At 39.5% G+C, this 72,089-nt stretch overlaps 2 protein-coding genes and 1 pseudogene across 3 annotated transcripts; all 3 read right to left on the bottom strand.

Moving 5' to 3' along the window:
- Positions 1-35,628: 35,628 nt before the first annotated feature.
- Positions 35,629-42,923, bottom strand: LOC141614227 (leghemoglobin reductase-like; annotated as a pseudogene).
- A 1,903-nt stretch (positions 42,924-44,826) lies between these two features.
- Positions 44,827-48,833, bottom strand: LOC141612018 (gamma-glutamylcyclotransferase 2-1-like). 2 transcript variants are annotated; one of them, XM_074430717.1, is made up of 7 exons: positions 48,427-48,833; positions 46,677-46,795; positions 46,506-46,582; positions 46,058-46,171; positions 45,927-45,967; positions 45,685-45,836; positions 44,827-45,263 (listed from the first exon to the last, which is right to left on the bottom strand). In XM_074430717.1, the coding sequence occupies exons 2-7, from the start codon at positions 46,783-46,785 to the stop codon at positions 45,082-45,084; spliced, it is 675 nt and encodes a 224-aa protein (XP_074286818.1). In that variant the 5' UTR covers positions 46,786-46,795; positions 48,427-48,833; the 3' UTR covers positions 44,827-45,081. The 2 variants fall into 2 exon arrangements, with proteins under 2 accessions (XP_074286818.1, XP_074286819.1); XM_074430718.1 differs by lacking the exon at positions 48,427-48,833 and adding an exon at positions 47,221-47,239.
- An 11,990-nt stretch (positions 48,834-60,823) lies between these two features.
- On the bottom strand, positions 60,824-64,416 carry LOC141614226 (uncharacterized). Its single transcript, XM_074432985.1, has 6 exons — positions 63,960-64,416; positions 62,923-63,798; positions 62,425-62,489; positions 62,176-62,320; positions 61,825-62,052; positions 60,824-61,761 (listed from the first exon to the last, which is right to left on the bottom strand). Exons 1-6 carry the CDS (start codon positions 64,414-64,416, stop codon positions 60,824-60,826), a joined length of 2,709 nt encoding a protein of 902 aa, XP_074289086.1.
- Positions 64,417-72,089: the final 7,673 nt, after the last annotated feature.

The following is a 72,089-nucleotide window of genomic DNA, read 5'->3' as shown; positions in this document are numbered from 1 at the left end:
GCAATGAACCATATTAAGCTCCATCTCTCTATGCCAATTATCAAGCAAATTGGCGCATCTGTACCCATGTACTCTTTCGGGTTAAACCTTGCAATGTTTATACTCATCTTGGCGAAATCCACACCCGCCTCTTTATCTTTCCTGAATTTCTTTAGGGCCTCCGTAAACGCATCCTGATGCTCTAGCATCTTAACTATTTCATCAGCACTCATGTTCTCACCCCTGGCATACAACGCATTCCTCTTTGGCGGCATCTTGAAACTATATAAAAGGAAAGGTAAACATAAACACACATCCCACACTTAAACATGAATACGGCCTGTGCAGAACCTACTCGATCGAGCAACACCACCTACTCAATCGAGTTGAGGCCACTCGATCGAGTTGCCCACCTACTCGATCGAGTGCCTCGAGATCAGAACCTGACCAGAATGCATCCAAAAACTGACTCGACCGAGCCACATACTTACTCGATCGAGCTGACCCCATGTGATCGAGTGTCCCTACCTACTCGATCGAGTGCCCAAAACAGCCTACTATCCAGAAACGAAAAACACCCCACTCGATCGAGTCACACCCACTCGATCGAGTCACTCACCTACTCGATCGAGTGCCCCCCACTCGATCGAGTCATGCTGACTCGTATACTACCCGCATGCTCAACCCACTACTTCAACCAACTACACTTATATGCAAAACGACAAACATACATACGATATATATATATATATATATATATATATATATATATATATATATATATATATATATATATATATATACACAACAAACGACAACTTACTCCACATGTTTCTAACAAGCCACGTTATAAATCATCTATCATGCAATTACATTATTCAATCAACATACATACTCATATTATCATCATCTCTCACCCCAACATCTCCTATCCTCCACATGAATTCATCCACCGATTCACACAACACTTTTCTATATAACCATATAACATACGAGATAAACACAATATGATCCCATGACGCACCCCATAGTGACTGGTTCAAAGTTGTAGGGCGAGATCGTGACTTTAGGACGTCTCCCAAGTCTTTGTATTTGCTTCTAACAACTCCTACCCGGGTTCATTTTATTTTGACTCCCTAAGTTCATTGGGTTCATTAGTTACCGGCTCAAAAATCGTCGCTTTGATACAACTTTGTAACACCCTCATACTCCAAGTGTCTTACCAAGACCACTTAAGGCATGGGAATGCTACCATCTCGGTTACCCGAGGCAATGAATATCAAATAGACCATAAAAGAACGTACTTTAATAAAATAGTTTAAGTGAATACATCAAAACCCCAAAAACTGTAAAGAAAAAATACAACTGTTCTCAAAAATACTAATCCAAAAGAAATAAACTAAGTTCATGACACAGCAGAAGACTCTAGTGACTCATGTGATGATTTTATCCCAGCTATCCCTCGTGTAAGCCATCTCATACCTGCTCAATAACTGCTCACCATCACCGAATGGATCACCACAGTTTTTAAAACAATTAAACAGGGTCAGTACTGATTACACAAAACATCACAGCTGCAATAAAAGCAATACTATAATTCAATCCAACCAAACCAATCTCCATCACATCACCACACTCCTGACTACACACTAAAGTGTGTAGTCCTGCCAGAATACTCATCGCAGCAAGTATTCTACACCGCCAGTGGGGGACCGCAACCGTTCCCACCTAAGCCCCGCTCATCTCATCTTAGCGATAAACCCAAGTTCCTGAATGTGCACATCCCTCCTGTGGCGGGTTCCACAGAAGGCGAATCAAGGGCGTGAAGCCACTCCCGCAAGTGACTCCACTCAGCCGAGGATGCACCTCGCAAACCACAAACAATTATACAACAACCGCATTATACAACTAACAATCACCAATTCCAAATATGATAAGATATAAACCAATAACAACGATTAATCATCACAAAGCCATATAATTAGTACTGAATAAGGAAACCCTACCTGGAATAGAAATCACAGACCGTCACAGCAACTAATCAATACCGTTCCTCTACGAATCCTCCTCCTATAACAGATATTCACATAATTACCACCTAATCATCATAATACGCCCAAATCCCACAAATCTACCCAGTTAGGGTTTAAACAAACTTATCAAAATATTATAAAAATTATACAAGAAGCTTACCCTCAACACAACGATCACAACGGCATAAAGAGCGAGACAATCCGATGATCCTAGCCTTGGGGTTTGTTAACAATGCGAAGAAAATGAACTACATAACTCCTCTTTTCTTTGAAAGGTTTTATAAGATTAAAATGTGATTAAGAATAGTGACGGAAGACCTTTTATATTAATCTCGCATTATTAACAAAACCCGGCTAAACAACCCGTAATACGCACTTACTCGATCGAGTAAGTGACTTACTCGATCGAGTACTCCTTACTCGATCAAGTGTCACACTTACTCGATTGAGTACCCATCAGGTCAGCTATTGTTTTACGTAAAAAGATACTTACTCGACAGAGTAAGTTCCACTCGATAGAGTACCCATAGACATAGAAAACCGTAGTATTACCTGATCAGACTGAGAGGACTATGAAGACCTTGGAGGATATGTTGAAGGCTTGTGCCATGGACTTTGGTGGAAGTTGGGAGGACAGGCTGGATTTGATTGAGTTTTCTTACAACAACAGCTATCACACCAGTATAGGAATGGCACCGTTTGAGGCTTTGTATGGCAGAAAGTGCCAAAGTCCAGTTTTTTTGGATGACAGCGCAGAGACAGTGGTTTTAGGACCGCAGATGGTGCAAGATATGATTGAGAAAGTTCGATTGATTCGTCAAAAGATGAAAGCAACTTAGGATCGCCAAAAGAGTTATGCAGATTTGCACCGTATGGACATCGAGTTCGCAGTGGGTGACAAAGTCCTTTTAAAAGTGTCACTGATGCGAGGGGTGATGAGCTTTGGAAAGAACGGTAAGTTAAGCCAGAAATTTATCAGTCCGTATGAGATCTTGGATCGTGTAGGTGAAGTAACCTACCGGCTAGCTTTACCACCAGCATTGGATCGAGTCCACAACATGTTTCATGTTTCACAACTTCGGAAGTATGTGAGTGATCCATCACATGTGCTTGAGGTTGAGAACATAGAGTTTGATGAGTCTTTATCTTATGCGGAGGTTCCTAAAGAGATCTTAGACCGCAAAGTACGTAAGACAAGGAATGGTGAGACCATCTTACTTAAGATGCTTTGGTCTAATCATAATGTAGAAGAGGCCACATGGGAACCAGAGGAGGCTATGAGAGAGCATTTTCCCCACCTTTTTTATCAGGTATGTTTGATTACGGGGACGTAACCGTTGTCTTTTTAGGGAGTTTGGAGATGGTCGCATGCTTGTTTTGAGTTAGTGTTAGTTGGTTTAGCTATTTTTATGTCATCTTGTCAGTTTGTGTTGAGTGTTTTGTTTTATGTAGTGGGAGTTGTTTGGTTCAGGTAGTAGTTGTTGAGGAGTTGTGTTGTAGTTGTTGGGTCTTATTTTGTGTGTATAATGTGAAATTCGGGGACGAAGTTCTTTTTAAGGAGGGAAGATTGTAATACCACGGTTTTCTAAGTCTGTTACTCGGCCGAATATGGCTTACTCGGCCGAGTAAATGTGTCATGTTTTTCTGGACAGTTTACTGCCCAGGAATACTCGGCCGAGTATGGGAATACTCGACCGAATAGAGGATACTCGGCCGAGTATACTCTATACTCGACCGAGTATCCGGTCTGACGGGTATTATTTCCGCGGTTTGATTTAGAAAGGATTAGAGTTATATAAGACGCGATTTAGAGTTCTTAATCATTTTAACAAAACCTAAGCAATACAACGTAACTCGAATCCTATCCAAATCTCTCTCTCAAGTGCGTGGATCGTTCGTGTGTCTAGTTCATCTTTTCTTGCGTCAATTGTGTCGGTAAGCTTCTGATTTCTTAAGTTCTATTGATGTGTCTTTTAGGGTTTTGCCCTAATTTTTTATTTGGGGAAAAGGGGTTTTGGCATGTGGTAATTGGAATTATATGATTGTTGTTAGGTGGAGATTTCGTAGAGGAGCCATTCTAGCTTGCTTGATTGTCTCATTGCAGTTTGTGCTAAAGTAGGGTTTCCCTACTCGGTTTACTGTTTAATTGTTTTAAGATATGTGTTGTGATTGTTGTACGATTGATATTGTGATTAACTGCTATTGTTGGATTGGAGTTTGGTGTTGGTGTTGAGATGTGATGGGGCATATTCTGCACCCGCTGACCGAGTCAACATATTGAGGAAGGTCAAAGATATCCACAGCAAGTCAACGTATTAGACAGCCTAACCGACGCAGCCTGTCGGCCTGGCACTTGGGTCTCGGCTAGGCAACTAGCCAGCCGGGAGACATTACCGCGTACTCACATCCAAGTCCCCTCGGCATGGAGTCAACCAGACCAGCCGGCCTGCCATGGGTCCCTCGGCCGAGGGGTAGATCGATCTTTCCACCGCGCTCGCCACTTGGCCACTACGTGACAAAAGGTGAAAGTCTATAAATACTCCACTTCTCTCATTGAGAAAAGGATCCGAAAATAATCAAATAATCCACAATTCATCTCACACTACACTAATCTGGTATAAACTCCCTTATCTCTCTACAATATACTTTGTGCCAAGTAACACACAACTTAATCCCTTTTAAGTTTACTGACTTGAGCGTCGGAGTGAGTTCGCTCGGTACCAAGCCGAGCCCTCAGTTTGTTCATTGTTTCAGGAGAGGTAGAAAGGAAGAGTCAAGAAAAGTCATCATTCTACAAGCTTACGTGGTAACTAATCCTGCTCCGGAATTACACCCGGAACAATTGGCGCCGTCCGTGGGGACAGATACTAGAAGCTAGTCAAATCCCTTACAAAAAAACAAAACAAAACCCACCCAGCAAGCTAAGAAGATGTCAAAGCAGCAAGAAGTAATTGTGAGCGACGAAACTGCATTCTATCAGGATGACACAGTCCATAATTCTGAGATTAGGCAGTCCCCCACCGGCCGAGTAATTCAACCGGCGTACGGGATGCCAATACTACCAGAAACACCGTTGCCTGCCGGCCAAGTCACTGTCATGGGACATGTGGTCGATGCAGCCAAATTGAAGCTATTCCTGGACCTGATGGGTAACACACCGATCACCCCCGCTGCAACGACGGTGACGGCAGCACACCCGCAGGTGACCAGGGCCCATAAAGTGACCCCGAACAACCTGTCCGGGGCGATACAAGGAGCCATGCATACTAGGACGCCGGCGGAGCACGTGCTGCCAGTAGCAGACCAAAGTCCTTCCCCCACTCGCGGGAGGACAGCGTCGCCGCGGCAACAACGAGGCCCGCCCCGAAGAAATGAAGAAAGAAGTCCGACTATCCAAAGTCGGGCAACAAGAAGCCCTTCCCGCTACGAGGAGAGAAGCCGGACTAGGGTTGCGAGGAGCCGATCGCCACGCGTCATTCGACACGGGGTCAGACAGCCCCTCAGTGTCTACGTCCTCGGAGTCTCCGTGCCAACCAAACTAAAGCTGCCGTCCCTATCATACAAAGGGGATAGTGACCCAACCGACCACGCCGAGGCTTTCGAGTCTTACATGTCGACATGGGAGCAGCCTGACGAGGTATAGTGCCGAGTCTTCCCAACAACCCTGCATGGGATGGCCCAGAGTTGGTACAAGGGGCTGCCTAATGGTTCGGTATACTGCTACGCCGACCTAAGGGATAACTTCATAGCCCAGTACGCCTGCAACAAGAGAAGGGCCGTGGAGACATCGGATCTCCTCACTATCCGACAGGGGGAGGACGAGTCTCTACGAAGCTATGTGAAGAGGTTCGACGCGAAAGCTCAGCAGATCTGTGAGCTGAACACCGAACTAGCGGCCTTCGCACTGATGAAAGGCCTCCCGAAAGGCGAGCTCAAAAATGAGCTGATAAAGTGCGAGGACCTCAACCTGGACTCCGCCAGAAAGATGGCGGACCGAGCCGTAAAGGTGGAGGATTACCACAAGACCTGGGTAGGCCACAGTGAAGCTGGGCACCCAGAAAGGAGGAGCCGCCGGGACAACGCTGATGAAGGTCGCCGTGACATTAATAGGTCACGGCTGAAAGATCTAACAGAAACGAGCTCGGCGGGCGCCGGGGGGAGTTCGGGACCATACACCCAGAAGCGGTACCACGGTCTCACCCCCCTGGTCAAATCACCGGCCGAGGTCTTTGCCCTGAGCAAGAATGAAGGGCAGAAGTGGGCAAGACCCCTCAAGACGAGGGCGGAGGGCGACGCAAGCCAATTTTGCGATTACCACGGCCAGCCCGACCATAAGACCGATGACTGTCGGCATTTGAAGAACGCCATCGAGGAGCTGATCCGAAAGGGGGCCCTCAGCAAGTACGTAGCTGGGGCCCCGGAAACGAGCTCCGACGGGGCGAATAGGAAATCAGTATTCCAAAGGATGGGAGTGATCCAGGTGGTTATCGGAGGAAACGAGAACGGAGGGTCGGCTAATGGGCACAAACGACACCTAAATGAGCTTTACCAAGCCATCAACTTTGTGCCCACCACAGCGATCCCCGCTTCCACCGTCCCCGATATAACCATCGGAAAGAAAGACTACGAAGGAGTCGTAGCCCCGCACAGTGACCCGCTGGTGGTCCACCTGGACATATCCAACCACTTGGTTAAGAGGTGCCTAATTGATACAGGCGCCCACACGAACATCATGTTCAAGGAATGCTTCCTCAACCTCGGTCTGAAGATTGAGGACCGAGTCCCCGCACCAACCCACTGCATGCCTTCTCGGGGGCCGGCCTGGTACCCCGGGGTCAATCAGTTGCGGTGATGTTCGGCGAGGCGGATGCGGCCAAGAACGTTTTATCCGAGTTCGTGGTCATTGATGGTTCGTCCGCCTACAATGTTCTAATAGGCCGGGTTACTTTGAGCGAGGCCGATCTTTGTAATGTCCATCCGGGCCCCGACATTGATGTATGTCTCGGACCGGGGGGAGGCACAAAAGCTCGTCTCAAAGGACGAGAGAGACGAAATTATCAATGTCCAAATATCTGCCAGAGGGTGTAACATGCACTCCCTCAAAGTGGCGAAGAAATCAGAGAAGGGGAAGAGCCCATCCTTACGACAGGAGGGTGATCCGATGAGCACCAACAACGTCAGCATGGTCGAGGGAGCCGAGACCGAGCAAGTGGAAATTGACCCAGGACGCACCGTAATAGCGTCGGTGTCGGCCTGGAGCCAAAGTTCGAGCCGACCTCCTAAACCGCCGAGAAAGAACAAAGACGTCTTCGCGTACTCGGCCCGCCGAGATGCCAGGCGTGAGCCGAGAGGTGATCGTTCACAAGCTGAACGTACTCTCCAACGCTCGCCCTGTCAAGCAGAAGATGAGGAACTCCTCGGCCGAGAAAGATGAACCCATCAAGGCCGAGGTAGACAAACTATAAGAGGCGGGCTTTATCATGCCTTGTACTTACCCTGAGTGGCTAGCAAATGTTGTAATGGTGAAGAAGTCATCGGGGGGTGGAGGATGTGTGTTGATTTTACAAATCTTAATAAAGCATGCCCTAAAGATTGTTATCCCTTGCCTCGAATAGATAGCCTAATTGACGCAACGGCAGGCTACACTATGCTAAGCCTGCTAGACGCCTTCTCAGGGTACCATCAGGTGTTCATGGCCGAAGAAGACATGCCTAAGTGCGCATTCATCACCATACACGGCACATACATGTATAAAATGATGTCGTTCGGTTTGAAAAACGCTGGCGCAACTTACACTAGGCTGGTGGACAAAGTGTTTCAAGATTAAAAAGGGCGAAACATCGAGGCTTACGTCGACGATGCTATTGTAAAAAGCAAGTCTGACAGCGAGCACTTGGCCGACTTGAGCGAAACATTTTGTTCACTTAGGAAATACAAGATGAAACTTAACCCAATGAAATGCAACTTCGGTGTCCGGGCAGGTAAGTTCCTCGGCGTGCTTGTCGGCGCCAGGGGAATTGATGTCAATCCGAGAAAGTCCAAGCAATCTTTGGACCTACCGGAGCCGAGGAATCGAAAAGAGGTTATGATGTTGACCGGGAGGATGGCGGCTCTCGCCCGTTTCATTTCCCGGTCAGCCGACAAGAGCACCCCATTCTTCAAAGTGTTGAAGGGGAATAAAGACTTCAGCTGGGGGGAGGAACAGAGCACAGCTTTCAGGCAACTGAAAGCTCATCGTCTAACTCTCCCAATCTTGTCCAGGCCGATGCTGGGAGAGACGCTATATCTATACATAGCAGTTACCTCGGCCACGGTCAGTGCCGTAATCGTCAGAGAAGAAGACAAGCAGCAACACCCAATCTACTTTATCAGCCATACACTGTTGCCCGCCGAAAGAAATTACCCACTGATTGAAAAAGCAGCCTTTGCTGTCGTCGTTGCCGCAAGGAAACTGAAACCTTACTTTGACGCGCATCCCGTGACGGTCTTAACCGACCAACCATTGGAGAAAACATTGGAAAAATTTGAACAATCCGGCAGGCTCATCAAATGGGCAAAGAGAGCTATCCGGCCGGCATTCAACAGGCCGAGGCCCTCGATAAAGGGGCAGGCACTTGCGAGACTTCGGCCGAGTGCACATACCAAGAAGAATCGCAGCCCGGCGTATGGGAAGTATATACCGACGGGTCCTCTACGGCAAAACGACTCAGAGCCGGCATCCTTATCATCAGCCCAAACGGGACGAGTTTGAGTATGCCTTGAAGTTTACCTTCTCGGCCTCAAACAACGAATCCGAATACGAGGCGGTGATAATCGGAGTCGAGCTAGCTAAAGTCTGCCGGGCGGAACACATTGTGTTGAAGACGGACTCACTATTGGTGACTAACCAAATCAGAGGAGAGTATGAGGCTCGAGACGATGGGATGGTAAGATACCTAGAAAGAGTAAAAGGCGACACCGCAAAATTGAAATCTTTCCAAATCCAATGCATCCCTGTGTCCGAGAACAACCGAGCCGACGCTCTCTCAAAACTTGCCGGTTCAACCATCAAGAATGTCGGTCGAACCGTGCTTTGGTGGATATCGGGAATGCTAAAAGCATCACCGAGACCGTCGGCATGGTGGGCGACATAGAAGCCGAGACGACGTTGATGACTCCGATAATGAAATACAAACTAACAAAAGAGTTACCGGAGGACCGCAGTCTCTCTCGGAAGATAAAGAGGATCGCCGCAAGATACTTGGTGTTCGAAGGAGAACTATACAGAAGGTCCGTGATAAGACCACTTTTGAAATGTGTCGGCCCAAGCCGACGCGGAACTCATCTTGACAGAGATTCACGAAGGCATCTGTGGACATCACATGGGGGCAAGAACGCTAGCCCACAAAGCTCTCGGAGCCGGCTACTTCGGCCTACCATGCTTGAGGATTCAGAACTAAGACCAAGAAGTGCAAGAATTGTCGATGCATGCTCCGGTGATACATGCACCTTCCCGAGACTTGCGGCCAAGATTTAGCCCCCTACCATTTGCACAGTGGGGGATGGATTTATTAGGGCCATTTCCGACGGCCTCCGGAGGAAGGAAGTACTTGATCGTCGCTGTTGACTACTTCACCAAATGGGTCGAAGGCCGTCGCAGCACTCGCCAAGACCACGGCGGCCGTAAGAAAGGTGATTTGGGAGAACGTCATAACTCGTTTTGGGTTACCCCAAGTCATGGTATTTGACCACGGCCGAGAGTTTTGGAGTGACACGGTGATGAACTGGCTAGAAGAACTCGGTATCAAGTTTGCATACTCCTCCGTCTGCCACCCTCAGAGCAACAGGCAGGCGGAAGCGGCTAATAAAACAATCCTAAACGGGCTAAAAAAGAAGGTTGAAGATCTAAAGGGAAGGTGGGCTGATGAACTATCCGGCGTCCTGTGGTCCCTTAGAACCACGGAGAAAGAAGCAACGGGGTACAGTCCATTCCACCTAGTCTATGGGTCTGAAGCCGTCATGCCAATTGAAGCAGCGGTGCTGACATTCAGAAAGCAAACCTTTGACCCGGTCGAAAATGAGGAAGGCCTGAGAGTCTCCCTAGACCTGGTCGAAGAATGCCGAGACACGGCACGGCTTAACTTGGCAGTATATCAAAACCGAATGAGAAGAGCATACAACCGTAGGGTCCACAAAAGGAACTTAAGAGTAGGAGATCTAGTCCTAAGAAAGTCGGCCGCCACCAACAAAGGAAACATCCATGGCAAAATGACGGCCAACTGGGAAGGACCCTACAAAGTGGTTGAAGAAATGAGGTCGGGTACATACCGGCTGACATACATGGAGGGTATGCCTCTAATGAGCCACTGGAACACCGACAACCTTAGAAAGTACTTCATATAGCGGCGGAGGTGTCCGAGACCGTTGTGGGCACCCCAACGCATGATTATATCTAATGAAAAGTGTTCCAAGTTTTCCATCAAAATGAAGAATCCCCCTCTATAGTTCTACCAAAAGTAGACGCCACGGCAGTCACGAAAGACGCAGTCGAGCCATAACCCCGATTACCTCGGCCAAAGCCCGGAGTGACGGGGGAACGAGCCGATATGCCAAGATATTTAAAAAGCGTATAAGCACTGTTGAGACGCAAGTCTGACTGCCCCGGCCAATCCGGGAGTGGCAGAGGAAGCAATCAATATGTCTATAGATACGGAAAGCAGTCGAAACGTAAACTCAGTTGCCTCGGCCAAAGCCGGGAAGAGACGAGGGAAACGCGATCTGCCAACAGCAGTTGATACTCGAGAAAGCGACCAACATGCTTAAGAACGTATAAGTACAGTTGAGACGCAAATCTGCCGCCTCGGCCAGACCGAGAGTGAACGAGGAAGCGATCAATATAGTCTATAGATACGAACGCTGTCGCGCCGTAACCCCGATTGCCTCGGCCAAAGCCGGGAGCGGCGGGGACACAACGACCGATACGCTAACATGTTCACAACGACCGTTGGGAAGCGCAAATCTGACGCCTCGGCTAAGACCGAGAGTGAAGGAGGAAGCGACCAACAGGCCAACATGTTTAAAGACGTTTAAGTACAATTGAGATGCGCATCCTAACTTCCTCGGCCAGGCCGAAGGTAAAAACGAAAAAGCACTCAATATGTTAAAAACGCAAGAAGACAACTCAGACGAAAATGAGATAAAGACCTCGGCCAAGCCAGAGGCAAAATAAACAAACTCTTATTAAAAATGTTCACAGGTAATACAAGAAAGAAGTCGACGGCCGTCCCCATAGGGATAGCCTAAACACTACCTACCAAAGTTTACAAAAAGAGAAGGAACAGCAAAAGGTTACAGACATAAGATATGAAGTGCCAAAAGATGGCAGGGAGGAAAGGCTCAATAGTTGGCCCCCGAACAGCTGAAGCTGTCCGAGATGCCGGGTGAATCTGGTGACGACCGCCCGTCTCCCTATGCCTGTTTGTGCTCGCCGCTGGCAGCAGTAGCAGCATCACCATCAGTGGGCGACCCAGAAGCCGACTTGGTAGCTTCACCTGCCTTTGCCCTCTCAGCTTCCTCCCTGGCCGCCTTCACCTTTTCAGCATGGGCCGCCTTCTCCGCAGCCTCTTTAGCGGCCTTCGCACCCCTTGCCTCCTCCGCAGCCTTAGCCTCCGCAGCGGTCGCCTTCCCATCAAGGAGCCGTTCAAAATTTTTCCACGGGAAGGAGCCGTCAGGAAAGAGCTCTTTAATCACCTCCCTGGTGGCATCTTCGGCCTGGTCCCGGTACCGGGCACACATCTCAGGGATAAGGGAAGTTTGGAGCGTCTCAATGTCCTTCTCCCTCTGAGCAAGGATGGCCCTCGTGTTCCGGTGCGCCTTCGCCTGAGCCGTATACAGAGACTTCCATTCTTCCCTCTTATCAACCGCATGATCGAAAGCGCCCTGAAGCTTCTCTCGCTCCTCCCGCGGCTTAGAGGCGTCAGCCTCCGCAGCCTCAACCTTGGCCCTCTCGGCTAGGACCGCCTTATCACCATCCTCCCTAAGCTTTCGCTCTGCAAGGAGGTCTTTCTTAGCAGCCTGGAAGTCCTTCGCCGACTTCTCGGCCTCCTTCTTAGAGACAGCAAGCTCGAGCCTAAGCTGTTCAAGCACAGGGGCAGCTTCAGCCATGACCTTTTCTTGCTCCATAATATGAGCACCGGCCACGTCAGCCCACTTCGCCAGCATCTTGGACAACCTTATGCCTTCCGCCCTAATCTGGGCGGGGGAAGGCTTCGGGGAGGAGGAGACGACGGTGGCATTTTTATCGCCCGTCTGCACAGGCCGCTTCTCTAATTGCCGTTCAGAAGGACCGGTAGCCGGCAGCGGTTGATCTACAAAAAATTCAAACAAAGCATCCATGTCAACGTTCATTGACATATCAGAGAGCCTGTCATCAGGAATGCCTAAAGAGCCCGCTAAATCCGAGCCCTGGGTTAGATCCGTACCAGCCTTGGCCTTCTTGGTTGGAGTCCCCTTTTCTTTACCGGCCTCGGTAACAGCAGCGGCGGCAGATTCGGTCTCTTTTCTCTTATTCAAAGAAGGAGGAGCCTCCGTAACAGTGACCTCCTCCTCAACATCGATGACCACCTACTGCTTTTGGACCGCAGGGATTGAAGACTGAGCCGGAGTTGACGCCGTCACCGCCATAGACGTTACCTTTGGTTTACGGCACGGCACGTTACTGGCAACCTTCGCCTGAGCCGCCGTCACATCCAGTGCCTTCAACTGCTGGTCCATGAGTTCGTTAGGAGCCGGTCGGCGATCACGTGTCTGGGCCTTAGGATGCGGGTCAACAACTCTCTCGTTCTGGTCAAGTCCCAACCTATGGAGAGCAGAGACAGACAGTCCTGGGCCAAATCGGTCTGCAAAAGAAACGAAGCAGAAGTTAAGCAAAAGAAATAAAACAAGTTCAAAAACAGAAACATAAAAAGCAAAGATGGGCCTCACACCGACCCCACTCACCCCGTTCGAGGGCCGGTATGAGGCCGACGTGGCAGAGTAGCTCATCTTGAAGAACTATCTGCGTCGGGGGCATCCATCCCTTCGGCGTCCCATCCTTCTCGGCCTCAAACAGCTCATTGCCCGTTTTTTGTCGTCATTAAGAGGGACCCTCTTGGCGTCCATCTTAAGCTTATTCCGGGAGACGTATCTATCATGCTCCCCTTTACTCTCGCACCGCAAATTGACGCGGTGCTGGAAGGACCGGGGCAGCGGATAGTCCTCCGGAACCTCAACGTATACCCACCGCCCCCTCCAGTCCTTGCAAGACGTCAGCTTGGAGACGGTGACGAAGCCCGGCTCGGTTTGTATGCTGTACCACCCCTAGCCGCCTAGGGTAGTCTGCTTAAGATGGTGGAGCCGGCGGAAGAGGTTCACCGGATGCAAAACCAACAATCGTCCTGATGGCCAACGGATGCAGCTGGGCCACGGCGACATTCATCGCTTTGATAATAGCAGCAACGTATTCATTCAGAGGAAACCGGAGCCCATACTCTAGGTGTCTGATGTATACGCCGATACAGCCCGAGGGAGGGCAACAGACGGCCTGACCCTCCTTAGGGATAACAATTCTATACTCCCTACCGAAGGAGTAATGGTGTTCAAAAAGTTCAGAACCGGAACAGCTGGCGAACTTGTTCGTCCAGGCACGGTCAGGACTAATCGAGCAGGCATCACCGTGCCCGGAAATAGGCGGCCTCCTTATGACAGAAGGGGTCGCCTCATCATCATCATCATCATCATCCTCATCATCATCATCATCCTCGAAACCCTCCAAAAATTTTGGATCAACCTCAGGAGAAGGAGACCTGGGACCCCCGAACCTTATCGGGGTGACGGCAAGTGGCTCCTGCTCATCAGGATGCGATGGCTCGCCCCCGGCGTTGAAATCGGGTCCAAGATCGGCGAGAAGACATGACAACAAATACTTAACAAATAAAAGTTGAAAAAATTTGTTTGTTTACCTTGGAAAAGTGTTACGCCGAGTAACGCTTTGAAGACTAGAGAGAAGTTTTCGTCGAAGAAAGCTAGAGAGAAGAATTTTTTTTGAGAAAGTGAATTTTTGGTGGCCAAAATCAGGGGCTAACTGCTCTATTTATAGAGCAAAGCCCATGAAACGGACCAATCAGGGCAAAGCCCATGAAGCGTCAACCAATCAACACCGAGCCACGTGTCAAGCATGCAGCCACGGAATGTCAATCGACAAACAGTTACAAATTTTCCTCAACACGCTCCTTGACAGAATGCCAATCGACGTATCTTCTTCAAACACGATCCTTGGTATCTACTTGCCAAACGGCCCGCTGTTCAACCGAGCTTGGCAGCACCGGCCGGGGCAATCAAAAGCACACGGCACTCACAACCTCGGTCTCAGCCAGCGCCATTTTCTTTTCCACATCTGATGTCCATTACACATCCATGTGGAGGGGGGATACAGTACGGCCCGAGCAGTACCAAGCCGAGGAAGAAGAAGTCGGTGAAGAAATTCAACTTGCGCAGAATACACTCAACACTCATCGAAGGTCCATACCACGGCATAGACTACGCTGGGGGCAAATTGATGGGGCATATTCTGCACCCGCTGACCGAGTCAACATATTGAGGAAGGTCAAAGATATCCACAGCAAGTCAACGTATTAGACAGCCTGGCACTTGGGTCTCGGCTAGGCAACTAGCCAGCCGGGAGACATTACCGCGTACTCACATCCAAGTCCCCTCGGCATGGAGTCAACCAGGCCAGCCGGCCTGCCATGGGTCCCTCGGCCGAGGGTAGATCAGTCTTTCCACCTGCTCTGCCACTTGGCCACTTGGCCACTACGTGACAAAAGGTGAAAGTCTATAAATATTCCACTTCTCTCATTGAGAAAAGGATCCGAAAATAATCAAATAATCCACAATTCATCTCACAATACACTAATCTGGTATAAACTCCCTTATCTCTCTACAATATACTTTGTGCCAAGTAACACACAACTTAATCCCTTTTAAGTTTACTGACTTGAGCGTCGGAGTGAGTTCGCTCGGTACCAAGCCGAGCCCTCAGTTTGTTCATTGTTTCAGGAGAGGTAGAAAGGAAGAGTCAAGCAAAGTCATCATTCTACAAGCTTACGTGGTAACTAATCCTGCTCTGGAATTACACCCGGAACATGATGGTTGATGATGATTCGCGAGGTGTGTCCTCGGCTGAGTGGAGTCACTTGCAGAAGTGGCTTCACGCCCTAGTTTCGCCCTTTGTGGAACCCGCCACATGAGGGGATGTTCACATTAATAAACAGGGTTATCGCTCGTTGATGAGCCGGGCTTAGGTGGGTAATGTTGCGGTCCCCCAGTGGCAGAGCTACACACTTTAGTGTGTAGTCAGTTACATGTTGTGATTAGGAGTAGAGGTGGATGATGATAAGCTATTTATCTTATCATACTTGTCTTATGTTGATTATGCGATAAACTGACCCCGTTGTTGTTTTGTAAATCTGTGGTGATCCATTCGGGGATGGTGAGCAGATTGTGACAGGTGATGATGGTCATTAGCTTTGGGATGAGATGGGGAGTCATCACTCGAGTCTAGCTTTCTCTGTCATGAGATTTATCTTTCAGTTTCAGTTGTTGAACATTAGTAATCTTTATTTTGGTTTTGGTATTGGAACATGTAATCATTAACTATTTATACTTTAATAAATGTTGTTTTGGATTAGTAACTTTGATATACAAATCTCGGGAAACCGAGATGGTGACGGTCTCTCATGCTAGGGTGGTCCTGGTAAGGCACCTTGGTATGTGGGGGTCTCACATGAAGATCATGAGGAGGATGAAGATGAAGATGAAGATGATAATGAAGAAGAAAATCATGAAGAGGAGAATGAAGATGATCATGAGAATGAAGCCATTATTGAGGTGTTTGTAAGGGTGACGGATGCGGATGACCCTGCAGAGGTGCGGTCTGGTGCCTTAAGTCGTAAAATGTGTGAAGAACTTGATACGTTTGGACAGTTGCAGCATGTTGTCGGTCTCTCGCTTGAGGAAAACAGAGACTTAGTACCAATCTCATATCAAATTTTTTGTCAGAGGTTGGTACGTCACGAGAACTATGTGGATTTTCCAGATACGTACAAGGGTGTCATTCAGAATACAGACGGAATTGTTTTATTAGAGCTAGATGAGCTTGTGGATGAGCCAGAGCTTCCCAACTGAGCTGAAACAAGCTTATAATCTTGGACGTGGGTTCAAAAGTAGAGCTCTCTTTTAAAAACGCATAAAAGCCACATGTAAATGCTAAGATTTTTGTATATCATTCCAGGTACGGAATTCCGAAAACCAGAACAGTCTTTTTACTTCATAGCTTCATTGCTCCTCTAAATACAGAATAGTTATGGTAATGCGATCTTTATGCTTGATTAACTATTCTACTTGTTTTTCTTTTCTTATTCTTATTATCACCCTTACATATATAGCAGCGTGTCACCTATCTGTCCAACATCGTAACAATCTAGCAATGTATTAGAGAATATACCGAGTATTATCATACGTACTAAGATTAAAAATTAAGAAATAACTAAAAAAGAATAATTATTATTGTGATAGAACGTGATAGAAAAGCTTATATCTGACTCTTAATTCTTCATTTAATCTAACCTTAACTAATTTTCCTTGGAAATAGGCATCGGCCAATATGAAAGATGAAGTTCCTTAAAACCGAAAAACTTATAAGCATGAGCTTGTTTTAAAAGCACAAAAGTTTTTAATCTAGTATTGCATACGACCAACTGGTACTCTTCGCATTCGCCTTTGGGTAAGCGTGCCATGAAGTATACGACGTTCATTTCATTTGGATCCACATTTAGCAGAGTATAGTGATGAGGCGCTACTATTGATTCTGGCACTTTGATGTCTTTAGGGAGCTTCACCACACGTTTCCATGTATCATGTTGTTCGTCATTCTCATAATTTACATCAAGTTTAAAACTATATTTAGAGCTCGGTGTATCGTAATTCGTAAGCCCAACATTTTTCATTTGAAAGGAACCTTCTCTTAAGAGAAGGTTCTACCGCAATCAATTTTCCATAGCTTTCTAGTAATTTTCCCCCTATATATAGGTAATGGCAGTCCGATAGCTCTCAAAGTCCCACAGAATCCAGGAGTGCCATCAAAAGTATTGAACGCGCCGAAATAAGGATCATAGTGCATGCAAACCATTCCCTTACAAGTTACGGCCGAAAACCATCCGGATGATAAGTGCTTGTACGGTCGGATGGGGATTTCAACATCCTAGTTTTTCCATTGACTCGTCTCCGATAAGTAAATATCCAAGTTGAAATTTCTAAATGGTACTCCTTGGAATGACAAATAATCAGGTAGGGACGAAAGCACTATGACTCTAAAATCACGCCCCTCTGGCCACACTAAACCAGCCCATAAAAACGGATATATGTGGGTTTGCGAACGTGTTAGAGCAATCCATTGTTTGGTTAGCGGATTGCAAATGATGAAAACACCCACTTCAATCAAACGATCGTAACTGAAACACAAAATCAAATCCTCGAAATTATTGACCACTATGAATGGATTATTAGGAAGAAAATTTAGGGATAGGATATAACTCTCCAGGGGCGGATCCAGGATTTGAGTAAAGGGGGGCACACTAAGAAAACAAATTGCGGACAACATTTATATATTAAATTCAAATATTGTTAATACATAGTAAATTCTAAGCTACACTAACACTTATACATTAAATTACGGACAACATTTATACATTAAATTCAAAAAAAAATTGAGGTTTTAATGACAATGGAGAAGAGGTCGATGTGGTTTTTTGTGACTTCCGACTCCACAAGTATTGTAAGCTATTCGTTTCAATCATCTACAAACAAACAACAAATTCTAAGCTACCCTAACACGGGCCAATATAATAATTACACAAATAGATAAATAAATTTACAAAATAATAAGAACAAATTTGGGATCTAGGTTTTGGGGAACAAATTAATCAAACTAATAAGAACAAATTAATTGAATTTGGGGAACAAATTAATCGAATTAATCAAAAATAATAACTAATAAGAACAAATTTGGGATTTAGGGTTTGGGGAACAAATTAATCAAACTAGTAAGAACAAATTAATTGAATTTGGGGAACAAATTAATCGAATTAATCAAAACTAATAACTAATAAGAATAAATTAATCGAATTAATCAACAATCAACAAAAAATTAATCGAATTAATAATATTATAAGAAATTAAGAGAAGTAAGAACGGAGATTCTGAGAACACAAACCGAGTAGCAGGCGAGTAGTAGTACCGTGAGTGATGGAGTGTCAGGCACTCATACGCCAGGCAGACGGTGACGGCCGGCGGCACTGCGGCAGTGCGGCAGGTGGTGGTTGTCTTTATCGTTCTATTGTGTTTGTGTTTATGTCTTTCTGAGTTTATGTTTATCGTTGTTTGACTGTTTCTGTTTGTGTGGTTCACTGGTTTGTGTTTATCGTTTTTTCGTTGTTTTTTTACTCAACCATAAGCTTGTAGGTTAAAAACAATATCCATGGTCCTTTCTGTTTCCTGATTCCACGCCGCACCGAAAAGCCTTTGGCCACGAAAAAAGGGTCGGAGATTATCGAACACCAATGCTTTGATACGGTTTTGTACCCCACTACAGTGCGATAACTAGGCAACCGGCATAAGATCTCAACCAAAAGCTCATCGTTCACATGTTCTATTGATGTTTTTAGGTAGCTTCTCTTAACGTTTCTCAATGCATTCATCCTTGCTGATACAAACAAAGAATAAGTAAAGCAAATCCCTGTTGAAGAGTTTCTTTGTTTTTGGCAAATTATTACTTAATTTATTTGATAACTCACGTTTGTGTTGTATTATATATATACTCCTATATTATATGGAGTAAATAAACGTATAATAGCAGATCTCTTAATGTCCTCAAGATTTCCTTTTTTTTTGGCTAGTAATCTCCTCAAGATTCTAATAAGGAAATATATTCCATAAATTTAGTTAAGAATTAAAACTACCAACAAAAAAATTCCTAATATTATCTCATAATTAATATAAAATAATAATAATAATAATAGTAATAGTAATAATAATAATAATAATAATAATAATAATAATAATAATAATAATATTATTAATAATAATAATAATAATAATAATAATAATAATAATAATAATAATAATAATAATAATAATAATAATAATAATAATAATAATAATAATAATAATAATAATAATAATAATAATAATAATAATAATAATAATAATAATAATAATAATAATAATAATAATAATAATAATAATAATAATAATAATAATAATAATAATAACAATAATAATAATAATAAGGGTAAATTGATCATTTATACCTTACATAATACTGTTTTTCAAATCTTATACCTCAGATAATTTTTTTTCAAAATTTATACCACAAATGTCCAAATGTTATAAACTTAATACCAACTAACAAATCCGGTGAGAAAAACTAAAAAGTGACCGTTTTGCCCTTCTAATAATTGATCACCCTCTATTTCTTTGATTCCCGAACCTTCATTTTACTTTCCTGACTTAAGAAACCCCCAAATTCCCAAAATAAAAACCCTAAATCAATCTTCCACAATCATCAATCTTGTACGATACAACTAATACAACTTCTTCAATCCAATCAATACTAACCAATCTTCCCTCCTTATATTGCGCACCTCTGATCAATACTAATCAAATTTGTACCGTTTTAATTTTTTTTTGTCTACTTTGGTTGATTATGACCCAAATTAGTGTTCTTTATTCGCATCAATAGAGCTTTTAGTTTTGTGTTATGTTGTTGATGAATTACGAATTAATAGAACTCTTATTGAGTTTTGCATTAATAGACCCCTTATTTTTCTTTGCAATCATAGAAACCTTGGTCATGGAAATGTTTTTGTTATGCTGCTGATGTAATTCTGGAGTAGTGAGCCAAGAATAGATCGTTTCTTTCATCTTTTTCCTAATTTTATGATTTTCTTTGTGTGTGTAGGAGGGAGTTTGAGCCTTGAGGTGCTGCCATTGTTGAACATTTTTTCAAATGACAACAAACAATCTGTTAAAATATATGTTTTTTATTTAGTATCAATCAAATATATTTAGTGTATATGTTTGTTATTATATTCCTAAATTAGTGGTAGCTAATTATGTAAATTGTAAATATTGTTTCCTAGTTATTAGGTAGGCATATCTTCTCCTCATTGTACATATACTCAGTTTGTGATTGAATGAGGGCAAGCACAATAATCTTTCATGGTATCATTTGCCTAGGTCAATGATCGATCTCTGCTTCCGCTCATTTTATTTTCCCCTTCTTCTTTCTTTTTTTTTCCTTGCATTGAAAACATCCTATCTTCACCATGACTATTACAGAAACCCCAAAACCGAATTCTTCTCCTTTACTGTAATACTACGGTTTTATGAGTCTCTGGGTACTCTATCGAGTGGGCCTTATTCTGTCGAGTAAGGGTGTTTTGATTTACGAAACAGTATTCTGCCTATTGGGTACTCGATCGAGTAGCCTTGGCACTCGATCGAGTAAGGGGCACTCGATCGAGTACGTTACTTACTCGATCGAGTAGCTCGGTTGACGGGTTATATTTTGACGGGTTTTGTTGATAATGTGGATTAGTATATATATTATGTCGTCATCTTTATTAAACACTTTTATAAACCTAATACACTCATAAAGGAGATTGAAACTACGTTGTTCTCTTCATCCGCATTATTGGCAAATCCCGGAGCTTGAGAGGTCGGATTTCATTTTTCTTTGTGTCTTTGTGATCCTTGCGTCAAGGGTAAGCCCTACATACCAATTTTATAGCATTTGGTTAAGATTGTTTAAACCCTAATTTATGGGATTGGGGGTTTTATGATTAGTTGTGTATGTAGTAATTGTATGATTATGTGATAGGAGGAGGATTCATAGAGGAAAGGTTTTGAGACAGCTGCTAAGATCGTCTGTTGTGTGTGTTTGCATTCCAGGTAGGGTTTTCCCTACTCAGTATTAGTCACATGATATGGTTGGTGATTTGATTGTGATTGTTGTTAAAGTACAATGTTAGTATTGTGACGGTTGTTGAATATTATCGTTGTTGATTGTTGTTGATTGTATCTGTCTGTGATCTTCGGGGTGCATCCCTGGCTGAGTGGAGTCACTTGCGGGAGTGACTTCAAGTCCATGTTTTGCCTTCTGTGGAACCCGCCACAGAAGGGATGTGCACATTAATGGACTTGGGTTTATCGCTCGATGGAGATGAGCGGGGCTTAGGTGGGAACGGCTGCGGTCCCCCACTGGCGGTGTGGAGTACCTGTTGCGATGGGTTCTCTGGCAGGGCTACACACTTTAGTGTGTAGTCAGTGATAAGGAGTTGATTATGGAGTTTGGGTTGATGTGACGATCGAGCTGTTTTGTTACTTGTCTTATTGTAATTGTATTGTGTGATTAGTACTGACCCCATCTTTGTTTTGTAAATTGTGGTGATCCATTCGGGGATGGTGAGCAGTTGTTGAGCAGGTTTGATTAGAGGCATATGGGCTAGCTGGGATGTGTCACTACGAGCTGATTAGAGTCTTCCGCTATCATTCTTTAGTCGTTTTGAGACATTTGGTTTAAGAGAACATGTATCGTATTTTTATCAGTTTGGATTTGGATATGTAATCACTTAAACTTTATTACTATTTATATTATGTTTCGTTATTGTCTTTTGATTATCATTGCCTCGGAAAACCGAGATTGTGACGTTCTTATACCTGAGTGGTCCTGGTAAGGCACTTGGAGTATGGGGGTGTCACAAAGTTGTATCAGAGGGACGATCCTGAAACCTGTAACTAATGAATCTAATGAACATAGGGAGTCAACTAAAATAAACCCGGGGTAGAAGTTGTAGGAGCTAATGCAAAGGCTTGGGAGACGTCCTAAAGCCGCGAACTCGCCCTGCAATTTTGAACCGGTCACATGGGATATGTGCCAGGGTCGTATATGTTGTCCTTTGGTTTGTATGTGTACATAGTGGCATGTATAATGAATCGTTGGATGTTGAATGTGGAAAATTGGAAATATGAAGTAGAAGATGAAAGATGTGTGATTCGTATGTTGAAATGGATGTTATAATATGGCATTTTGATAATATGAAGTAAATTGATTTGTTGATTTTATAAGGAGTTGTGTAGAAATGGATGTTATTTTGTTGAAATTATAAAACTTGTATATTATGTTAGGAGAGTGAGATAAACATGCGGGTAGTGTATGCGAGTCTGCATGACTCGATCGAGTGGGGGGCACTCGATCGAGTAGGTGAGGTGCTCGATCGAGTGGGTGTAACTCGGTCGAGTAGGTAGTTTGATGTTTTTCTGGTCAGAATCGTGTTTTTGGGTACTTGATCGAGTACACAGGGAAATCGATCGAGTAGGGGACGCTCGATCGAGTGGCTGGTCAGCTCGGTCGAGTATGTTTGTGATCAGAGGTCTGATTAGGTTCTGGAGTCGAGGCACTCGATCGAGTAGGTTGGGCACTCGATCGAGTAGCCTCAACTCGATCGAGTGGGTTCTGGTACTCGATCGAGTGGGGTCTGTGCAGGTTATATACGTGTTTTGGGTTATAGTATGCGTGTTTATATCCACCTTTTCTTATATAGTTACAAGATGCCGCCAAAGAGAAATGCCCTTTATGCTAGAGCTGAGAGTATGTCAGTCGATGACATAGTAAAGATGTTGGAGCACCAAGATTCTCTCACAGATGCGTTGAAGAGAGTGGGAAGGATAAGGAGGTTGATCATTCAAATATTAGTCTCTACATAGCGAGGTTTAACCCGAAAGAGTACAAGGGGACCGGGGAGCCAATTCTTCTAGATAATTGGCACAGAGAGATGGAGAACATCCTGGATTTGGTGCACTGCCCGGATGAGATGAAAGTGGAACAAGATGCGTTCTACTTGAGGGAGGCGGCAGGAGAGTGGTGGGATAAGGTAAAGGTGAATGCTAGAGATATGTATGCGAAGCAGAGGTTACCTGCTATTCCTTGGGAAGAGTTTAGAAAGGCTATGAGGCGAGAGTTTGTACCGTAGCATGTGAGGATTTAGCTGAGAGAGGAATTTGATGGGTTTAAGATGGCATCTGATATGACGGTGACTGAGTACTACCGACAGTTTAATGAGAAGGCTAGGTACGTTGAGGATATGGGGTTGAGTGAGGAGAACCTGGCGTTGAGGTTTGAGAAGGGGTTGACCCCCAAGATAATGAAGAAGCTACCTGTGGGAGTCCTTATAGATGTTAAGGAAGCTTATGAGAGAGCTGGGAGGGCTGAGAGGTTGGTGGAGATGACCCGGGAGAGAGGTGCTGAGAAAAGAAAGGCTGAGAGCAATGGTGGAGGCCAATCTAACTACAAGAAGGGCAACCACACTCAGGCTATAGTATATTCATCTGGCTCGGGGTTTAGTGATGGGGCTTCCTGTGGGCGTGGCCGTGGGAATAGTAGTAGTAGCTGGGGGATGACCTGTTTTAACTGTGGCAGTGTAGGCCACAAGAGACATGAGTGCACCAGTGCGGTGAGTGGGGGTTTCCAGAGGCCAGGACAGGGAAGTTTTTCACAGGGGTCGGCAAAGAGTTATGCGAGCAATAAACCGACTGGGTCATGGAACAATAGGGGAGGCCAGAGCAACAACGGTGGGGGTAACCGCAATGGCGGTAATTCTTATCAAAAGCCAGCTACGAACACCAACAACAACCAGGGGTCGAGTGCTAAGCCGACTACCTCAGCCAGTACTGTCCAAGGAAGTGGGCAGAAGACCAGTGAAAAGCTATTTATGATGGACAAGAAAGCAGCTGAGGACGACGCTCATGTTATCACTGGTACTTTTCTTGTTAATGGTGTTTATACCTTTGTTTTGTTTGATTCGGGGGCATCTCACTCATTTGTATCTTCGAGTCATGTTAAACAGTTGAGTTTGAGAGAGTATGAGTCTGTAAGAGAGGAAGTCTTTATACCTTCGGGTGAGTCTGTATCGTGTGGGAGGTTGTATAGAGATGTATCCATGATAGTTGGGTAAGTCGATCTACCTGTAGACTTGCTAGAGTTTCCTTTAGACGGTTTTGAGATGATAGTCGAGATGGATTGGTTAGGAAAGTACAAAGCTAAGATAGACTGTCATCAAAATAAAGTGTCTCTAAGAGGTCCTAAGGGCATTAGTGTGTCTTATCGTGGGTTTGTTGTCAAACCCAAAGTTAAGTTGATTGCAGCTGTGACCTTGAAGTCTTATCTGAGGAATGGGTGCCCGATGATCTTGTGTCATGTGAGAGATGACAGGATGGAGAGTCCGACAGTTGAGAAGATACCAGTTGTAGGGGAGTTTCCAGATGTCTTTCCAGAGGAGATTCCGGGGTTGCCACCGAAGAGGGAGATAGATTTCAGTGTTGAGCTGAAACCGGGGACGGGGTCAATCTCTAAGGCACCGTACCGTATGGGTCCTAAGGAGTTGGAGGAGCTCAGGAAGCAGTTAGATGATCTGATTGAGAAAGGATACATTAGACCTAGTGTATCACCGTGGGGAGCGCCAGTTCTGTTTGTGAAAAAGAAAGATGGGAGCCTGAGGTTGTGCATAGATTACAGGGAGCTGAACAGAGTGACGGTGAAGAACAAGTATCCTTTGCCAAGGATAGATGACCTGTTTGATCAGTTGAGTGGTGCAGCAGTCTTTTCTAAGATTGATTTGAGGTCGGGGTACCATCAGGTGAAGATTAGGGAGGAGGACATACCAAAGACAGCTTTCACGTTGAGGTATGGCCATTATGAGTATGTAGTGATGCCGTTTGGGTTATCTAATGCACCAGCTGTGTTTATGGATTTGATGAATAGAGTCTTCAGTCAGTTTTTGGACAAGTTTGTGGTGGTTTTCATAGATGACATCTTAGTCTTTTCTAAGACTAAGGAGGAGCATGAGGAGCATCTCAGGATTGTGTTGCAGACCTTGAGGGAGCATGAGTTGTATGCCAAGTTGTCCAAGTGTGAGTTCTGGTTGGAGAAAGTTGCCTTTCTGGGGCATGTGATTTCTAAGGAAGGGGGGGTAGCTGTGGATCCTGCCAAAATTAAGGCAGTTACCAAGTGGGAAGCACTAAAGAATGTAGCTGAGATCAAGAGTTTCTTGGGTTTAGTTGGGTATTACAGACGGTTCGTGAAAGGTTTCTCCAAGATTGCTAGACCTATGACAGCCTTGATGAGGAAAGAAAACAGGTTTTATTGGGATGGGAGTTATGAGACGGTGTTCCAAACATTAAAGGAGCGTTTGACCACAGCTTCAATCTTAGCATTGCCTGAAGAGAGTGAGAACTTTGAAGTGTATACAGATGCTTCAAAGAATGGGTTGGGATGTGTGTTGATGCAGAACGGTAAAATCATTGCCTATGCTTCTAGGCAATTGAAGCCTTATGAGGAGAATTATCCTACACACGATCTGGAGTTGGGTGCAGTTGTGTTTGCTCTCAAGATTTAGAGACATTACCTATATGGGGAGACCTTTAAGGTATTTCAGATCACAAGAGTCTCAAGTACATCTTCACTCAAAAGGAGATGAACATGAGACAGAGGAGGTGGATGGAGTTGATTGGCGATTATGACATGGATATTATCTACCATGAAGGGAAGGCCAATGTATTTGCGGATGCTTTGAGCAGGAAGAGTGTACATTCTTTGTGTACAGCTTTACTGTTGATGAGATTGAGAGATGAGGTTGGGAGGTTTGGGATACATATGATCCATAAAGGGGATGTCATGGGAGATTTAACAGTGCAGCCTGATCTTTATGATGATATTCGCGGTAAACAGGAGTTGGATCCCAAGATGGTGGAGTGGAGAGCTGGAGTAGAGAAAGGGACAGTGTCTAGATTTTCTATTCATACAGATGGTAGTTTGAGGTTTGATGGGAGGTGGTGTGTCCCTAATGATGAGGAGCTGAAAAAGACAATCATGATAGAGGCACATTGTACACCATATTCGGTACATCCAGGTGGTGACAAGCTATACAAGGATTTAAAGAAGACTTTCTGGTGGCCTGGTATGAAGAAAGAAACAACTGAGTTTGTGGCCCGTTGTTTGATATGTCAGAGAGTTAAAGGGGAGCAGCAATGACCACAAGGTAAGATTCAGTCTTTAGAGGTACCTAAGTGGAAGTGGGAGTCCATTTCTATGGATTTTATTGTGGGTTTACCGAAGAGTCACAGGGTAACAACATGATATGGGTTACAGTGGATCGACTGACCAAGTCAGCTCATTTTGTGCCAATGAAAGATACATGGACTAAGGCACAATTGGCTATGGCTTATCGGAAGAATGTGCTGAGATTACATGGGGTGCCTAAAGACATAGTATCTGATAGAGATTCGAGGTTTATCTCAAGGTTTTGGAAAGAGTTGCAGGAGTCTTTGGGAACGACATTGAAGATGAGTACAGCATTTCATCCTGCGACAGATGGTCAGATAGAGAGGACAATCAAGACTCTTGAGGATATGTTACGAACTTGTGTGATGGATTTTGGTGGTAGCTGGGAACAGAGGTTAGATTCAATTGAGTTTTCTTACAACAACAGCAATCACACCAGTATTGGCTTGGCGCCATTTGAGGCTTTATATGGGAGGAGATGTAGGAGTCCGGTCTGTTGGGACGACAGTGCTGAGGCAGTGGTTTTAGGACCAGAGATGGTACATGAGATGGTTGAGCAGATCAAACTGATCAGAGAGAGGATGAGAGTGGCTCAGGATAGACAAAAGAGTTATGCAGATCTACATCGCCGGGATATAGAGTTTCAGGTTGGGGACAAGGTTCTTCTGAAAGTGGCTCCTATGCATGGGGTCATGAGATTTGGGAAGAAAGGCAAGCTGAGTCAGAAGTTCATAGAACCATATGAGATCTTAGACCGGGTTGGAGAAGTTGCATATCGTTTGGCCTTACCGTCTGCTTTGGATAGAGTACACAATGTGTTTCATGTATCTCAGCTGCGGAAGTATGTGAGTGATCCGTCACATGTGTTAGAGGTGGAGAACATAGAGCTAGATGAGTTCTTGTCTTACCTTGAGGTGCCTAAACAGATTCTTGACCGGAAGGTTAGGAAGACTAGACATGGTGAGACAGTCTTGGTTAAGATTCTTTGGTCTAATCATGAGGTTGAGGAAGCTACATGGGAGGCAGAGAAGGCCATGAGAGAGCGCTATCCGTTCCTTTTTTATCAGGTATGTATGGTTACGGGGACGTAACCTTGTTTATTTTAGGGGGTAGGAGATGATCGCGAAGAGTTTTTGCATCTTTTTATGTTGTCTTTAGTATAGTTATTAGTGGTTTGAGTCGGGTTGAGAGTGGGTTGGTAGTATGTGTTGGAGTTTTTATATTGAGTTTTGTTTTTGTTGTTGCGTCGAGATTATGTTAGCATGTTTTTATTTTGTTGTGGTTTGAACTTCGGCGAAGTTCTTTTTTAAGGAGGGAAGACTGTAATACTACGGCTTTATGAGTCTCTGGGTACTCTATCGAGTGGGCCTTACTCTGTCGAGTTAGGGTGTTTTGATTTACGAAACAGTATTCTGCCTGTAGGGTACTCGATCGAGTAGCATTGGCACTCGATCGAGTAAGGGGCACTCGATCGAATACGTTACTTACTCGATCGAGTAGCTCGGTTGACGGGTTTTGTTTTGATGGGTTTTGTTGATAATGCAGATTAGTATATATATTATGTTGTCATCTTTATTAAACACTTTTATAAACCTAATACACTCATAAAGGAGATTGAAACTACGTTGTTCTCTTCATCCGCATTATTGGCAAATCCCGGAGCTTGAGAGGTCGGATTTCATTGTTCTTTGTGTCTTTGTGATCCTTGCGTCAAGGGTAAGTCCTACATACCAATTTTATAGCATTTGGTTAAGATTGTTTAAACCCTAATTTATGGGATTGGGGGTTTTATGATTAGTTGTGTATGTAGTAATTGTATGATTATGTGATAGGAGGAGGATTCGTAGAGGAAAGGTTTTGAGACAGCTGCTAAGATCATCTGCTGTGTGTGTTTGCATTCCAGGTAGGGTTTTCCCTACTCAGTATTAGTCACATGATGTGGTTGGTGATTTGATTGTGATTGTTGTTAAAGTATAATGTTGGTATTGTGACGGTTGTTGAATATTATCGTTGTTGATTGTTGTTGATTGTATCTGTCTGTGATCTTCGGGGTGCGTCCCTGGCTGAGTGGAGTCACTTGCGGGAGTGGCTTCACGCCCATGTTTTGCCTTCTTTGGAACCCGCCACAAAAAGGATGTGCACATTAATGGACTTGGGTTTATCGCTCGATGGAGATGAGCGGGGCTTAGGTGGGAACGGCTGCGGTCCCCCACTGGCGGTGTGGAGTACCTGTTGCGATGGGTTCTCTGGCAGGGCTACACACTTTAGTGTGTAGTCAGTGATGAGGAGTTGATTATGGAGTTTGGGTTGATGTGACGGTCGAGCTGTTTTGTTACTTGTCTTATTGTGATTGTATTATGTGATTAGTACTGACCCCGTCTTTATTTTGTAAAACTGTGGTGATCCATTCGGGGATGGTGAGCAGTTGTTGAGCAGGTTTGATTAGAGGCATATGGGCTAGCTAGGATGTGTCACCACGAGCTGATTAGAGTCTTCCGCTGTCATTCTTTAGTAGTTTTGAGACATTTGGTTTAAGAGAACATGTATCGTATTTTTATCAGTTTGGATTTGGAATTGTAATCACTTAAACTTTATTACTATTTAAATTATGTTTCGTTATTGTCTTTTGATTATCATTGCCTCGGGAAACCGAGATAGTGACGTTCTTATACCTGAGTGGTCCTGGTAAGGCACTTGGAGTATGGGGGTGTCACATTTACCCCCGGTTTTGGCCGTTCATAACGTCAAAAATCGTGTCTCCGTCGTCCTCGGTATGGACGGTGATAAATACCGTCTTTGGGTGGCCCTTTTCACCAATTTTGCAAAAGCAAATCGGGTCTTGGATCATATCATCGATCCAAAGGGAAAGGCTAAAAAGCCGATCTCTGATGACGACATGGAGGCATGGGAAACCATAGATGTAACGGTTCTACAATGAATTTATGCGACAATCTTCGATGATTTGTCGCAAACAGTGGTTGAAGACGACTTCACTGCCATGGCGTGTTGGAATCACATCCGCGATATCTTTCAAGATAATCAACATTCGAGAGCCATCACTCTCGAACAGGAATTTTCGCACACAATGATGGCGGATTTCTCCTCTGCCTCGGATTATTGTCAACGTCTCAAGTGTCTCGCTGATCAACTTAAAAATGTTGGCTCACCTGTCTCTGATACCCGTTTAGTGCTTCAAATGGTATCGGGACTTACCGAGGCATATCATGGTGTCAGAACCATTATTCGATAAGCCAAGCCTCTCCCTCCCTTCTATCAAGCTCGGTCCATGTTGACCTTGGAGGAAGCCGGTTTTGCAATGCATGCCGCCACAAATGGCCAATCTGCTATGTATGCAAAAGTAGATGACTCTACTGCCTCCTCCTCCATTCTTGGCCGTCCTCCTCAGCAACAAGGGAAGAACACCAAGCATAAAAAGAAGGGTGGTGGGCATAAATGTGGCAAAGGGAAGCAAGGTGGCTCGTCTGAACAGGGTGTTGCTCCTGCTGGCCCCGTCGTTCAAGCCAATACGACACCTTCGCCACCGTGGCACGCTGGTGGGTATGGTGGCTGGCCGTGGGGACCTTATCTATGGGCTTACCCCCCCTGTCCTTACCCGACATCTCCTTGGACGCGTCCTCCTGTTATGCGTCCTCCAGTTCCTCGTCCTCAAGCTTACACGGCACAGACTCCTCCTTCTCAGACTGATATTGAGGCTGCCATGTACACACTTGGGCTCACACCTCCTGGCCCATGGTATATGGATACCGGAGCAACCTCCCACATGACATCGAGTACAGGTAATCTCTCGTCTTATTCTAATTTAAGCAATTCCAACTCTATTATTATCGGAAATGGTCAATCTATTCCCATTTATGGTACCGGTTCCACCACGTTATCCAAACCACATCCACCCCTTTCCCTTCGTCAAGTCCTGTATGCACCCAAACTCGTCAAAAACCTTGTCTCAGTTAGGAAGTTTACTACTGACAATTCGGTAACTGTTGAGTTTGACCCCCTTGGTTTTTGTGTGAAGGATTACAAGACAGGGATACCGCTAATGAGATGTGAGAGTAAGGGGGCGCTGTATCCAATTACTCCCACCAATAATATCCAACCTCAAGCCAGTTTTGCTGCTGTCGAGTCCTCCTTGTGGCATGACCGTCTTGGGCATTCCGGCGATGTTATTTTTAATTCCCTTAGACTCAAAAATTTGATTAATTGTAATTCTTTTAATAAAATAACGATTTGTCATTTCTGCTCCATTGGAAAACATATTAAGCAACCCTTTATAGCCTCTATGTCTTATACAACAATGCCTTTTGATATCGTCCATACCGATTTATGGTCATCCCCCGTCGCCAGTTCAGCAGGTCATCGATATTATTTGCTTTTCCTTGATGATTATACAAATTATTTGTGGACCTTCCCCTTAGCAAAGAAATCTCAAGTTTTTCCTACTTTTGTCACATTTCGAAATTTTATTAGGACGGACTCAATTCGAAAGAGAAATTAAAAATATTCAATGCGACAACGGAAAGGAATTTGATAACAGGTCATTTACGGATTTGTGTGCTTCACATGGAATAGCGTTCCGATTTTATTGTCCATATACTTCACCACAAAACGTTAAGGCCGAGAGAAAAATCCATTCCATAAATAATATCGTCCGTACATTACTTCTTCATGCCTCTCTTTCTGCGACATTTTGGCATCATTCCTTAAGTATGGCTACCTATTTGCTCAATGTTTTACCAAATAAGCAACTGAGTCTCCTCTCACCATTTCACATCCTTTATCAAAGAAACCCGTCTCTTACTCACATATACGAGTTTTCGGGTGTCTATGCTATCCGTTAATCCCCTCGACCCAAATACACAAGCTCCAAGCTAGGTCCTCTCCTTGCGTTTTCCTCGGTTTTCCTAACCAACATCGGGGTTATAAATGCTTAGATCTTCAAACAAATAAAATCCTATTGAGTCGACATGTTCGTTTTGACGAAACGCAATTCCCTTTTGCCAAACACGCTAACCCCGACTCCCATATTTATGATTTTCTTGATGACGATCTTCCCCCTTCTTCAATACCCACTACCATTTGGTCTCCTGCATCAACCACAACGCCATCCCCTCCATCTACACCACCATCTGCTACTCGGCAGCCCACCATACCTACACCGTCTATTTCTCCTATGCCTTCGTCCCCGGTTACACACATCGAGTCCCCTACTTCCACGCCCTCTTCGACCCAAACTCCACTCGTGTCCCCTGTTCCTTTACCTCCCATTACCAATGCTGTCACTCGAGGTGATCATGGCATCTATAAACCTAAGAAAATATTTGACCTTAACACTATGGTTGTCATATCCCCCTTACCTCGTAATCCCGTGTCACCACTTCGGGATCATAATTGGAAATTGGCTATGGATGATGAGTTTAATGCCTTAATTAGTAATAAGACTTAGGAACTTGTCCCTCGTCCGTCTAATGTAAATGTCATTCGGTCTATGTGGATTTTTCGGCATAAAATTAAATCTGACGGTTCTTTTAAAAGGCACAAAGCTCGTCTTGTAGGTGACGGTAAAACTCAGCATGCGGGAATTGATTGTGGTGAAACGTTCAGTCCAGTTGTAAAACCTGCAACAATTCGTACGGTATTATCTATTGCTCTGTTTTATGGTTGGTCTATTCGTCAGTTGGATGTTAAGAATGCATTTTTGCACGGTGATCTGCATGAAACCGTCTATATGCATCAGCCTCTTGGGTACCGGGACAAGCGGTATCCTGACCATGTTTGTTTGCTACGCAAATCTCTTTACGGGCTAAAGCAAGCCCCTCGGACATGGTATACTCGTTTTGCGAATTTTTTTTATACAATCGGTTTTGTACACAGTAAGTGTGATCATTCACTCTTCATTTATCGAGATACAGGTGGTAATTCGGCATATATTTTACTTTATGTTGATGACATTATTTTAGCTACTTCCTCCGAGACACTCCGCTCTTCTATAATGGAAAAGCTTGGAACCGAGTTTGCTATGAAGGACCTCGGTCCCCTTAGCTATTTCCTTGGTATTGCCGTGACTCGGACTAAATCCGGCCTTCATTTGTCTCAGCATAAGTACGCCGCCGAAATTGTAGAACGGGCAGGTATGGTTAATTGCAAAGCCGTTGCAACACCAGTGGACACGAAACAGAAGTTGAGCTCCACAGTTAGTTCTCCTTTTCATGATCCCACTCTATATCGTAGTTTGGCAGGAGCTTTGCAATACCTCACGTTCACTCGTACCGATATTGCCTATGCCGTTCAACAATGTTGTTTGTTTATGCACAATCCGATGGTTAGTCATATGAATGCGTTAAAACGCATCATTCGTTACATTCAAGGTACTCTTCGTCATGGGTTATGGTTAACTCCCTCCTCACCCACGGTTCTCACAACCTACACCGACGCTGATTGGGCCGGTTGCCCAGACACTAGGCGGTCCACTAGTGGTTATTGCGTGTTCTTGGGAGAGAATTTAGTGTCTTGGGCTTCTAAAAGACAACCTACCGTCTCTCGGTCTAGTGCCGAGGCTGAGTACCGCGGTGTTGCTAATGTGGTTTCAGAATCTTGTTGGTTGCGAAATTTATTGGTTGAACTTCATCATCCGCTTCATAAGGCGACCATTGTCTATTGTGATAACATCTCCGCCATTTATCTTGCCAAGAATCCCGTCCAACATCAACGTACCAAGCATATTGAAATTGACATTCATTTTGTTCGGGAAAAAGTTTCTAAAGGTGACGTCCGCGTTCATCATGTGCCCACTCGCTCTCAGTTGGCCGATATTTTCACCAAAGGACTTCCGTCTGTTCTATTTACGGATTTCCGAGATAGTCTCAGCATTCGTCTTCCTCCAGCTTCGACTATGGGGGAGTGTTAGAATATATGTTTTATATTTAGTATCAATCAAATATATTTAGTGTATATGTTTGTTATTATATTCCTTAATTAGTGGTAGCTAATTATGTAAATTGTAGATATTGTTTCCTAGTTATTAGCTAGGCATATCTTCTCCTCATTGTACATATACTCAGTTTGTGATTGAATGAAGGCAAGCACAACAATCTTTCACAATCATATTTAATTAATGATACTCTAGTTTTAATTTGGGGTTTTTCGCTACACTTAACCCCAAATTCAAAGGACTAAGGCTCCGTTTGGCAAGACATTTCAGGTATCTGATTTGGTCAAAGTAGCTTATTTGACCAAAGTTTCAGTTACCTTATTTTTTTGTAAGCGTTTGGCAAGTAGCTTATTTAATCAAATAAGCTACCTGAAATGAAATGCTAATACACTAATGGAAAAAACCCCTATTGCGTCAGTTGTAGAGGGCCTTTTGCGTCAGTTTTGGCCTGACGTATATCGAGGGGTCGTATTTGGTATGCGTCAGTTGTAAAACTGACACAAAAAGTTCACCATTTACGTCAGTTGTATTTTAAAAACTGACGCAAAAAAGAACCATTTGCATCAGTTATGCTTTAAAAAACTGACGCAAATGCTTCAACATTTGCATCAGTTTTTTATAGAACCGATGCATTTTCTTTATTTTGTGCGTCATTTGTTATCATAACTGACGCAATTGATATTTTGTTTTACGGCCAATTCATTTTTCTCATTTTCTCATTTGCATCATTTCTTTCAAGAACCGACGCAATTTATTAATGCTTTTTTTATATAAAAATTTGCTGCCGAAATTATATGAAACTCACAATGTGAATACCACAAATGCGAGATGATTTGATAATCAACAACAAATATCTTTATACAACCGATTATTCCAAGTCAATTACCAAAAGATCTTTAACCAACTAAGCTATCAAGAAAAATATAAAACAATGCTTCATCAACGACTCCAATTTCAAATCCATACATAGCCATAAGAGTATCCTTGCTATATTGGTAATTGAGTCCAAAGGCAGCCAGTGCTACCTAGAGTAGCATTAGAAATTTCAGGTACCTGATTTGGTTTGATTTTCCGTTTTTACCCTTTAAATCTATACTATTAATTAATTATCATATCCTTTTACGTCATTTCATCAAAATCAGTTACCTTTTCAGTTAGTTTGCCAAACATTTTTTTTATATAATCAGCTACCTTATCAGTTCCTAATTTTCAGCTACTTTATCAGTTACCTTTTCAGATTTCAGTTAGCTTTTCAGTTTTTAGCTACCTTTTCAGGTTTCAGCTACCTTTTCAGGTAGTTTTACCAAACAGAGCCTAACAAAACAATAAAATATGAGAGAAATAGAGAGCAAAAAATTTGGAAACAAAGGTTAACTCAATAAATGAAATCAAAGATAAAGAATTCCAAATTTCATTTGATGTAATCTGGGAAGAAAAAAGAATAATATGATGATGATATGAACATAAACATAAGAACTTGTGTGTTATACAAAATTACAAACTACAAGAAGGGTAAAGTTGGAAACAAATATTATATTTAATAGGTAAAATTTGAATTTGGACGGAATCCGTTCATTTTTATCACCAAAGTTGCTAGTTGGTATTACGTTTATAAGTTTTAGGCATTTGTGGTATAAGTTTTGAAAAACAATTATGTTAGGTATAAAATTTGAAAAGTGGTGTTAGATAAGGTATAAGTTATCAATTTACCCTAATAATAATAATAATAATAATAATAATAATAATAATAATAATAATAATAATAATATCCCATAATTTGTGTTTTTGATGATACGCTACCGGCTGGTTTGCTTTTGTTTTGTCCAATTCAGGTAAAGCGGTAAAGCGACACAGAGACATGCAGTAAAAAAAAAATATGGCGCAATTAGGTGTTGTCACTGTTATTTTATGAAAGACCTATGGTCATTCAGAGACTGCCAATACAAATTGCAGTCATGGAGGAAACGAAAATGTGAACGCAGCAGATACACCCGTCTTCCACATTCTTACCCAAATTGGAGAATGCAGTAAATACACCCTTATATAGAAGACCGATGCAAACAACAATACATGTACAAAATCTCGGAAACCCCGTCTAAAAATCCATCTGTTATTTCTCATTAATAATAAAGGAAACAAAAACGTGAGCTTATCAAACCTAATCAAACACTTAGGCAAGTATCGGATAACAGTATCTGCCAAAATAGCAAAAACAATCTCAGGAATCATATATCAATCAAAGAAAAAGGAGGGAGACTAGCAGTTTAATTAGATAGGTGGCCATAGTAACGCCAAAACCGCCTCATGGATAAGCTCGCCTGCATTCGGAGACATGATGTGTACTTCCAATATCTTGTCACTCTCCTTCTCTGCCAATATTTTCACCAGGCCTTTTGCGTTATCAATTGCCTTGGCTCTGCTGTTTGCCATGAATGGGAACTTGCGAACCATGTACTCCACACCAAGGCTCTTAACCTGCCTGCTCCTCCATCTTCCTGACAGACGCCACCTCAGGGTGTGTGTATACAACTCCCAGAACCAAGTTGTAGTCCACTGTCCACGTGTCCTACCTCCAGCTGAAGGGTCGAATGTCAGCTTGAATGTATCCCCAGAATCTTCAGCTTGAACTTCATGCCTTGCTTCTCAAGGGAACGTTGGAACTGCTTGCGCACTTCACCATCCATGGTATGAACAAATATCAGGACCAAACTCAACCACAGTAACCTCGGAACCCAACCTTTCCCATACAGAGCCGATTTCAAGCCCGATGTAGCCAGCACCAATCACTACTAATCTCTTTGGGATTTCTGTTAGGGCCAAAAGCTCCAGTTGATGAAACGATTCTCTTTTCATCAATTTCAACACCGAGAAGAGACTTGACATCAGAGCCAGTAACAACAATTATATGTTTGCCTTTGACAAGAGTGCTTCCCCCTTCAATAGCGTCCACATAGACTTCAGAAGGAGAGGTAACTTTTCATATCCCTTGACATAGGTTACTTTGTTCTTATTGAACAAACCCTCAATACCTGGGGTCAGGTTTGACACCGCATTGTCTTTTTGGGCCATAATGGCTGCTACATCAATCTCAACTGACGAGCACTTGACACCATGATTAGCAAAAGAATGCTTTGCTTGATACATGTGAGAAGAATGAAGAAGTGCCTGAGAAATATAGCGAATGTTAATAAAAAAAAGGTTGGCAAAATATATACGGGTTTACTAAAGATCGCCCCTAACTTTACTCATATCGCCCCTAAAAATTATTTTTTTGCCCTTAAACAATAAATAAGCAAAAACTTGTTTGTATATTATTTCTTCTCGAGTTTCGAATTTTTATTAAAAACCGTTTCAAAACCGCTTCAAACCCGCTTCAAAAATAGAATTAAATTTTGAAAAAAAAAAAAAAAAAAACACACACACACACCACTCACTCCTCACGTTGAACAACACAGCAACACCCAACAACAACAACAACTTCCCCCTTTTTTTTCAAATTCAAAATTTAAAAATCGTTTCAACAACTTTGTTCAACAAATCGCTTCAAAATTCAAACGGATTTGTCCTCCATTCCTCCCAAAGTAGAAGAAGGTATGTTTTTTAATTTTGTTTTGTAACCCAATTAAATTTGTTTGGTTAGTATAGATTTATGTATAGGTTGATTTAGGTATAGATTTGTGATGATTAGAGCCAAAATTAGGTTATTTGTTTGTGATTTGTTGTTTTTGATTGAATGCGGAAACTTTAAAAAAAAAAAAAAAAAAAAAAAGGGACGAACTGAACCTGGAAACGCAAAAATTTCTGGGAACGACGCACCATTCGTGTGAAATACACGAATCAACCTGGCCAATTTCGTGTGAAATACACGAAAAAACTTGGGATTTTTCGTGTGATTTACACGAATGGACCTGGGTATTTTCGTGTATTTCACATGAATGGACCAGGCCATTTTCGTGTATTTCACACGAAAGGACCTACGCCTGTGACCTTCTAGAAACTTTCCAAACTTGTGATTGTGAACCCCGCACTTCGGAACAACAACCCATCACACACCTTCACCTTTTTTAATCATTCTTAATGAAAATGGACACATAAATTTTTTGGTCTTCGATTTTCTTTGTGGTTTCAAGGGATCCTTAGCCTTGCTATTATACGGTCCGTATCGCTCACATTTCACTATTTTATACGGAGGACTCTTTTCCATGTGATACTTAGCCTTTACCAAATGAAAGCCTAACCCATATGCAACTTCATCACAACGATCAAATGCTTCTTCAAATGTGTTAAACGGATGCTCAAATACAAACATATCACCGTAATCAACATTCTCTTCACCGGGATCTTCATAATTTTCCTAATTAAATCCATTAACCGTTTTTTTAAAATTAAAAAAAAAAAAAGTCCATTCTTGTGAAACACAAAAACGTATAATAAAAAAAAGGGTAATGCTAAATACAACCCACTGGGTTGTATTTAAGCATTAAATACCTTCTAATTTGGGTATTAACTTAGAAATTAAAAACTAAATTACACATTAACCAATACATTTAATGCCTATATCAAGAATTTATTTCCTCTTTTGGTTTCTTAAATACAACCCAGTGGGTTGTATTTATCATTACCCTAAAAAAAGCGTATAAAAAGAAACATAAAAACGTCTTAAAAAAATAAAAAAAAAAAAAAAAAAAAAAAAGGTCCATTCGTGTGAAATACACGAAACAGTCTGGGACCATTCGTGTGAAATACACGAAATAACCTGGGCCATTTCGTGTAAATCAAACGAAAAAAACCTGGGCCATTTTGTGTAGATTACACGAATGAGCCTGGGTCATTTCGTGTTTTTTACACGAATTGGTCTGGGCAATTTCGTGTTTTTTGGACGACTTTTCCTGGGCCATTTCGTGAATCTCACACGAAATCATTTTTTCTGGAAAATGTTCTACCCGTGTAAAAAATAAAAGTACAAAAATGCGTCAAATTTACCTCATTCTCTTGCGTGTTTTCATTGTCTTGCGTATTTTCAGCTTCCTCGTAATTTCCCGTGTTACTACCGTCTCCATAACCACTACCTTCACCGTTACCGTAACCAGGGGCGGATCTAGGTAAAGGGCTACGTGGGCTGGAGCCCAACCAATTTATAAGAATAAAATTAATTTATGTTACTAAATGTTCATTGATTCAATGTGCCTCAGTTGGTTTGAGTACTAACATGAAATATTTGCTTCTATTTAGACAGCGGGGGTTCAAACCCCATAAAAAACATTTTGTTTTCGTCATAAAATATTCCACAAGTTGGTTGACATTTCATCATAAATCTTAATAATGTTTTTTTTTGGTGCAAAAATCTCAATAATGTTTATGATAAATTGTTAATACAATGCACATAATAATGTGATTGCTGTTAAAATTAATTTTAAAAAAATTTGTACACACCCGTCTATTCGAGAATACAATAGTATCATATTTCAAAAAGACGGAGATAATAGGACGTCTTCGTTTTTTTTCATAATAGTTGATAAAATTTAACGGAACTTTGAAAATAATTTGTAAACAAAGTATAAAATTTGCATTATTTAATCATATATTTTTATAAGATAATATTTATTCTGTATATTGTAATTCTGCCCAAAAACATATAGCTTTGCCTAGTTATGCAATACACTATGTGCGACTCCGATTATACGGTTTGCCGGTTTCACAAGTTTAATCACCGCGGATGTTAACCTAGTTAACCCAACCTACTTCTAAATCCTGGATCCGCCCCTGACCGTAACTATATTGTTGATCATTGTAGCGATAATGTTGTTCGGCATTCCAATCGTTTTGAAATCGATATCCATCATTGTTGTACGAATTATCATTATTGTACGAATTAAAGAGATAATTAAAAAAAGGATTTCCATCACTCATTTAAATTTTTCCGGAAAAAAACAAATTTTAGAGAGTTAAAGTAGAGAGAAGGGCAAACTTGGAAAAAGAAATGAATTTTAGGGGCGAGATGAGTATTTTAGGGGCGATCTTTAGTAATTTTGAATATATATCTACTTCCTTGGTATTCACAATCACAAAAAGGGCAGAACAGCGCTCTTAATGTGAAATTAAAGAAATACTATGTACATGTCTTTGTGTTCTTTCTGTTTCTCAAAAGTCCCCACACAATTTGAAAAGGATGGAACAAAATAAAGTGGAGATAAATACTGTAACCCCAGTCAGATTTGTAGCTTACACAAAAGTCTCAACACTCACTCATGCAAGGGTGACGGAGGGTCTCAACGTTGTACATTCATCTCATATAAACCACCAATATTATCTAAGTTCCACACATTAAGTAAAAGCATATGGGCAGTTTGTCATCATTTTTGTTTAGAATGTGGACAACAAAATCGTCCGTATTAAATAAATAAACAATGCAACCTCAATATCTACTACAAACCAAAGTAGAACATTTAGACACTAATTATCTAGTTTCTTACAGCTAGTTGTTGATGTCAAGTGACCTAATGTAAAATGTAATCCAATTCACTTTGGAACAATAGCGAATATGTAGACTTAGAAAATAGACAGCCAGGAAAAACCTAAGACTGCAGAAATCATATATAATCGGCACCTATTATTATAAATCACGGTTAGTAATTTAGAGCATCTTTGCGTTATCTGTAACTGTATTTACTCATTCATCCACATTTTTTTTTTTTTTTTTTTTTTTTTTTTTTGATTAGGTAAGAAAACTAGGTTGATCCTCTAGGGTAGGACCAACCTATCTCATCCTTTCGAATGAGGGAGGTAAGTTGAAGCCACCGGCTATCAAACCACCTCGAAAGAGTTGGACATGAATGTCCAACTGAAGCCATAAAGTCAGCAACCTTGTTGGCTTCACGAAAGCAATGTTTAATTATCACTTCATCGAAAAAATGAAGGTCTAATTTCACATCCTTGATAATACTAGAAATTTCCCACGGAATTTGCCAAGTACCTCGAATCGAGTTAATAACACATAAGTTATCACCCTCCACAATTAACTTTGAGATTCCTAAGTATTTAGCTGCTAAAATACCTTCTTTTAAAGCAAGTGCTTCCGCAACAAGGATACTATTGGATCCGCACTTTTTTGCTCCCAACAAAACGACTTTACCATTGTGATCTCTTAAAGAATATCCTAAAGCAGCTTTATTACCTTCTATTCTCGATCCGTCAAAATTTAGCTTTAGGAAACCGTTTGTAGGTTTTTCCCACCAAATCTCTTCCTTACTAGAATTGTTTCTAGTTGATTCTTCTACCTCGGGATTGTTGAGATCCTTAAATCTAGTCACATTCCATGTCTTAGTGCTATTATTACATAAAGTAATAAGTTTGCTGATACTTAAATTAACATTATTAAAGATAATATCATTTCTATGGAACCATGCATTCCACCAAATAAAGATAATCTTTATAAAGTCATCTTTTGAAATTAAATCCTTGAGATAATTAAGTTTCGTTAGAAAACTTTGACTTATAATAGTATCATAATTTGACAAAAACTCGTTGAAACTAAAAATGTTCAGGTCTTGGATGACAGACCCAATCAAGGGACATTCGTAAAAGAAATGATCTTTGTTTTCAATAGGGTTGTTGCACAGAACACAATGAGGTGGGACATCAATATGGCTCTTGAGAAGTCTACTTTTCGTTGGAAGGCCGTCAACACAGGCTTTCCAAAGAAAAAATTTCAATTTAGGAGGAATATTCAATTTCCAAATCCACTGAAATTCACATTTGTCAAGAGCTTGATCTAACAAACCTTGCGCTAACCAAGTTGCTGTTTTGGTAGAGAAATTTCCATCTACGGACAACCCCCAAATTAGGGTATCTGGAATATTATTATGTGGCACTGGAATGTTAGTAATCTGATTAACAATATCGTTATTCACTAAACTGGATAATTTACAAACATCCCATTGTTTGTCTGAGTTTATGAAATCTTTAACCAAAAGATTAAGATCACGGTTACTATCATCATCAACCGTACTGGTTGTAAGTGGGTGTGAAAAAACCCAATTATCAGACCAAAACTTAATGTTGCTACCATTACCTACCTGCCATCTCAGTCCTTTTCTAAATAGAGTCCGAAGACTCATTAGTTTACGCCATTGCCAAGAAGAGGTTGAATTAGGCTTATGATCAAATAGTGAACAATTTCTCAAGTATTTTTTAGATACCACTTTGACCCATATACTTTCCTTATCCATAAGAATTTTCCATAAGAGTTTCATTTGAAGAGCTTTATTAGCTGCTTCAGAAGATTTAATTCCTAAACCACCAACCGACTTTGGTAAACAAACTTTATGCCAACCAACCAAATTAGGAGAACGCTGGGAAGGATTCTTATTCCAAAGAAAATCTCTATTAATCTTATCTAATCTATTATGGATCGATGAAGGGAGGAGGAAGCTTTGCATCTGAAAAGTTCCCTTCGCGGCTAAATTAGCATTGACAAGAACTAGTCTACCTGCTTGAGATAGAGAATTCGCTTTCCATTTTGATAATTGAGTGCAAGAAGATTGAATAATGTTCTCGAAAGTATTTTTAGTCACTCTGCTATCAATTATAGGACATCCTAAATACTTACCCAAATGAGCTTCCTCGTTCATATGAAGAATGCCTCTAAAGGATTCACGGAGAGAACGCTCAACATTTCTAGTGCATTGAAAAGTGGATTTGTCAAAATTAACAAATTGTCCGGAAATCGTGCAAAATTTATCTAAAATAGACTTAATAGTTCTACACCTCTGGTTAGAGGCTTTAGCGAAAATGATAGTGTCATCCGCAAAAGTGAGAAAAGGAATTTTCTCCACCCCTGACCCAATTCTAATACCAATGTCACTAGAGCTAACATCACTATTTTTTTGTAGAGATCTTGCTAAAATCTCAGCGCACATAATAAATATATATGGCGAAAGTGGGTCTCCTTGTCGAATACCTCGAGTGGGTTTAAAAACGTCTCCCGGTGTTCCATTTACTAACACCGAGTAAGAAACTTGGTGTTTATACATGCCATAATCCATGAAATCCACTTAGCATTAAAACCCATTTGCTTAAAAGTTTCCTCGATAAAATTCCATTCTAGTCTGTCATATGCTTTCTCCATATCAAGTTTGATTGCAATCCAACCTCCTTTGCCCTTTTTACGTTTAAACGAGTTAAAAATCTCGTGTGCTAAAAGAATATTATCTTGAATAAAGCGATTAGGTGTAAAAGCACCTTGAAACGGGTGTATAATTTTATGTAAGACACTTCGAAGACGATTAGTCAAGATTTTTGCAATAATTTTATAAATTGTTGAACAAAGACTAATCGGGCGAAAATGGTTTGCTGTTTGAGGATTTTCAATTTTAGGAATCAATGCTATGAAAGTATGATTCACTTCTTTTAGTAATTTCTCAGAATGGAAAAATGCTAAAAATGACCTTAGTGTGAGAATTTCCTACAATATCCCAAAGTATTTTTGAAAAAACTCTGCAGAAACCCATCGGGACAGGCATTTATCTGCGGCTAAACTAAACACAGTTTGTTTAACCTCTTCCATACTGATATTACCTGTAAGAAATCTGTTATCTTCATCTGTAATTAAGCCACTAATAGACTTAAAATCCTCATTCTTGTCGAAATTACAAAGTTGATTTTTTGTAAACCTAAGTGTAAACTCGTTAGAAATTTCTTTTTTAATAAGTTCTTGATCAGTAATACAAGCACCATTCAATTTGTGCACCATGCTTTCACTAGCTCTGACCATTGTCCTATCTCCGTAAAATTTCATGAGCAAGCTCATAAAAAAGCGCCTCCGTTTCGTTTTGAACTCATGTGGACTCTTCGAAATGACTTCACTAAGATGGTTAAAAGTAGTTGGCAGTACCAGTTTCGCGGATCTTATATGTTTTGTCTCTCTCAAAAATGCAAATTACTAAAGCAAAAAGCTAAGAAGTGGAATCAATCTACCTTTGGAAATATTTTTAGACAACTTTCAATTGCTGAAAAAAAGCTAGAGATTATTCAAAACCAACTTGGTTCTTCTCATATTGCCCATTTAGAAAACGCACAATTGAGATGGCTGAAAAAGCGTGATGCACTTCTTGACTATAAACGTGTCTATTGGCAACAAAAATCTCGTATAACCAAAGCAAATTTTGGAGATAATAATACCAAGTTTTTTCAAAATTATGCCACGATTAGACGTATTCATCCACATTACTTGCCACTAACTTTTTCATCTCACCAAGAAAAACAGAAACTGCCTTAGCTGATTTGACCAGCTAACAAACACGAATCAACATCATTCGAAAGCTAACTACTTGTTGCATCAGCCAGTAAAAGCCCGCATAAAAACACAAATACTAACTAATATCTAGAGATCGCCTTAAGGGGGTGTTTGGTTCACCCAATATAGATATGAGGTATGAGTTTGGAATGAACCAAACCCATACCATATGTTTGGTTGACAAAATTGAAGGTTTGATACCCATACCTCAAACCCATGTGGTATGGGTTTCTCATACCCAAGGAGGGGGTGGGTATGAGATTGATACCCATGGTATCAAATTACAAATATTAAAAAGTGATAAAAACAATTGTAAAACAATCATTTTATATATTTATTTGATTAAATTTTCCCTACATGATTTAATAGTATAAAAATTATTATTAAAAATATTGTATTTTGAAGAGTTTTTAGCTTTGATTAATTTCTAACCCCATACCCCCAAAATTGAACCAAACACAAGGTATGAGGTATCAAGTTCCAACCCGATATCACCCAGGTATGATTCCCAATTCCAAACCCATACCTACGCGTGAACCAAACACCCCCTAATTGTTTTGACCAGCTAACAAACAACACAGTCCACCATTCAATAATTTCCAATCAAAACATCAACAACTAGAGTCACGCAAACAACAATTAAAATGAAAAAAATAATCGAAATTGTTCAACAACAAACAATTAAAATGAAACTAAAAAATTTCGATAAACAACCTTGGAAGGGATGCATCCGACATAGAGGCAAGTCCCGCAGAGAGCATCGTACTTTTCGATGCAGATTGTTTTGAGATCGAGTTAAGCTGCTAATCGCTTTAACAAGAACCACTTTTTTTGCGGTCAAATTTCGGTATCTTGTCCAACTTTATCACTATGCGGTAGGTGGCAATTAGGTCGGGTTGAGTCGGGTCGGGTTATATCGGGTTCGGATCAGATTTGGTCAGTCTACCATTTCAGGTCGACTCGAGTTCGGCCTAAGTCATTTTGGGTCAAATGATGTATCGTGTCGGGTCGGGTTTGGCTCATGTCGTTATCGACTCCTGTTGCTTTATCGCATTATTTCAATTTTTAAAATTTAGTTTGAACCACTATTTGGTTAGTTACCTCATTATTAAGTCAAATTTATTAATCTAAGCACTAAATCATTTTCATTTTGATCAATATTAAAGCTTAATAATTGTGGGGTCATCAATATAATTGGGTCAATATCAGGTCAAGTTGTCATCGGGTTGCGTCTCGTTCGGGTTCGGATCACTGATTATCAGGTCGTGTTGGGTTACGAGTTGAAATAAAATGGAATGTTACCTGCTTTGTGCGGTTGTGTCTGCTTTAGTAGTTTAGTTATAGACTTATAGTCAAGTATATACGTACATACGCAAAGTAATGAGACCAGAAATCAGTTTATTACGACGTACTCCGTACAAGAGAAGTGTGAAGCTCTTGAAACGAAACGTAGTAAACATTATTACGATTACAAAAGCAGAGAAGTCATAGTGAGATGATTCAATATAATGATCCGACTTCCTAGTCAATACATAATTTCTTCTCCGTGGCTTCCTACTTCAACATACTAATCTACTTCTCCCTTTGTGTTAAAGGTAACAATACGTCCGTCATAAGAAGTTAAATTACGTGTTTTTCAAGAGTCTGTTGCAACAGCTTCTTGTAGAGGCCGAAGTTGAAGGGACGGAATATGGTCCTTGAAGCTAACCATGATATGCGGTCCGGTAACAAGCATCTTCTCCTCGGCTATCTCCTTAGCCACCTCAAGTACTTTCCTCACCTCATTGGCTAGCTCGATCACATAATCATCTTCATGATCTGTCGAAAACACTTGTTAAAACCAGGCCTTGGTCATAGAATACATGCATACCAATTACCAAAGCAGCGGGTGTGAAAACAACAAAGATACAAACTCTGGCAGACATTAAATACTTCAAATATGTTCCTATATAGCTGATATATTCACTCCCATTATTCCTCTAGGAATATTGGCACTTCCATTTTATCCAAGGGCGACAATGACAAATATTTTTTTTGTCTCTCTTTATATACTAAATACTGTTCTACAACTTATATATGTTCTCTCTATTCTGTTGGGACTTTTTGCACTTCCTTTTTGGATTGTTCCACTGGGTTCTTTACCCTTACTATTCTAGGCAAACAATCTCTGTGAAAGTAGTAGGTTATAAGCACTAAAAAAAACTACCTAGATGAAATGAAATCATCACGATACACTTACTTATATCACGTATAGCTTTCTCAAGTAAGAAAAGATAGTCTCTGTTGTTCCCACAAGGCCCGAAAGCAGTTGCAATTTGACAGGCCATTTCATCTATTGGGGCAGGACCCAGATAATATTTGTTCGATACTATATCGGGTGTAGACATGAAACTGCATAATGTAAGATATTTGTATCAGAGTCGATCTTGTTTGTCTAAATTAAGATGGAGGTTAATCAATTAGAAGATGTCGATAACTTACACTATGACACCTGTGATTAAGGGCTCGAGTTCTTCCCCTTCCTGAATTCTCACAAAGAAAATAACATTCAGGATCTGAGTACGAGCATATTGCAAGCCGATAATTCAAAATGGCATTCTTATTTTCCTCACCTTGTAGAAATCAACAGTTATCTTGTGGTCATACTCACACTCCCGACGCTCCAAATACTGCATGGCTGCTGCTTCTACTTCAGGACCTCCGCTTACACAATATGCCGCACCCCACTGTGGTACCAAGAAATGTTTAAAAATTAAAAATAATGGGCAGAAACACTAGATTAACCCTGTTCTAGCAAATATTTTTTTCAATAACAAAGTGAATTTGTAACTATTGCCTTTGCTATTGATTGGGCAAAGCACTAAATGTTTGTGAATTGTGATTAGGCTGATAGCATACAAACCACATACGTCAAGTTAGCCACCATTTTCTCAAGGGTGACTGACTCGAGAATGCGTAATCTCAAAACCCATGCATTTTTATTTTGTGTTTTAGCTGCCTGAATCAAGCCATAGAGTGTGTCAGAAATGATGAAACACAATAGCCCCAGACTGAACTTACACATATAGATCCTTCAGTATATTCCAAAGTACAAGTTCTGGCCGGGTGTTCAGGTGTACCCCTGTGGTCAATGCAAGCTGACAAACACATGTAGATCGTGTAAGTATGTTCAGAAAAATATGTGATACTGCAAATGAATAAATTCAAGATAAGAAGGGGCAACAATCTTACCAAGATCAAAGACCCTTCGATAGTCCTTGACATATCCGATTACTTTCTCATCATATTGAAACCCAGGGTTCCACACCAAAGAACCATAGCCGAAAACCCAAAACACCATGATTGAAGGTCTGGCAAATAACAAGAGATGAAATGCAATAAGATTAGTAAAACTACTTGGGCAGGATAAATGTACGTTTCTAACTTCCTATTCCATTTCTTAAGGGGATGGACGAATGGAGGTGAATTTGATCGTGAATGAGGATTTTCAGAACAATGTAAGCTCCAAACATGTGCAGTTGGCACATATATACAGAACCACAGATGAACGTGAAAAGGATGTTTTTTGTTATGTCAAAAAGACATTTTCAAAATGACCAAACGTGGAACTGAAGGGTCAAATGGGACACAAAGTGTGTAACCAAACAACTCAATTGTACGGAAGCCATACTATTAAATTAATTCAGTAATGACAGTATTATCCGGGGACATGCTACATTGCCATAATATTCTTTGTAATGACAGATCAAGTACCGGAGACTAAAGAAGCAGTCACCTGAACTTTTGCCAGTTTAGAATTCACAGGGTCAAGAAATTTGTATGGCTTGCATGTCAGTTGATCCCAAAATTATTTTGTATCTCAATGCCACCACCTTAAGGGATGACTCATGAGTCATGACATAAAGTCTCGACTCTCGAGTTCAAATTCATATCAAAGACTACCAAAGTTAGTGGCCTGCATTCAGCTACACATACAGCCATTAATGGACCCTACTTATTCCCTTTTCTAGTCCCTAGTGTGTTAGAAAAATGAAAATTTGGCATATTCCTTATTGTAATTCAGCAAATTGCAGAACAACGTGAGTCCACATTTCCATTCAATCCGTTACTTGTCAACCCCTACATCCCACCATTTGTTTAAACCTTGAACACATCTTTGCCAACAAATTAATGGAATCAGTACTCAGAAGCTTATCACATTCACAATGCCACCACATATTCTTATCACCGAACAATTTTACGATGCATAAATAAGGAAATTTAATTATATTAATATATCCCCTACGTTAATATAATAATATGACAATGACAAAAGCATACGAGCAGACGACAGTTCATACTAGTTGATCCCAAATCCATATCGAACCCAAAAAAAAAGGTTCTGAGTCTGATAGAGACTAAAGTAATCGACATAAGTGACACTGAATTGGGACAAACCCGAACAATGATTTGGTGTCAATGAGCCTCTAAATAGTCTCTACTCCCTATTTCTATCCCTTAACTCTCGACTCAACATAATACAAATACTCCTTCCGTCTCAATCATTTGTTTACCTTTTTTTATTAATTTGTAAAGGGGTATTTTAATTAAAGGTAAACAAATGATTGAGACGGAGGGAGTATCTCAACTAACAGATATAACTACATTTGGTAACGCGACCCCAAAGTCCAAAGCAAAAAGCAAACTACTGACCTGAACCACACCTTTAACCAATTCTCTTGTAAGGCGGTTTTATACAACTATTATCTAAAACAGACCTCACTAACATGAAAATGAGCCTATAAAAGCCAAAAGGTAGTTGTTACTAGGATCCTTTTTACAATATTTTTGTATAAGACCGCCTCACACTGAGTATAATATGTTATACAATAAGTTGTCATTAAGATGAAAAATCAAATTGATGATGATACGAATATAAATAAAAAGACGATGAACAAAATGCATATTAAAACTGTCGATAAAACAATGAAACAATTAGTACCTGATTAAATGAAATGGGGTGTGGGTGAGGATGCGGCAGTAGCGTCAAAGGCGAGATTAAAGGAGAGAGAAAGTATATTAGTTTTCTCTATTTATCTCTCTCTCCTTGTTCGAGCTTCTCGTCAATGGCGGAAGCGGAAGCCCTGTTTGAGTATTACCCCTCTTTCTTCCTCTTTTATACAATATGTGAAATGACACGATGTTTTGATGGAAGATGCAATATGTGGGAGCAATGGTGGTGTGTATTTATAATGTTGCCAAATCTTTACCAAACCAAATCAAAGGGTAATTTCGACTTTTTCACATGTTAAAAAAATTTCGAGCAATAATAATTAAGAACGTTCAAAGATATGGTGGAATATGGTAAAGAGGAGGTTTTATTTGGATGTAATAAAATCTAGTCTAGGTAAATAATTCTAAGTTGTATGTTTCTTTATTTTTATCATGGGTTATGGATGAAGAAATTAGACAATGGGGTGTCTATGTACATTCTCAATTTCTCTTAATTGTATAGGGTGTTAATAGTTTCAATTATGGGGTGTTTTTTTCTTAAAATAAATTAATGAATGTAGTTAAGATTTTACCTGAGTGGGGGATTTCGTGTACTTAGACATAAATTTGACTGAATTCACTCACAATATTATTATTCTTGCCATTTATTATATCTTTTTATTTTGCGTGATATTTCTTTTTTATTTTTACTAATTTGTGTGATGTTTCTATAAAGTGTTTCGTAACATTTTTACGGAATATGGTGATGTGTAGTTGAGCTTCTTACCATTTCTTAGCAATTTTGTTCACATTTAAAAGGGTTGTATTTTTTCACATATGCATTTAAGGATAAATAAATCCGATAAAAAAAGCATTCCAGAATCACAAAGACAAATAACAAGTAGATTTGGCTAAAATTCTGAAAACGTGGATATTGCATTAGAATATAGAAGCACGGCATCGTATGCTTGTTCCTTCATTATCTATTGGAATCACAAGGCATTAAAGAAAATGTGAGTGTGACTAATCACTAAAGAAATGCAGTATGTCTTGTAGATCATAATGAAAATCATTAAAAGTTCGAATATTCTGGTCACACATTATATCCCCGCAAGTAATAAGCACGTTAATATGCTAGCGAGTAAGGATCTTTTTCATTTTTTAAAAGAAAATGGAGGTCCATTACCTATTTAATTGTCTAGATCTAATTTTCGAGCATACTTTCTCATTTTCAATCAATCCTATGTATGGGTATTTTTCATTTTGTCTTTTTCATTCAATTTCATTCTTGTTAAAGGACCAACATACCTCACTTATTTGAATGATAAAGGGACTTTTAGGTTGGGCATGCAAGAGGGGTTTATGAAAAAGTTCAATGCTTAAAAGACATCATATCTTGATTAACTCACTAATTTACTCTATCCAAAATTTCGTGCACAAAGTAAATGTATACACGTACAGTTGGAGTGAGGAAAAGAGTATGAATTTAAACATGTTGGAAAAAGTTTGGTTTATACTGTAAGTCTGTAACGCCCCGTAATTTCAGACCGTTAATATATTTCGAAAATAATTTATTAATCAAATAAAATTTGATATTTAAAGTAATTAAAGTAAAAATAATTCAAAGAAATATAATTTTATTATATTTTGAAGAAAAGTATTTATTTTGATAGTTTCGAAATGTTTAAAAATAGTTTGAACCGTGTAAAACTTTTTATTTCGAAATAAGGGCGTATCGGGGGGGGGGGGGGGGGAAATGACAATTCTTTTGAACGTTGGGTAAACGAAATTGGAAATGGGTCGTATGACTACTCAATTTTCTTGTAATCTTGTGTTTAAAAACTTTGGTCTTGATTTTGAATTTGCGTTTGACTCACTGGATTTAATTATTATTGAAACGAGTCAAAACCGACTCGTAAAAATCCCGACTAAAAATCCCGCACCTCCTTTCCTTCTTTCCTTTCTCCCTTACACGGCACCCCCCTTCCCCTTACCTTTCTTTTTTTTTTTTCTGATTTCTTGTTCATCATCATCTTCAACATCCTAACATTTCCCAAAACACATTTCATATACATTTCAAGCTGTTTTGGCCATAATTCCTTCGTTTCTTATCGGATTTTCACGAAATTTACCTTTAGGAATCCCTCGCCGAGATCTACAACTTAGTATGTTCTAATTTCAGTTTTCATTAAGTTGTTTTAAGACCAATTTTCGGAAATTTCGGTTTATATACTTATCTTTGTGTTTTAATTGTTTATTTAGGTGAAGAATTGGAGGACGAGTTCGGGGACTCGTATATTGTAGAGGATAGCGGCTAGTTGTTGTTAGGGTTTCGATTTTGAGGTGCTAATTGCTCTTTTTTTAGCTTAAGGTAACATATTTCGAGTTACTCGATGAATTATCGTCACAAGTTGTGTTGTTTTTGTATGTTTTATGATTTTTGTTTGTGTTGAAATTTTCACATGTTTAACATGGTTGCATGCATGTCAATTGTTAAATTAAATTATCATAATAGTATGGAAATGATATGGGAACGGTTAGATAATGCTTAAAACGAGTTAAAATGAAGAAAAACGGTAAAAAAAAAAAAAGAGGGTGTTAGGGGGACAGGTAGCAAGAGGCCAGCGAAGAGCCGCAAGCGAGCCCACGGCTAGCCCACCACGGCTGGCCGGTCGGCCCGTTGCTTGTTTCGCGGTTTTCCATGTTTTGTCCGTCATTTTAGGTTCATTAAGGATGTAATTAGAATAAGTACACATGGTTAAACTTGTGAAGTGAATCATAATAGTAACTAAAAGTTATGTTAATGGTAGAAAAATTATGTTATATTGATAACTATCACATGTTAGGATAGTTTACAAAATGAATTTTATAGCGATAAATGTAATGTTTTGTTGATTGTCTTTAAAACCGAGTCTTAGTCCCTTTGATCGATGCGATGTCGATTAATTGAGTGATTGGTCACCGCAATTTGACCGCACTGTCGCAGGTGGGGTTGCGGGTAAAAATTCGGTTGAATGAATTAGATAATCGGCCTTTTTCTTGCTTTAGGCCATTTATTATATCTCTATTTCACATGTGTAGTTAGTTGAATTTATATAGCTTCTTATTTAGTTAGTTGAATTTAAATAGCTTCTTATTTTGTAGTAATGGCCCTAGATTTCCCCTAAAGCCTTTAATATTGTTAATCTTTTGTTAGAATTGGTAATCAAGCATTCGGATACTTATTGAGGAACTGTTGGTTTATCTTTGAATAGACATTTATATAGCCTTTCACATGATAGAAGGTTAGAATTTATGTTGGTAGTTGGTCTTTTTGCCCTCTTAAGGTTAAGTGGGTGTCTTACTTGACTTGTGTGGTGAGTCTTGGGTGGTGTGGGCTAAAGTATTCAAGCGGGACTAGCTGGGACTAGGTCCTAGGTGAGTATTTCGGCCTTCATCAGAGATAGGTCTTTATAGTCTTTGACGAGTATATGTTCACCGCTTGATAGCCTTTGTGTTCCTGACTAGTGGATGTTTATCCAAGTTGGGGCATGACCTCGTTACTTATTTTGATAGTAAGTGGTCACCTTAAGTACTAGCCAACCCTTTGGTGGACTCCTTAGGGTACTCACTTCACTTTGTTTTAAAAAAAGTTGTGGGTCTTGGGTGCGGTGGTGTGTATCCGCATGTCTAGGGTCTGCTTGCAGATTTTAGGCTAGGGTTGTGTTGTCTCTTGGCCATGTTTTATTAATATTAACCGCTGAGCCAAGATACCGGTTCGATTACCTTCCCTACCTCGTGGTATAGACTCGAGTTACAAAGTGACTATTGACGGTGCTAAGAACTTATGCCTGTCTTTGATATATTGCCCTTTCTTGTATGGTGATTTTATGAACTGTAATAGGTGAGATGTAAGCCGGTTCTGATTGATAAAGTTTGGATTACTATTTGAATTATATGATTCACATGATAGTTTAGTTTGGTCAGTTTAGGGGTCATAGGTTAGATTATATGAAAATTACATTGTTTATAGTATTGTTTACATGTTACATTACATGTTACATTAATTTTGACGATTCGTGGCTGGGAGGACTCGAAGTTACTCCCCACTGAATTGTGGCTTTCGTGTTTGTATAAAATGCGATTGACAGGTCGTTGATGCTTAGTTGGGGTCACAGACGAGCTAGTGAGCAAGGAACCTTGGACCTAGTTTTGGCTATTCTATTAGTAAACCTTTTATACTTTTGGTTTGTATATAATTTGAAGGGACATATGTCTCCCTTTTCCATTTTGGTTTGTATCCTTATATTTCCGCGTCTTAAGTTATGTATGTAAATTAGTTTATCAGCTTTGCAGGGTTGTTGACACTCTTCTTAAGTTGGATTGGTTGTGAATGGTTTAGGAAGAAATTTTTTTGAAATTGCAGGTTTTTGACTAGTTGAACCATTTACAAACATATCCTACCAGTTTTTCCGTAGAATTTACGCATTTAAGTAATTAGATAACGCTAAATTTTTAAGGGTGTCACAGTTGGTATCAGAGCCTATTGCTCCCGACGCACGTTTGTGCACCCCACTTAAAAATCACTTGACCTTTAAATAATAAACTTGAGAGAAGGGTAGGATGGGTAGAATTAGGATTTATGTGGTAGTCTGTTTGTAATTGCTAATTGTTAGGTACTAATTAATTTTCTTCTTTTTAAGATGGCTCCGCCAAGAAGAGACATTGATGATGCTATCTTATTAGTTCTTACTCAAATTCTCCAAAATCAACAAAATCAACAAGCTCCTCCTCCTCCTCCGCCTGCTTAGGGTACTCCTGGCACCTATACTTGGGTGGCTAATCAGTTGACCCGAATCAACACTCCCACTTATGGTGGAGAGATTGATCCAGCTGCTCTTACAGGGTGGTTTCGGGAGTTGGAGAAAAGCTTCACGTTGTATGATGTCAAGGAGGAACATAAAGTGAAGCTAGCCTCTCATTTCCTAGTACGAGAAGCAGACCGGTGGTGGTCCATGACTGGGCCTACCGTTTAATTTGAACCAGGATTTGACTGGGTACGTTTCAAGGAGTTAGTGGAGGCCCGTTTCTATCCGCAAGAGCTGAAACAGCAGAAGTTGAAGGGATTCATGGAGTTGAAGCAAGGAAGCCTTCCAGTTCAGGCCTTCACCGATAAATTCAATGAGTTGGCTCATTATGCAACTCGATTGGTGAAGGATGACAACGAAAAAGCCTTCTTTTATCTTGAAAAGCTCTCTCCTAAGATTAAAAGTATGGTCCGACGGGATTCCACTAGCTTTGTTTCAATTTATAATGATGCTTTATGGGCCGAGAATTCATTGAAAGACATTGAAAATGAAGCTCGTGCAACTAGTTCTAGTCTTGGCAAGAGGCCTTTATATCCCTCTTCTAGGCCCTTTACTCCTTCACCTAGGTTCATCTCTTCTCCCTCTGACTCAAACAAGAGGAGATTTGTTTCTAATGTGCAAGCTAACCGGGGTGGTCAATCTTCAGCTGTTAATGATAATAAAGGTACTAGAGACCGACTGTGCTATAACTGCAAGAAACCAGCACACCCTGGTAAATGCTTCATTGACCCTATCATATGCTTTTCTTGTAACAAACCGGGTCACAAGGCTAATGTTTGCCCGGAGAGGAATGTGACGGCTCCTGCTACTCTTGTTGCCCCAGTGAGGCCAGTGAGACCAGTGAGGCCGAAGGGCCGTATCTTTGTTATGAGCCGAGCTGAAGCTGAGGCACATCCTGATATCATTACCGGTACATTTTCTGTTTTTGATGCTCCTTGTTTGGTACTATTTGATACGGGTGCCTCTTTATCTTTTATTTCAATAAAACTCTCCAATAAATTATCACTTGAATCATCACAAGAAGAGAGTACATTTATATCTTTACCCTCTGGGGATATCTTTTCCTGTTCTAAAATTTATCCGGAAGTTCCTATTTCTATTATGGGATCTATATTTCCAGCAAATCTTTTCCAATTTCCACTTGAAGAATTTGATGTCATTTTGGGCATGGATTCGTTACATACTTATCATGCTCGATTTGAATGTCGAGACCAGAAAATAATTCTTACAAGCCCTTCAGGTCACCGTGTGTCTTATCAAATGGTTAAAAGACAAACCGGTACTAAACTAATTTCTGCTATGAAGTTTATCAATGCAATGAAAAAGGGTCATCAAGCTTTCTTGTGTATGGTGACTTCTTTCGATTCTTCCTCTCGCCTCTTAAAGAGAACATTCCAAAGAGTATGTGAATTTCCGATGTTTTTCCCGATGAGCTACCGGGAATTCCTCTGAAAGGGAAGTTGAATTTGCTATTGATCTTATTCCTGGTACCGACCCTATTGCTAAAGCTCCTTATAGGTCGGCACCGTCTCGAAATGAAAGAGTCAAGACTCATTTGGATGATTTGATTGCCAAAGGTTTTATTCAACCTAGCTTTTCACCTTGGGGTGCTCCTGTCCTCTTTGTAAGAAAGAAGGATGGATCTATGCGATTATGCATAGATTATCGTGAGCTTAACCGAGTTACTATCAAGAATAAATATCCTCTTCCTAGAATTGATGATCTTTTTGATCAACTCCGTGGTGCTTCTACTTTTTCTAAAATTGATCTTCGTTCGGGCTATCATCAAATTCGGTCAGAAGTTGACATTCCTAAAAAGCGCTTTCGAGACGAGATATGGTCATTTCGAGTTTACGGTGATGCCATTCGGTTTGACCAATGCTCATTTGTATTCATGGATCGGATGAACCGTACTTTGAGAGAACACCTTGACAAGTGCGTTGTGGTGTTCATTGATGACATCTTGATCTATTCTAAATCTGAAAAAGAACATGTCCAACACCTTCGTGTTATTTTAGAGATTTTGCGCCGTGAAAAATGGTATGCTAAATTCTCTAAATGTGAGTTCTGGTTACCTAAAGTGACCTTCCTTGGGCATGTCATTTCAAAAGAGGGCGTTATGGTAGATCCTGCCAAAATTGAAGCCGTTGTTGATTGGAAAAGTCCAACCAATGTTTCTGAAATCCGTAGTTTTCTTGGCTTGGCGGGTTACTATCGACGATTTGTGAAGGATTTTTCAAAGATTGCTAGGCCGATGACTCAGCTGTTGAAGAAAGAGTCTAAATTTGTGTGGTCTGAAGAATGTGAAAATGCCTTCCAGGAATTGAAAAAGAGGTTGACTACCGCTCCGGTGTTGACCTTACGAAGAAGAGTGGACTTTGATGTATCTTTGTGATGCTTCTAAGCATGGTATAGGTTGTGTCTTGATGCAAAAGAGGAAAGTCATTGCTTATGCCTCTCGATGACTTAGAGTTCATGAAGTTAACTACCCGACTCATGATCTTGAATTAGCTGCGGTAGTACATGCTTTGAAGATTTGGAGACACTACCTCATTGGAGTCCGTTGCAACATCTACACCGATCACAAGAGCCTGAAATATCTCTTTACCCAAAAAGAGCTGAACATGAGACAAAGAAGATGGTTAGAATTGGTGAATGACTATGATGCCGATCTAATTTATCATGAAGGAAAAGCTAATGTGGTGGCTGATGCTCTTAGCAGAAAATCCTGTCATTCTTTGAACTCTTTTCGGGACTTACCTCCTGAACTTGCTTTAGAACTTCAAAAATTGGGAGTAAGCCTTGTAAAAAGGGGCTCTCATCATCTTGATGCCATGTCGGTGAACTCGACTTCCACCGTGAGATCCGTACTTGCCTTCCTAATGATCCTACTTTCATATCCATTCGAGCTAAAATTCAACTTGGACAAGCTAAGGATTGTAAGATTGATGATGATGGGTATCTCCGTTATCACGGTAGAATCTATGTTCTGAGTGCAGCTGATTTGAGAAAAAGAGTTCTTGATGAAGCACACCTTTCTCCTTACTCCATTCATCCGGGAGGTACCAAGATGTATAAAGATTTGAGATTGCAATTCTGGTGGCCTAGGATGAAAATTGAAGTTATGGAGTATGTCAGTAAATGCCTCACCTGCCAGAAAGTAAAGATAGAACATCAAAAGCCCGGGGGTTTACTTCAACCCTTGGATGTTCCTCTTTGGAAATGGGAGTCTATATCCATGGATTTTGTAATGGCTTTACCCAGGACTTCCACTGGGAAGAATGCTATTTGGGTGGTTGTGGACCGATTGACTAAATGTGCTCGGTTTATTCCCATCAAAGAGACCTGGAGTTTAGAAGTTCTAGCTCGTGTCTATGTGGATGAAGTAGTACGCTATCATGGGGTTCCTAAAGATATAGTTTCAGATCGAGATCCTCGATTTTGTTCTCGTTTCTGGACTGCATTACAGGAGGCCTTGGGTAGTAAACTATTGATGAGCACTTTGCTTTTCACGCGCCACCGATGGTCAAACCGAGAGAACAATTCAAACCTTAGAGGATCTTCTTCGTGCCCGTGCTTTAGATTTCCAAACTTCTTGGGAGAAATGTTTACCCTCGGTTGAATTCTCTTACAACAACAAGCTATCAAGCCTCCATTAAAATGGCACCATATGAAGCTCGTATGGTAGAAAATGCCGTACTCCTGTCTGTTGGGATCAAACCCAAAATGTTCCAATGTTAGGACCTGATTTGGTGACCGAGTCCATTGAACAAGTTAAAATCATTCGGGAGCGGATGAAAGCCGCTCAGGACCGTCAAAAGTCTTATGCTGATGTCCGTCGTCGACCACTTTCCTTTGAGGTTGATGATCAAGTATTCCTTAAAGTGTCACCTATGAAAGGGGTGAAACGGTTTGGTGTTAAAGGGAAGCTGAGCCCTAAATATATTGGACCTTTTCAGGTGATTGAAAAGATTGGTCCAGCTGCTTACCGTTTAGAATTGCCCCCAAATCTGGGCAAGGTTCACAATGTCTTCCATGTTCCTTAGTTGAGGAAGTACATTAGTGACCCTAGCCATATCATCCAAGAAGAGATTCTTGAATTGGAGCCTAACTTGGTGGTGGAAGAAAGGCCAATTCGGATTCTTGAAAAAGCCGATAAGCAACTTAGAAGCAAAGTTGTACCTCTAGTCCGAGTTCTTTGGCGTTGTGGAAATGTCGAAGAAGAGACTTGGGAGACTGAAACTTCTATGTTAGCTAGATATCCTGAATTATTTTCGTAAGGTATTCCTTTTCTTACTCTTTTTCCGAGTTACTAAGCCTTGTATAATCATAATTAGTAAAGATAGTATTCTTACTATAGAATTTTAAACTAAAAGTTTGAAAATGCTTTTATGATTTTCAATGGTTTAACATTAGTGAATGTTAAATCTCGTTGTTGGTGACGTCCCAATAATGGGTTTTCTCATTTATTGGTGTAGAAATATTTTTATATCTTGATATGAATATGGATGTTCTTGTCTGATCAACAAGAGTATCATCGTTTCATTGAAAAGATACCTATATTTTCTTATTGCTATAATTTCTCCTTCTAAGTTTCGAGGGCGAAACTTTTTAAAAGGAGGGGTGATTGTAACGCCCCGTAATTTCGGACCGTTAATATATTTCGAAAATAATTTATTAATCAAATAAAATTTGATATTTAAAGTAATTAAAGTAAAAATAATTCAAAGAAATATAATTTTATTATATTTTGAAGAAAAGTATTTATTTTGATAGTTTCGAAATGTTTAAAAATAGTTTGAACCGTGTAAAACTTTTTATTTGAAATAAGGGCGTATCGGGGGGGGAATGACAATTCTTTTGAACGTTGGGTAAACGAAATTGGAAATGGGTCGTATGACTACTCAATTTTCTTGTAATCTTGTGTTTAAAAACTTTGGTCTTGACGGAATTTGCGTTTGACTCACGGATTTAATTATTATTGAAACGAGTCAAAACCGACTCGTAAAAATCCCGACTAAAAATCCCGCACCTCCTTTCCTTCTTTCCTTTCTCCCTTACACGGCACCCCCCTTCCCCTTACCTTTCTTTTTTTTTTTTTCTGATTTCTTGTTCATCATCATCTTCAACATCCTAACATTTCCCAAAACACATTTCATATACATTTCAAGCTGTTTTGGCCATAATTCCTTCGTTTCTTATCGGATTTTCACGAAATTTACCTTTCCGGAATCCCCTCGCCGAGATCTACAACTTAGAATGTTCTAATTTCAGTTTTCATTAAGTTGTTTTAAGACCAATTTTCGGAAATTTCGGTTTATATACTTATCTTTGTGTTTTAATTGTTTATTTAGGTGAAGAATTGGAGGACGAGTTCGGGGACTCGTATATTGTAGAGGATAGCGGCTAGTTGTTGTTAAGGTTTCGATTTTGAGGTGCTAATTGCTCTTTTTTTTTAGCTTAAGGTAACATATTTCGAGTTACTCGACGAATTATCGTCACAAGTTGTGTTGTTTTTGTATGTTTTATGATTTTTGTTTGTGTTGAAATTTTCACATGTTTAACATGGTTGCATGCATGTCAATTGTTAGATTAAATTATCATAATAGTATGGAAATGATATGGGAACGGTTAGATAATGCTTAAAACGAGTTAAAATGAAGAAAAACGGTAAAAAAAGAGGGTGTTAGGGGGACGGGCAGCAGGCCGCGGCAGCCCGTGGGCGAGGCCCACGGCTAGCCCACGGCTGGCCCGGGTCGGCCCGTTGCTTGTTTCGCGGTTTTCCATGTTTTGTCCGTCATTTTAGGTTCATTAAGGATGTAATTAGAATAAGTACACATGGTTAAACTTGTGAAGTGAATCATAATAGTAACTAAAAGTTATGTTAATGGTAGAAAAATTATGTTATATTGATAACTATCACATGTTAGGATAGTTTACAAAATGAATTTTATAGCGATAAATGTAATGTTTTGTTGATTGTGCCGAAAACTGAGCCTTAGTCCCTTTGACTGATGCGATGTCAGTTAATTGAGTGATTGGTCAGCCGCAATTTGACCGCACTGCCGCAGGGCTGGGGTTGCGGGTAAAAATTCGGTTGAATGAATTAGATAATCGGCCTTTTTCTTGCTTTAGGCCATTTATTATATCTCTATTTCACATGTGTAGTTAGTTGAATTTATATAGCTTCTTATTTAGTTAGTTGAATTTAAATAGCTTCTTATTTTGTAGTAATGGCCCTAGATTTCCCCTAAAGCCTTTAATATTGTTAATCTTTTGTTAGAATTGGTAATCAGCATCGGATACTTATTGAGGAAATGTTGGTTTATCTGCTGAATAGACATTTATATAGCCTTTCACATGATAGAAGGTTAGAATTTATGTTGGTAGTTGGTCTTTTTGCCCTCTTAAGGTTAAGTGGGTGTCTTACTTGACTTGTGTGGTGAGTCTTGGGTGGTGTGGGCTAAAGTATTCAAGCTGGGACTAGCTGGGACTAGGTCCTAGGTGAGTATTTCGGCCTTCATCACAGATAGGTCTTTATAGTCTTTGACGAGTATATGTTCACTGCTTGATAGCCTTTGTGTTCCTGACTAGTGGATGTTTATCCAAGTTGGGGCATGACCTCAGTTACTTATTTTGATAGTAAGTGGTCAGCTTAAGTACTAGCCAACCCTTTGGTGGACTCCTTAGGGTACTCACTTCACTTTGTTTTAAAAAAAGTTGTGGGTCTTGGGTGCGGTGGTGTGTATCCGCATGTCTAGGTCTGCGCAGATTTTAGGCTATGGTTGTGTTGTCTCTTGGCCATGTTTTATTAATATTAACCGCTGAGCCAAGATACCGGTTCGATTACCTTCCCTACCTCGTGGTATAGACTCGAGTTACAAAGTGACTATTGACGGTGCTAAGAACTTATGCCTGTCTTTGATATATTGCCCTTTCTTGTATGGTGATTTTATGAATTGTAATAGGTGAGATGTAAGCGGTTCTGATTGATAAAGTTTGGATTACTATTTGAATTATATGATTCACATGATAGTTTAGTTTGGTCAGTTTAGGGGTCATAGGTTAGATTATATGAAAATTACATTGTTTATAGTATTAATGTAACATGTAACACGCTTTGAACAATTGATTTTCTATTTTTTTTTTTTTTTTTTTGGACAACCGGGTTAATGGGTTCTACAATTTAATAGCACGCTTAGCTAACCTATGAGCGGCCTTATTACAAATTTTAGGAACATAAGCAAAAGAAACACAATGAAAGTTTGCCGCTAATTCAGTGATGTCTTCAACCGTATTCCTAGTCCAATGTTTGAGTTGAGAATACTTCAGGATATGAGCAAGAACTTGTAGACAATCAGAGAAAATGGTAACATGAAGGATATTGCGAGAGAGCGCCCAGTTCAAGGCCTCCCTAATTGCCAAAGCTTCCGCTTGCTCAGCATTCTCAGCACTTCCTTTGGTACATAATTCAGACACAACCTCATTATCACACATGATACACCCACCCAAACCAGCAGCAACCTCTTTGGACCACGCAGCATCCACATAAATAAGAGACTAAGAGTAGTTCAGAGAACCCTGAATCAAAGGAAAGAGAACTCCATTCCTAAGGTTAGTCAAGTCTTCCTCCAAAGGTGTTTGGAAAGTTATGGACCCTGATTTCCTATCCTCGGCCAAAAGAGCCAAATTAAGATAATCCCAGTATAGTAAGAAAGCCCCAATAGGGGAACATTCAGAATTATCAAATACCTTTCTGCACCTTACCACCCAGATAGTCCAAATAGTACACAAAAAGGAAAGATAAGCCTCTTGTTTATTATCAGCCTTAATTAGAACAGAAAGCCAATTGCAAACCCAAGACTGGAGATTCAAATTATTCCCTGATTGAGCCCGAATTCCCAGCACACTTCCAGCCCAAACTCTACTAGCAAATAAGCAATCACGGAAAAGATGAGTCGGCGTTTCAGTTTCTGGTGAATCACAAAGCACGCAAGTAAAGGGGCCATCAAAACCTCTCTTTAAGAAACCTTCCCTACAGAGCAACGATTCAGTGAGAAGTTTCCAAATAAGAATGATCCAGCTTTTGGGCCCAGGTAGGTTCCAAAGGATTTTCTGAAAGACACCCATACACGCAGTAGGAACTCTTGAACGGTCCTTCGGGGTAGCTGAAGTATTCCATGAATTTTTTAGTGCAATGTGATAACCAATATTAACTGAGTAATTTCCGGACGACGAAGCCGGCCAAAAGAATTTATCACTACCTTCAGAGCATCGAATCGGAATAGCAAGAATGTCTCTCACAGAGGTTTCATCAAAAAACATAGACACGAATCTACGGTCCCAAGAGCTATTGTTGCTAATAAGATTTTTGATCTTCAAATTACTCAAATTAGGGGGATTGATAAGAAGCTCTAAACATAGTGGTTTTGGCACCCTTCCATTGACCCATTTAGTATTCCAAACACTAAGGTCACAAAGTGGAGAGATGTTCCAAGCTAAAAGAGGTTTAATGAGTAGAAGACCCCAAACAATACCTTTCCATCCTCACGAAGAATTACTCTTGCCATCATTAAAAAGCAGCTCGCCATCTTGCCACCTTAGGCCATATTTAGCACCAATTGACTTACTAAGAATAGAATCTAGATGGGTGATCATTCTCCAACCAATCTTTGCTAAGAGAGCTTGGTTGAACTCTTTCATACGTCTAATACCCAGACCACCATTCCCTTTAGGTTGGCTTAGGAAAAGCCTACCACACCAACTAATAGAAGGAGATTTTTTGTGACCTACCCACCAGAAATGTGACAAGATAACATCTAATCTTTTTGTCACACTTATCGGTATTTTAAATACCAATAGAAAGTGAACAGAAAGGGAACACAAGACATAAGAAATCAAAGCCAATCTACCAGCTGACAATAGGAGAACACAATTCCATGAGGATAACCGCTTCCTAACCTTGTCAATGGTAAACTCAAAAATTTCTCTTTTACTTTTATTACACCCTGAGAGACCTACATCAGTAGGAATACCCAAGTAGGAAACTAGGAACCCCTATTGGTGCCACACGGTATATTGAAGGTTTCCAAACATTTTCGAGCAAAGGAAAGACTAGAGCACGAGCTAAGAGTCATAGAGGATTTATTATCATTAATAACCTGACCCGATGCATGACAGTAATCCTTAATAACTTTGTCCAGGTTAACGCAACTCTTAGAATTACCTTCAATAAAAAAACATAGAATCATCAGCAAAGAGCATATGAGAGATAAGGATACTCTTCATGCTAATCTTAATTCCTTGTATAAGCCCATCCTTCTCCATACGCGGAATGTTTAAAGAGAGAATTTCAGTGCACAGAAAAAAGATATATGGAGAAAGTGGATCACCCTGACGAAGACCGCAACTTGGGTGGATATGCCTTGAGAAAACACCATTAACCAATATTTCATAAGACACCGTCGTGATACACTTCATAATCAGCTGAATGAAGTTGCAGAGGAATCCCATCAAAACCAGCGTACCTTTAATAAAATTCCAGTCTAACCGGTCCTACGCTTTGCTCATGTCCGCCTTAAATGCTATTCTACCCATCATACCATTTTTGGATGATGAATTTTTTTGTAAAATTTCATTACTCATTAATATATTATTACCAATATTCCTCCCGGGAACAAAAACATTTTGGAAATCGCCCACTAGTTTTCCCATGAACTTTTTCAATCGATTAGTGATACACCTTGTAATACTTTTCATTATAACATTACACAAGCTAATAGGACGGAATTGATCAACCGTTTCAGGGGCACTAGATTTAGGAATAAGAACTAAGAAAGTCTTATTCAGGAATTCTGGTGAACTATTACCATTCAGGATAGCCAAGGCAATTCCAATAACATCATGCTTGATGAAGTGCCAACATTTATGGAATAAAATAGCAGGAATACCATCAGGTCCTGGAGATTTTAAAGGGCCGAGATGACAAACTGCCGTGCGAACCTCCTTAGGAGTGAAATGGATGCCAAGAACGTCACTGTCATCCGGAGAAAGAAACCCTTTATTGACAGTGAATAAATTCTTAATAGTAGGGAAGTACTCATCAAATGAGACTTCATTCACTCCTTCCTTAAAAAGACCAGAGTAGTAATGGACAAATAATCTCATAATGTCCTCGGAGTCAAAATTCCACTCCCCATTATCCATTTTAATCCCAACAATATAATTCCTACCGGCTCTACCCTTAACACAATTAAAGAAGTATTTGGAGCATGTATCTCCCTCTATATTCCATTTAATCTTGGCACGCTGTTTCCAATATTTAGCTGAAACCTTAGCATACTCCACTTGACTAGCATACGCAGTAGTGTAAGTCCGAGTAACAGCCATTATCTCGATTTCATGCAAACCTTTTTCCAAAGTGTCATCAAAATCACTCCAATTCTTATTCCATTCTTTTCTTTTAGAAATAGACGAAATACGCATAAAATTTCTAGCCCTAGATAATTTCCGTATCATTCTGACCGTAATAGAGCCTGGGACAGAGACAGGCCATTCGTTATGTACCAAACAAATACACTCCTCCTAATCCAGGTTCCAGGCCTCAATTCTATAAGGTCTTCTACCATTACAAGTAAATCTGTTTCAAAGATAATATGCGCATGATCCGAAACTTGAATAGAAAGGTGAGTAATACCAGAATTCGGAAAAATATCATTCCAATCCCACGATCTGTAGCCCTTATCAAGCCGTTCCAACACTATACTGTGATCTTCCCTCTTGTTACACCATGTAAATCTTGGCCCCTTATACGGAATATCCATCAAAAAATGTTCAGCCTTCCATTTATTAAAACATGAATCTCCTGGGATCCTACCTTTACTACCTCCCCATTTATCCTCTTGACAGTCAACTTGGTTAAAATCCCCTATAAGAAGGAAAGGGTATTCAAAAGAGCGGATCCATTGACTGAGATTATTCCAGACAATTTCTCGTTTATGAGTTACTGGTTCACCATAAATAAGACACATACAAGAACCAAAAGCTATCTTTGCATTGCATGACTTTGATGATAATGAAGTTTTGACAAGTAAAAATACACTCAAACTGAGCATCAGATCTAAAACCAAACTAGAGGCCTCCTTTGGTTTCATGAGCATCTACACCAAAACTCCGAGAGAACCCAAAAGAACGAAAAATAGGATCAACTAATTCTACATTACACTTTGTTTCAGCTAAAAACAAAAAATCAAAATAAGTACTGGAAAGAATCGCTCTAGTCTTCGCAATCGTAGGAGCAATAAGGTTATTTAAACCTCTTGCATTCCAACAAAGTCCTTTCATAATGAAGAAAACTACCACTGCAAGACCACCAACTCCACACCAGGCTCATATCGATACAACCCAATGATTCACCCTAAGCAAGAATCCAAGCCATCAAAGACTAACCACGGACAGAAGGAAACTACAATACTCATCCATTCATCTCACACAACTGACCATTGTTGTCAGAATCACGATTCGATCCAACGATTCTACGATTTTACGATCCAAAAATGCTTGACCGATCCTGGATCCTACGATTCTATCATAGCTGTAGAATCTTACGATCCTATTAATTTGAAAATATTTAGAGATGGGATCATAATACGATCCTACGATTTTACGATCCTACGATCCGATTCTATAATAAAAAAATTAATATATATTTTTATATAATGACACTGTAAAACCCAAATTTTATGTAACTTGTTCATACAATGATACTAAAATCATTAATTACCAATATTTTATGAATAAATATTAATAAATAAGTGTTCTGATTTTCAATTATATGTTTTTACCAAATAAAAAATTATATATAGTGAGTTTGTAGAATCTTGCGATTCTACGATCCGATTCTACCGATTCGATCCTACCCTCCCCATCGATCCAAAGTAGAATCCCGATCCTGACAACATTGCAACTGACACACAGGAAACGGGTCCAATAGGTGGGGGAAAGGGGGTAATAACCATATCAAACCCAAAGACACACACAGCCTTGTACACCCACACACACCTGACCATAAAACATTTTTTTAAAAAAACAAATACAAACTAAGGAGATTGGAACCAAAACCTCTGGTACAACAAAGCACACAAAGTGTGACAGCAACCCCAGCAACAAGGACCAACGTGGTCCCTTCCCAATTTAAGGCAATAAACCAAGATAAATGGAAAGATCATGAAACCCAATTTCGCCAAACGATGCCTCCCAGGACCATCGCCATACATGCAACAAGGCAAAAAAAAAATGACACGGACACTAGTGACATAGGAAATGGGTCCGATAGGTGGGGGAAATGGGGGAAACACCATATCCGACCCAATTCAAAACCACAAAAACCAGCTTCAAAACAACCGTAAAACTGTATAGTCGTAAACTCCATAAACAACGGATGAGCTCGGCTCATCAACACTGACCAAATATCACAACAACGCGGCCATACCAGGGGTGGGGGGAGTGGGGGGATCGCCCCTAGGTTGCACACATGGATTTCGGTGACAGGGCGAGGGAACGGAGGGACGGGAGTCCGACACAGGTGGTGCTTCAATCAAGGTGCTTCAAACAAGGCAGCAATTAAAAAACGACCTGAGCAAAACAAGCCAGCCAAAGACAACAGGGTGAGACGAGAATGGAATTACAGTCCTCAACCTCCATAAATGTAAACACGGAGACAGTTGTCCACGGAGAAGGGAATAAACATGATTGCGGGGGAATTATTCCGCCAGAGATGAGCTAAGAACCGCCTCATCTCCGACGGATGGCCAATCGATAGAGGAGCGCAAGTGTCAGGAGGTGGCGGCTGGAAGTGATGAAACAAATTAGGTTATATTTGGGGGTTTTCTGGGGAGCTTTGGAGAGAGACGGGAGCTTTTGTGTTCCTTACTTAGAAAACTAAACTGATTTTCTATTTAGAATTGAAGTAAACTTAAAAGAAATTGAAAGAAACTCATCCGTTTAACACAACTACTACTATTCAGAGTACCTCATTTAAACTTTTCTTATTCCAAAATAGTAGACTCTTTATTAAAATATCATCCCCTATATACTAAAATATTAATACATATCTAAATGTTTCCGTTTAGTTTTCTCGCCTAAGTGACACTCTACAATAAAATATTTGTCTTCTATTTAATTGATCTCACTATATATATTTACTTATTACAAAATTTACCTCCTAATTAATTATATACCATAAATATTAACGGTAATTATGGTCATAACTCATAATACCCCTATATACTAAGAGAATAAAATTTCTCTAAAGTTTTCTCTTCAAAGTGCTCAAGCTTAAATATGAAAATAAATTAGATTTTCATTCATTAAACTAATTTTTCATTAAAAATAATCTTTTCATTAAGAAATTTAATAATATAATCTTTTAACTAAAATAAAAGAAAATTGGTATAAAATTATAAACGACTACTATACATAAATATAAACTATTACAGTATTACCCTTATTTTTAACTTCGTGACGAAAAAATAATTTATTAAAAGAATTTGAGATAATTAAAATATTTTCATAAAAAATACACTTCAAGGATTTACTCAATTCTCATGATTAATTTTAAGAACATTCATGAGATATAAATTTAAAATATATAAATAATACAGTAAAAGTTAAAAGCTCTATATATATACCGCGCATTTGCGCAGGATCTATACTAGTGATAGAGCAAACCAATTACTCTTTTAAATTAGACTTACCCTTGTAAACTTAAGAACTAGTTTTGTCATCCCTCCAATGCATGGGATAGTTCTATGTTTTCTTAGAATTTTGATGTTTATTTTTATCCATAAAATTGAACGCCAATGTTTTAATATAAATGTATAACAAATTTTTACACAAATTATGATATATAGTACAAGATAATTATGTATTTTTTAAAAAATATAAATAGTTTAAATTACGAAGACAGATATTTTTTGTGCCAATTACGAAAACAAATATATATGAACAAAATAGTTATCTAAAATTTGCACCTACAACTTTCTAACCCATTGACATAAAATATGTGCTCTTTTATTTGAGTCTATCCTTTAATAAAACAATACATCCATAACTTATCAGTTTCTACTTTACGTTTTTTTACCTTTAATTTTACCTCAGTTTCATGCCTTTTGTATTTCTTCCCTCTTCAGATTACCCATATGATGTTTTGCCTTATCTGCATTCACATAAGTTTCATGATGCTTTAAAGTTTATATAAATAATATATTGACCAAAAGATAAAACATCAACATGACAAAAACTTGACAAACGAATCAAATTTTGTCATATATAAATCATTTAAATTAAATCAAATGGAAAACATAAATTCAAATATAAAGCAAACGATTCATAAACCAACAACATAACAACAACAACAACAACAACAACAACAACAACAACAACAACAATACTCAATATACTCACTATAATCAAATAAATTGTAATACCTCAGGTATTCTGATCTTTGAGTACTCTATCGAGTTGGGGGTACTCTGTCGAGTAAGTTGTATTCAAATTCTGGAGTAAATTCTCCTCAAGGTGTACTCGATCGAGTAGTGGCAACTCGATCGAGTAGGCAATACTCGATCGAGTACGTTAGTTACTCGATCGAGTGCTAATGTTTTACGGGCTTTCGTTACGGTTTGATGGTAAAAGTGGAAGAGGTATTTAAAGGATAAGTCGTCAGTTACTTTTATTTTTACTCTTTATTCTCAAAAGGTTTTCATAAAAACTTCAACGACGTTCAATCATCTCCATTCCTTACCATCAAATCAAGGCTAGGGTTCTTAGTTTCGGAGATCTTTACATCGTTGCGATCACCGGTGACATGTGGCACTCTTGTACATGGTATGATTGGCTGCAATTATGGCGGATTGCGAAAAGGTAAGGTTTTCCATACTCGATTATTGTATAATTGATTTAAGTGCTATGATGGTTGAATCATATGATTATTTCTATGGTTTATAGGTTTTATAGCCATTACACAACCATAAATTCCGATATTTTAATTTTAATTTTAATTTTAATTTATTTTGTGGTATTATTAAATTAGATAATTGATTGACGAGGAACTCAAGAGGTAAATTAAATAGGAAAAAAATGTTAATGAAAACTATAGGTGTTAAGTAATATAAAGAGTTTTAATCAATTTATTAACATATTATATTAAAAAATTAATTAAATAGGAAAAATTTTTAATTAATTTGGTGGGTGTTAAGTATTATGAAAAGTTTTAATTAATTTATTAGCATGTTTAATTAAAAAATGAATTAAATAGGGAAAAATGGTAATAAAAATGGTGAGTGTTTAGTAATATGAAGAGCTTTAAATAATTTATTAACATGTTTTATTACAAAAATTTCAATTAAAATGTCAATTTTAATTATAAATTATGGAATTTATTACATGTTTTATTACAAAAATTTCAATTAAAATGTCACTATTAATTACTATAAATTAAGAAAGTTTGATCTAAATTTGTAAGGGTTACATAAATTTTGGAAAATAATATATTTAATAAACAAATTAATTTAAGAATATTGATAATATCTACATAATATAAAAGCCAAGTCTTTTCTTGGCTTCTGATTGGCTGCAGAATTTTAGGGAATGAATTGGATGTAGGGCCCTCATGATCATTAAGTCAATTAATTAGTCTCTCTCCTCATTTCTCATCCTAATTATTAGTTAATTTTGCTTTTGTCTTTCACAAATAATTTACAAATATTAAGCTAATAAAAATTCATTCAATGTTAAAAAATTGCAAATAATTTTTACAAATTATATTAATGATAAGACACATCAATTATGTGCTCATAAAAATTAAATTGAATAAAATCTAAATTTACCATGATATAATCCCATTTAAGAATTTATGGCAGTACAATAAGTAATAATTAAAATTACTGTAAAAATTATTGTGTTTGTTGTGAAAAAAATTATTGTGTTTGTTGTGAAAAAAACCAATTTAATTGACAGGATAATTAATGTAGAAATCTTTAAATATAACATTAGATTAGTGAGAAAATCTTATCAATTAATCGTGAATCATAAAAAAAATATAAAGTTCCAATTTTTTTTTTAAAATGACTAAACAAATATTGATCAAAAGATTGCATCTAGCAATTATTTAGCAAGATTTAACAACCTTTTTTTGAAAAAAAAGGAATTCTTGAATAAAAAAAAAAATACGAATCAAACAATGCATAAATATAATGATAAAAATGATAGATCTAGCTAAAATTAATGTAAACAATATTTTAATCCGACAAAACTAAAAAGAATCATGCTTAAAACATACTTACAAAGTAAAGCTCTATTACTTACAAGAGAATCACTAGATTGACATGCTTGGACACATTTTTTTCGTTACAAAAACAACAATTTTGATACTTGAAAACTGAGTTTGAAGCCAAATATGTAAAGACACTGAGACGGTAGACGAGTTAGAGAGAAGACGGAGTGGTAAGGATGGAATGAAGGTTGAGGAAATTTAATGAGAGATGTGTGGAATGACACGATTTTTTTGGGTTCACTTTCCACGGTGCAAATGAAAGATTTCAGTGTGTTAATTAGACTTATTGGAGGCTTTAGAGTTTTAATAAGGAGAGTAATAAATTGGAGAGGGTAAATTAGCTTCATGCAGTTATGCAACAAGCTGAGTGTATGGGCTTAGGTTTATGCAATGAGTTGGTGCAAATGAGGATTTTTTTCTTTTTTCTTTTTTTGTCATTTTAAAATTTGAAAACAAATATTTTGAAAATTAATTTATATATAACATTCATATTCAATATTCATTTTTTTGTGTTTATACAGAAACACTCATAAAATTTAATTTATCGTTAAATGATAGTATAAACGTCACACAAATTCTCATTTAAGACGACACTATCCGTCTTACGGGTCAAGTATCATATCACTTGAGTATATATATATAAGAAAAATACGTTTTTTTATCCTATGAATTCTTATATACACAAGTAATATGTATTAAACCTGTCTTAAGTTTAAGACGTATAGTGCCGTCTTAAGGAAGATTTATTGTAAAAGTCATATACTCTTTTCATATTACTTAAAACGTTAATTAAATTACATGTATGTTGAATCTCTAATTAAAGACTTATTTACATTGTCACGACATTCATATTTAATAACACACATGTATATACTCCTATATCCAATGATAGCGCATGTTATTACGCCGTGCATTTTTTGCACGGGTTTAAAACTAGTACATAGTATAAAAGCCAAGTTTTTTGGAGAATTGTGATTGACTACTGATTTTTAGGGGTAAAAAAGTAATATCTAATGTGGGACCTACCCATGCTCTTAACAACAATTAATTAAAATTTCCAACAAATTTTCTACAAGTGTTTCGGTAATTTATTTAATTCATTACTAGTGTAGTTCAGGTAAAATGCACGGTTTTTTTAGGTTAAGAAGTTATAGTTTGTGACAATTAAATTACGATAATTTAATTCTATTTTAAATTTAATGATAGATATACTATTGGTAGTATTTTATATTAAAAATTGGAAAATACACTGAACAAGATGGTATATTTTGCTGAAATTATTTCGTCAACATTGCATATAGGGGACCACTATTAGAAGATAATTTTATTTATTTATGACATGTAAATAAAAAGCAGATAATGAGATCAATTAATAAGAGTGAGATCACTCTTAGAAGATAAATATCTAGAGGGGAAACTTGAGCGGGAAAATCTATACTTTTGTTAATCTTTTAGTATATAGAGGATTTTATTTATTTATGACATGTAAATAAAAAGAAGATAACGAGATCAATTAATAAGAGTGGATTACTATTAGAAGATAAATATCTAGGGGAGAAACTTGAGCGGGAAAATCTATAATTTTGTTAATCTTTTAGTATATAGGGGATGTTTTATTACAAAAATCTCAATTAAAATGTCACTATTAATTACTATAAATTATAAAATTTTGATGTAAATTTGTAAAGGTTACAAAAATTTTAGAAAAATAATATATTTAATTTGTAAGGGTTACATAAATTTTGAAAAAATAATATATTTAATATACAAATTAATTTAAGAATAATGATAGTATACATATTATAAAAGCCAAGTTTTTTGGAGAATTGTGATTGGCTACTGATTTTAGAGGTAAAAAAGTAATTTTCTAATATGGGACCTACCCATGATCTTAACAACAATTAGTTAAAATTTTCAACAAATTTTCTACAAGTGTTTGGGTAACTTATTTAATTCATTACTAGTGTAGTTCAGGTAAAATGCACGGTTTTTTTAGGTTAAAATGTTATAGTTTGTGACAATTAAATTACGTAATTTAGTTCTATTTTAAATTTAATGATAGATACACTATTGGTAGTGTTTTACATTAAATATTGGAAAACACACCGAATAAGATGGTATGTTTTGCTGAAATTATTTCGTCAATTCAACATTACATATAGGGGACCACTATTAGAAGATAATTTTATTTATTTATGACATGTAAATAAAAAGAAGATAATGAGATCAATTAATAAGAGTGAGGTCACTATTAGAAGATAAATATTTAGGGGGGGAAACTTGAGCGGGAAAATCTATAATTTTATTAATCTTTTAGTATATAGGGGATTACTACATTTCAATTTAATTCAATGTCAATTCTCTAATTTAACTTCAATTCATATAATTGTTGATATTATAAAAATTTAATTGTTGATATTATAAAAATTATATATAATTATATTCATACAAGGTCAGCATATGATAATTTAAAACCGACCCGTGCATTGTTTT

The sequence above is a fragment of the Silene latifolia genome, chromosome 11 (genome assembly GCF_048544455.1).
Source record: "Silene latifolia isolate original U9 population chromosome 11, ASM4854445v1, whole genome shotgun sequence".
NCBI lineage: Eukaryota > Viridiplantae > Streptophyta > Magnoliopsida > Caryophyllales > Caryophyllaceae > Silene > Silene latifolia.
Note: the sequence above shows the minus strand (reverse complement) of the source record. Positions and strands in the feature narration are given on the sequence as shown.

Excerpts from the sequence above, each read along its gene's own strand:
- LOC141612018 (XM_074430717.1), bottom strand. The coding sequence starts at position 46,785 with ATGGTGTTTTGGGTTTTCGGCTATGGTTCTTTGGTGTGGAACCCTGGG. Across the intron at positions 46,583-46,676 it reads TCGAAGGGTCTTTGATCTTG|CTTGCATTGACCACAGGGGT; the intron begins GTAAGATTGTTG and ends TGTGTTTGTCAG. Across the intron at positions 45,264-45,684 it reads GAAAGCTATACGTGATATAA|ATCATGAAGATGATTATGTG; the intron begins GTAAGTGTATCG and ends TGTTTTCGACAG.
- LOC141614226 (XM_074432985.1), bottom strand. The coding sequence starts at position 64,416 with ATGAAACCAAAGGAGGCCTCTAGTTTGGTTTTAGATCTGATGCTCAGT. Across the intron at positions 62,053-62,175 it reads TGTTCTCCTATTGTCAGCTG|GTCACAAAAAATCTCCTTCT; the intron begins GTAGATTGGCTT and ends TCTGGTGGGTAG. Across the intron at positions 61,762-61,824 it reads GCTTTTTAATGATGGCAAGA|CTTGGAACATCTCTCCACTT; the intron begins GTAATTCTTCGT and ends AACCTCTTTTAG.